At 50.7% G+C, this 70,199-nt stretch overlaps 2 protein-coding genes across 2 annotated transcripts; both read right to left on the reverse strand.

Annotated features, from left to right (window-relative positions):
* Window positions 1-25,039: 25,039 nt before the first annotated feature.
* Wnt10a (Wnt family member 10A) lies at window positions 25,040-37,068 on the reverse strand. The gene is made up of 4 exons (XM_048344167.1): window positions 36,803-37,068; window positions 35,625-35,887; window positions 27,986-28,365; window positions 25,040-25,727 (listed from the first exon to the last, which is right to left on the reverse strand). Exons 1-4 carry the CDS (start codon window positions 36,913-36,915, stop codon window positions 25,230-25,232), a joined length of 1,254 nt encoding a protein of 417 aa, XP_048200124.1. The 5' UTR covers window positions 36,916-37,068; the 3' UTR covers window positions 25,040-25,229.
* A 7,579-nt stretch (window positions 37,069-44,647) lies between these two features.
* On the reverse strand, window positions 44,648-58,288 carry Wnt6 (Wnt family member 6). Its single transcript, XM_048344168.1, has 4 exons — window positions 57,963-58,288; window positions 47,548-47,768; window positions 46,993-47,327; window positions 44,648-45,502 (listed from the first exon to the last, which is right to left on the reverse strand). Exons 1-4 carry the CDS (start codon window positions 58,040-58,042, stop codon window positions 45,041-45,043), a joined length of 1,098 nt encoding a protein of 365 aa, XP_048200125.1. The 5' UTR covers window positions 58,043-58,288; the 3' UTR covers window positions 44,648-45,040.
* Between the last annotated feature and the right edge of the window lie 11,911 nt (window positions 58,289-70,199).

The following is a 70,199-nucleotide window of genomic DNA, read 5'->3' on the forward strand; positions in this document are numbered from 1 at the left end:
AACAATAACAATTGTTGGAGGGGATGTGGCCAAAAGGGAACCCTACTTCATTGCTGGTGGGAATGTAAACTGGTTCAGCCACTCTGGCAAGCGGTATGGAGATTCCTCAGAAGGCTAAATATAGAACTCCCCTATGACCCAGCAGCCCCACTTTTGGGTATCTATCCAAAAGACCACAAACAAAATCACACTAAAGCCACCAGCACAACAATGTTCATCGCAGCACAATTTGCCATAGCTAGAATCTGGAACCAACCCAGATGCCCCTCAGTAGACGAATGGATCAGGAAAATGTGGTACATATACACAATGGAATTTTATGCCTCTATCAGAAAGGATGACATTGCCTCATTTGTAAGGAAATGGAAGGACTTGGAAAAACTTATACTAAGTGAAGTGAGCCAGACCCAAAGAAACATAGACTATATGGTCTCCCTTTTAGGGAATAATTAGCACAGGTTTAGGCAAGTCACAGCAGAGGATCACAAGAGCCCAATAGCTATACCCTTATGAACACATAAGATGATGCTAAGTGAAATGAACTCCATGTTATGGAAACGATTGTTATGTCACAGTTGTAACTACTTTCAATGTGCCATGTATAACTGTAGCTTCAATTAATGATGATCTTCTTGTATCACCCTCCTGTGGTTGTACCTACACTATCTCTGTATCTTATTTGAGTATATTGGAAACTGTGTATACTGGTGTTAGAACTAGGAAATTGAAAGGGAATACCAAATTCGAGAGACACAGGGTAAAAAAAAGACAAACAACTACAAAAGCAATACTTGCAAAACTGTTTGGTGTAAATGAACTGAACAACTCATGAGGGGGGGAGGGAAAAGGGGAGGGGGAGGGGGAACGAGGGATGAGGTAACAAACAGTACAAGAAATGTATCCAATGCCTAAGGTATGAAACTGTAACCTCCCTGTAATTCAGTGTGATAATAAAAAAAAAATCTTCCTACTACATTTTGGATATAAAAAAACAAAAAAAACAACAACAAAAGAAAAACTTTGCAGTTGCAAAGATGGGCAATGGCTAGGAGGAGATGATGTTTTGTTTTGTTTTCAGTCTGAGGATCAGCTAGGGTCTAACACTGAGCTACATCCCCTAGCTCCACAAAGATGGTTTTGTGAGAACAAGGGAATGCAATCTTCCCTGAGGAAGTAACATTTGTCACAAACCAAGACAGAAGGGTACTAAATGCAGCCCCAGAAACACAAGCAACACTTCCTCAAAATTAAAAACTTTTTTGTGCTTTAAAGAACACCATCAAGGAGCTAGGAAGGTGACTTAGTGGTAGAGTGCTTGCCTAGCATGCATGAAGCCCTGGGTTCCATTCCTCAGTACCACATAAACAGACAAGTCCAGAAGCGGTGAGGTGGCTCAAGTGATAGAGTACTAGCCTAGAGCAAAAGAAGCTCGGGGACAGTACCTAGGCCCTGAGTTTAAGCCCTAGGACTGACAAAAAAAAAAAAAAAGAAAGAAAAGAACGCCATCGAGGTGTAACTGGGGGTATAGCACAGTAGTATAACACTTGCCTAGCATGTATGAGGCCTTGGATTTGATCCCTAGCACTGCCAAGAAAACAAACAAAGCACTATCAAAGAAATGAAAAGACAACCTAAGCATAAGAGAAAATACAAAACATAATTATCAGATAAGGGACCTAGCTAGAATCAGGTACTTCTAAAATTTGATAACAAAAAGAGACAAATACCACAGGTTTTTAAATGAACAAGGTTCTGATAGACACGTAGTCAGAGAAGAAAGACCAATGGCCCATACGTGCATGAGAGATGCTCAGCATCATCTGCACTAGGGAAATGCAAACCAAAATCCAGTGAGATGCCACATCATATCCACTCAGATGGTGATCATGATTTTAAAAATGGAAAGTAACAAATGTCACAGAGTGTATTGCTTTCAGTGCTGCAGGGTTAATAACAAAGTGACATACACAGTGACTGGTTTAAATAACAAACTTATTGTCTTAGTGCTGGATGCTAGAAGTCCAAGATCAAGGGTACAGTAGGGCATGCTGATGGAAGGTGCTATGCAAGAGACCATCTTCCACCCTCTGAAAGGAGCTTGGCTTGACACATTTGTTAGGTCCAGAGTATGATCCCCAAAAGGATGTACTCTGACATGCAGAGTCCTTTGAACAAAAAGAAACTAGAAAGGCTCAGAAAACAAGCTCTTTCTCTCTCTTACTCCGTCTCTCTCATCTCTGTCTCTGTCTCTCTCTCTCTCTCTCTCTTACTGCCTTCCTCTCTTTTTTCCCCAGCTTCCTCTGTTCTGCCTCCTATCCTCACTTTTTCCACTCATGCAAATCCTAGAAAGTAGAATTTCTCACCTGGCTCTGGTGATGCATTCCTGCAATCCTAGTGAAGACTGAGAATCACAGTTCAAAGCCAGCTTGGTCAGCAAAGCCCGTGAGACTCTTATCTCCAACTACCAGAAAATCTGAAGTGGCACTGTGGCTTAAAGTGATAGAGCACTAGCCTTGAGCTGAACTGCTCAGAGACAGTGCCCAGGCCCTAAGTTCAAGCCCCATTACCAACAGAGAGAGAGAGAGAGAGAGAGAGAGAGAGAGAGAGAGAGAGAGAGAGACAGACAGACAGACAGACAGACAGAGAGACAGAGACAGAGAGGCAGAGAGAGACAGAGAGAGAGACAGAGAGACAGAGAGAGAATTCCTCACCCTAAGGCAGGTCAGAGAAACTAGAGTCCTTCTCCAAAGCCACAAGTCCTGAAAAATGTGGCTTTGTTTATGTATTATGTTACAGCTGGCCATAAAGAAACTTGAAACTCTCATTCTAGAAGGGTCCTGCCCCACACCAGAAAGGAAGAAATGCTACAACAAAGAGATCAAGAAGAATCTAGATAGAAGACCTGGCTGGGTTTACCCTCTATTACCATTTATTCCCATCTCTTTTTTTTTTTTTTTTTTGGCCAGTCCTGGGCCTTGGACTCAGGGCCTGAGCATTGTCCCTGGCTTCTTCCCGCTCAAGGCTAGCACTCTGCCACTTGAGCCACAGCGCCGCTTCTGGCCGTTTTCTGTATATGTGGTGCTGGGGAATCGAACCTAGGGCCTCGTGTATCCGAGGCAGGCACTCTTGCCACTAGGCTATATCCCCAGTCCCCCCCATCTCTTTTTTGTCTAATCCTAGCTGTCCATATGACTATCCTGGCTTCATGCAACACAAGCATAAATTCAGATCCTTTCTTCCTCTGTATGGCTGTTCCAGGATCTTCATCCTGAAGTTTCCCACGTCACATAAAACATGGATTAAACATCCTGTCTTTCTAAAGTTATCGCCTTTCTCTTATGAAAGTGTTAGGTGTGGCCTTTATTCTCCAGGGGTGAGAAAGGAAACACCTCTTTCCTACCTCTTCACAGTGTAATTATGACCTTCCTGTGATATTCTTCTCATGTGCCTGTCTGTATGCAAATTGTTCCTTTTTTTTAATAAAGGATACCAGGAGTCCCACCTACTCCAATAAGACCTCATTTTAACTAATTATACCTCAATAACCCTGTTTCCAAATACATTCACATTCTAAAGTACTGGGGATTAGGAAGACAACATATGAATTCAGGTAGGGGACTCAATTCAGCCTATGGCACCCAGAAGAGAAATCAGAACATTCATAATTTGCTAGTGGCAATGTAAAATAATGAAGCCACTCTGAAAAACAGAAGCAGTTTCTCAGAATGTTGGTCATAAGAGTTACCATACGTCTCCGTAATTCCACACCTAGAAATCAAATCATACGGTCGTACAAAAAGAATTTTATAGGAACACTCATAGGAGCATAATTAATATTAAAAATGTCCTTCAACTAATGAATAGATAAAATGTGGCCTGTCACCTGGAATATAAATTGACAACAATGTATTGATACACACATGCAACAGCATCCATGACCCTTAAAACATGATAAGTGAAAGAAGCTATTCATGAAAGACACATGACTTTTTTTGTGTGTGTGGAATTAATGAAGTTTGAACCCAAGGCGTCAGTGCTTAACAGATAAGTACCCTACTGCTGAGAGTCATATCACCAGCCCTTTTTTGCACTAGTTCTTTTTTTTTGGCCAGTCCTGGGGCTTGGACTCAGGGCCTGAGCACTGTCCCTGGCTTCTTCCCGCTCAAGGCTAGCACTCTTCCACTTGAGCCACAGCGCCACTTCTGGCCATTTTCTGTATATGTGGTGCTGGGGAATCGAACCCAGGGCCTCATGTATACGAGGCAAGCACTCTTGCCACTAGGCCACATCCCCAGCCCCTAGTTCTTTTTTTTTTGGCCAGTCCTGGGCCTTGGACTCAGGGCCTGAGCACTGTCCCTGGCTTCTTCCCGCTCAAGGCTAGCACTCTGCCACCTGAGCCACAGCGCCCCTTCTGGCCGTTTTCCATATATGTGGTGCTGGGGAATCGAACTGAGAGCTTCATGTGTAGGAGGCAAGCACTCTTGCCACTAGGCCATATTCCCAGCCCCTGCACTAGTTATTTTTGAGATAGGGTCCTGGGTATATGACTGAAATAAACACCTATTTTAGGCTTCCCAGCATAGCTAGGATGACAAGTCCATGTCAGCACACCCATCTTTCTTTGGTTAAGATGGAGTCTCATAAGACTTTTGTGCCTGGGTTAGCTTGGAACCTTGATCCTTCTGATTTCAGCCTCTCACACAGCTAGGTTGATGGGCACATACGACTGTGCCCAGCTATTGGTCAAGAAGTAGGTCTCAAAATCCTCCCAATTTCAGTCTCCCAAGTAGCTAAGATAGTATGACCCACCACTGCCTGATAAGTGTTTTTTAGCCTGAGACTGTGACCTGATGTTTTCATTCACTAACCCAGGCTTTTTTTTTCTTTTTCTTGCCAATCCTGGGGCTTGAATTCAGAGCCAGGGCACTGTCCCTGAGCTTCTTTTGCTCAAAGCTAGCACTCTACTACTTGAGCCACAGCGCCACCTCTGGCTTCTTCTGCATATGTAGTGCTGAAGAATCGAACCCAGGGCTTCATGCATACAAGGCAATCACTCTACCACTAAGCCAGATCCCCAGCCTTCCCCAGACTTTTTAAAATTAAGTTTTTAATTTTTTCTTTTGCTGAAACTAGGGCTTGTACTTAAGGCCTCTTGCTGATAGCAGGCATTCTACCACTTGAGCCACACCTTCAGTCCAGCTTTTTGCTGGCTAGCTGGAAATGGTATCTTTCCAGACTTTTCTGTCAGACTGTAAACTGGATATGGAGTCTTCAGATTTTCCTGTCCAGATGGGCTTGGAATTCTGATCCTCCAGTTCTCACCCTCCTGTGTAGCTAGAATTACAGGAGTAAGCCACCAGTGCTTGCCTTGCTCTTTTCTTTTTTCCTTTCTTTTTTTTCCTTCCTTCCTAATATTGGGGACTGAACTTATTACTTTAAGCATTCTAAACAAGTGCTTTACACTTGAGCCATACTTGCAGCCCTCTTATTTTACATTTCATTTTTTAGATAGTATCTCCCTAACTTACCCAGGCAGAACTATAGACTCTCCTACCTTTTCCTCCTGAGAAGCCTCAATTATGGTTCCATTCAAATGAGATGTCTAGAACTGGCAAACCTACAGAGAAAAAAGTAGATTGACTGATGAGGACTTAAGTATTAGGATGGAAAGAGTGACTATTAATGGATACAAGTTTGTATTTTTTTCTGGAGTGATGGCAAATGTTTTAAAATATATTATGGTGATGGTTGTGATGGTGTTTAAACTGTATGCTTTAAATGAATGAATTTAAAATTTTCTTAAGTATTGGAATTTTACCTCAATAAAGCTGTTATTTAAATATCATTAAGTCCCTACAATGAAAAAATGAACAACAAAAAAGCAGTCATGAGGGAAGTGGTGACATTATCCATAAAGAAATGTATTCTTAGGGCTGGAAATGTGGCTCGGGGGTAGAGTGCTTGCCTAACATGAATGAAACACTGGGTTCAAGTCCTCAGTACCACATAAACAGAAAAGACCAGAAGTGGCGCTGTGGCTCAAGTGGTAGAGTGCTAGCCTTGAGCAAAAGAAGCTCAAGGATGGTGCCCAGGCCCTGAGTTCAAGCCCCAGGACTGGCCAAAAAAAAAAAAAAAAAAGTACTCTTTACCTGACTTATGTGACTGTAACCCCTCTGTACATCACCTTTATAATAACAATAAATAATAAAAATAATAAAGCTCACACCTACAATCCTAGTTATTCAGGAGGCTGAGATCTGAGGGTCATGGTTCAAAGCCAGCCCAGGTAGAAAAAGTCCATGACACTCTTATCACCAATTAAGCACCACAAAAGGAAAGTGGAGCTGTAGCTCAAGTGGTAGCATGTTAGCTTTGAGCACAAAAGCTCAGGGACAGTGCCCAGGCCCTGAGTTCAAGTCCCACCCCCTTCCAAAAAAAAAAAAAGAGCAATCAGTGGAAGGTAAGCTCTGAAGTAGAAATTTTGTTGCTTCCCTCACTGTTGTATCTCTAATGCCAAAACAAGGTCTGGCAAATAGGCATAAATACGGTAGTGATAGAAGGAATATGTGCAAAAGGCTTGTCTCAGGAAAGATCTCTTCCTTTCTGTTACAGGAATGAAAGATTGTCTCTGGATTGACACTGGTTCCAACTCTTCCTGTTTTAATCCTAAAAGCAACAAGGAGCCACAGAAGGATTTTAAATGGAGGCAGATTTGAAAAGACCAAGGGGAGCAGAGGAAAGAAATTCAGATAAGGACTGAAAATTGGATTCAGCAACAAAGAACTCATCAGTGACCTTGGAAAAAAAATCAATCCAGGTGGAGGGCGAGGGGGAGGGGGACTGATTCAGGGACAGGGAAAGGAAGCAGAACTGGCAACACTACACGTGGTAAGGCCACTCTCTATTCCCTACAAGTCTCCAGGGAAACAGACCAAAAATACACTTGGCTTAAAAGCTAACAAAAGACATGTTCCCATGCATATTCACACACAGCCGGCCCACCAGTGAATTCTGGTGTTGTTCAAAGACTGCACGTTTCTCAGGGCTAACACAGACAGAGGACCATAGCTGCAGTTCTTCAGTGCTTATCTACAGCCAGGAGCTGGCCTTTCTACCCTGCACAAAGCACAGATGAGAGGAAACAGAAAAGGCTGCTCTCAGCCAGGTACCTGTGGCTCAAGCCTGTAATCCTACTTACTCAAGAGGTAGAGATCCGGGGAAGCAAAGTCCACCATACTCTTATTTCCAATTAACTACTTAAACCAACAAAAAAAAAAACAGAAGTGGAGCTGTGGCTCAAGTGGTAGAGTGCCAGGCTTTGAGTTCAAGCCTACAGTGCTGGCACAAAAATAAGTAAATTCATGAATTAAAAAGAAAAATAATATGAAATCAACAATATAAATGTAAGTATAGATGCGAATACATATTTATAGAGGAAAAAATAAAATCCAATTGCAAATTTAAAAAAATAATATATACAGAAAACATTAGACAATCATTGAGACAGTCTAATTATGTGATCTGAGTTGGTTTCCAGCTCCTGAGCTTTTCCTGCTTCCTATATAGCTGGGACCACAGAAGCCCTCACCCATACACATTCTTTTTTAAAAAATTTATTTATTTATTTATTGTCAAAGTGATGTACAGAGGGGTTACAGTTTCATATGTAAGGCAGTGAGTACATTTCTTATCAGACTTGTTACCTCCTCCCTCATTTTTCTCCCACCTTTCTCCCTCTCCAATTCCCTCTCCTCTCCCCAGTGTACAGTTGGTTTACATCATAATCTTGTAAGTATTGCTGTTGCCCATATACATTCTTGAGTGACTTAACAGAAATAATTTTCTGTGGAGATAAATAGAAAACTCATTCAGTCTTTCATCTCTCACAGTTGGTAAAAAATTTGTTCTTTCTACCTTGGTTTCCCTTTAGCCCTCTAGGGATACATTCTAAGGACCCCCAGTGGGTGCTTCCAACTTCTGGCAGTACTAATTTTTGTTTATGCTATGTGTTATTTTCTCTGCATACATTCCTATAATAAAGTTGAACTTATAAATCAGTCACAGTAAGAAATCTACAATAATAAAATACAACTAATATATTATTATGAGTTATTTAAAACTTACAAATTATTTCTGGAATTTTCTATGCAATATTTTTAGCCATAGGTACTGAGATTTAGTTAGGTGGAGAAGCCCACTGTTTGGCTAGTTAGGAAAATTTTCTTTCAGCTTCCTAACCCCTTAATTTTAGGATGGTTGTGAAATTCAGAGATATCGGGGCTGGGAATATGGCCTAGTGGCAAGAGCGCTTGTCTCCTATACATGAAGCCCTGGGTTCGATTCCCCAGCACCACATATACAGAAAATGGCCAGAAGTGGCGCTCTTGAGCAAAAGGAAGCCAGGGACACTGCTCAGGCCCTGAGTCCAAGATCCAGGACTGGCAAACACACACACACACACACACACACAAAAAAAAAAGCGAAGAAATTCAGAGAAATCTTATCAAGCTTTTTCTTTTAAATGAGCTATAAGATCCAAGGAATTTTACACTGTCTCTTTAAGCAGTGGCTAATCGTATGTATTTCCAGTTCTGGCGTTTGAATGTCTTTGGACCAAAGAATTCTGATATATTCAAGTCACCATGTGTGTAATCCAATGCAAGGTATGTTAGGGGTATTCTACAAGCATTCCTACCTGGGGATAGCTAACGATACCTTAAGTATGCATAACAGGAACCACATAAATAAATCCTAACTACACTTAAATTAGGAGTACTCCCTATTCCAAAATGCCCCCCCCCCAAATACAGCCACCCCAATGACCCTGGACAGGGGAAATTGAAGTGGAGAGACCTTGGTCTTAACAGATGTGGGGTCAAATATCTTCATGTTGCTAATGTTTTAAATTTAATTTTATTGTTATTATTAAGATGTCGACCAGAGGGGTTACCATTCCACACGTCAAGTAACAAGTGGGATGCATTTTGGGCAATGCTATCCCTTCCCTCGCTTCTCCCGCCCCTTTTCCCCCCTCCCATTCCTGCCCACAAGCTGCATAATTCATTTTCCACAGGCTGTATTCTGAGTACCATGAGTGCATGTGTTCATCTTTCCTCCCTCCATTTCTGCGCCCCGTTTAGCACCTCCTAGGAAGACAGGAGGCAAAACAACCTCACCAGCGTTTTGCCAATTCTGTGAAAATGTTAGTAATATTCTGTGGACAAAGCCGCAGAGGGGCCTAGGCCACCGATCACCGGCGCCCACGTCGGCTCTTTGCATGGGCGAGCCAAAGGGAGGGGGCGCATTCAGTCGGAGGGAGGCCGGCCCCCGCTTCTCCGAAAGTCTGGGGGTGTCAGGCACCGTCCGAACCCCCAGCCCAACCCCACGCCACGGGCTTCGGCTGAGACAGCTCCGCCCCCAGCGGACCCAGAAGGAACGGCGACCTCCCGACCTACCCCGCCTTCCGCGTGCCGTGGGTTTCAAAAGGAGCGCGCTCCCTCGGGCCCGCCCCCCCACTTCCGGCCGGCGAGCGCGGCCGTTCCTCCAGATCTCGCGACATCGCGTCCCCTCAGGCGCCGGAGCGGTCTCGCGGGTGGCGCCCTCGTGGGTTTCCTGGTGCGGGTTCTGCGGCCGAGGAGGGGAGCCGGCATCTTCTTTGAGCCCGTTTGTGTCAGCACGCACACACGCGACTACGGATGTCACTGGTTCATTAAGAACACTTGGACGGAAGAGGTTCCGGGCGGGAGGGCAGGAGGCTCCGCAGTCCCTGGGCGGGTCGGCCTTGTATGGATGAAATGCTGGTGACCGCCTCCTGGGCGGACTTGGATGCCAGACACCGGAGAGAAAGGCGTGATACACGTGTGTGTGTGTGTGTGTGTGTGTGTGTGCGCGCGCGCGCGCACGCGTATACGTGTGGTTGTCCTAGAGCTTGAACGCGAGGCCTGGACGCTGACCAGGAATAGGTGTGCACTGGGCCACAAGATGGGCCTGTCCTGCTTCATATCATTACAAATAAGACTTGTCTGCGGTGTTCAGGGGACCCGTCCAGCAAAACCATCCTCACTAGGGATGATAAGGTCCTGGGGCCTCTGCCTGTCTGCAGTCCAGCATTTACCACAGTCCCCCCTAATTATGTCTCTCCGTGATGGAACCCGAATTGGGGACACCCAGAGGATTCCTTTGTTAGTTAAGGGACAAGGCTTAAGGTTCTGGCAATTCGGCCTGGAGGGGGCAGTGTTGCCTAGCAAAACAGCTCAGTCACCGAGCCCCATTATGCTGATGTGATGATCAAATCCAGGTTATGTATAAGGAAGGTAAGGCTCAGAGAGAGCTAGTGCTCTAACATTTGAGGATCATGTTTTTTGGTTTTTGTGCCAGTTGTTTTTTTTTGGCCAGTCCTGGGCCTTGGACTCAGGGCCTGAGCACTGTCCCTGGCTTCTTTTTGTCCGAGGCTAGCACTCTGCCACTTGAGCCACAGCCACTTCTGGCGGTTTTCTATATATGTGGTGCTGGGGGATTGAACCCAGGGCTTTAGATATAGGAGGCAAGCCCTCTGGCCACTAGGCCCTATTCCCAGCCCCTTGCTCTACTGTTTGAATCACAGCTCCGCTTCTGGCTTTTTGGTGGTCAATACAGAGTCTCAGCAGACTTTCCTACCAAGGCTGGCTTTGAACTGCAGTCCTTAGATCTCAACCTCCCTGGTTGCTAGGATTACAGGTGTGAGCCACAAAGGCCTTAGAGGAATTTTGACAAGGGAAGGTATGACTGGGCACATGTCCAGGAAGGACAGTGGGGAACATGCCAAAGAGCCAAATGTGCCTCAAAGAAACGTTTTCAGTTTTACTAACAAACCAAAAATGTCATGGCAAATAATTGATCTCACAATATAGAGGTGGACTGCACTCTGTTCTCACTTGAGAGCAATTGCAGTCAGTGGAGGCGGGTGCCAGAGTCATCTGGGCTGGATGTCCAAAGTCTTTTGTTGTTAATGCTTTGTTTTTGCTATTCTTGGGGCTTGACTCAGGGCTTGGGCACTGTCCCTGGGCTTCTTTTGTTCAGGGCTAGTGGTCTACTATCTGAGCCACAGCGCCACTTCTGGCCTTTAATGTTCATGTGGTACTGAGGAATCAAACCCAAGGCTTCATGCATGCTAGGCAAGCACTCTACCACTAAGCCACTTTCCCATCCCCCAAAGTTTCTTTAACCATATATCTGAAACCTCATCTGAATTGGGTCTGGCCAGACATTATTCTCTCTCCATACAGCCTTGCTGCTTGTTTAGGTTTCCTTATAATGGTGTCAGATACACAGGCCTCATGTCTGGTAGCTGGCTTGCTGAGAATATTCCAAGAGATTGAGGCAAAAGCTACAGAATTCTTAGTCTGGAATCTTAAGATTTTTGTCTGAAGTCAGGCAGCATCACTTGTACAGCATGCTGTCAGTGAAAAATGAATCACAGAACCAGCGTAGATCTGAGGAGAGGAGAAAACTACATAGGATGAAACATGGTTCTTGGAGACTATCTTTGAACACTAGTTGTCACAGGGACTGAGGCAGGAAGTGACAGCTAAGGGAACTATATTCAGTAGTGCTTTGTGGAACATGGTATGCAAGGGAGAAAAGTGAGAAGATGGAGGCAGATGGTGGCAGATCTAATTGACATGCTCAGGACCTCATGGATATGCACTGAAGTCTTTAGCTGTACAGTCTCTCAGACCTTTTCCCATGTTGGAGGACTTCTAGTGCTCTTACCACTTGAGCCACAGCACCACTTCTGGCTTTTTCTGTTTATGTGGTTCTGAGGAACCGAACCCAAGGCTTCATGTATACTAGGTGAGCACTTTACCACTAAGCCACATTCCCAGCCCTAGAGGGCTCTTCTTAATATGAGTCATGGTAGGAAGTCATACACTTGTTCCCTTGATCTTTGACAGGAAGTTCATGGTCAAACTAATGCTTCTACTCAGGGCTCATCATTAAGTGGAGAACTGTTTATAATTCATCTCAGAGGCAGTAACAGCCAGTCCTCAGGACTGATGTAGCTGTGCAAAAGACAGCTCCAGGGGCTGGGAATATGGTCTAGTGGTAAAGTGCTCGCCTCATATACGTGAAGCCCTGGGTTCAATTCCTCAGCACCACATATACAGAAAAAGCCAGAAGTGGCACTGTGGCTCAACTGGTAGAGTGCTAGCCTTGAGTATAAAAAGAAGCCAGGGACAGTGCTCGGGCCCTGAGTTCAAGCCCCAGGACTGGCACAAAACAAAAAAGACAACTCCAGAGCTCAGAGACTATAGTCCATATGATCAGGCTATTCCTGAGACAGGGCTTAGCAGAAGTCCCAGCTTCTCTTGGTTATTGCTTGCTTCCCAAGCCTGATTCTTAAGGCTTCTCATCAATTCTAGGAGCTGCCCAATGTCATCCCAGGAAATAACTCTTCTACTTAAGTGAACTAGAGTCCATTTCTATTGTCTACAATTAAGAACTCTAATTGGAATAAAGACCCATTGAAAGCTTCAGTCAGAGGAAATGACATGACCAGAGCACTTTATAGGAGAGGAAAGTGGAACATTTTGATTATATGGATTGAAGAGGGAGCAAAGAATGAGACACCAGCTGGGAGACAATTGTGACGTGTGATGGGTATGGAGAACTAGGACACTGATCTCGGGTATGGAATGGTAGACTGGGCAGATCTTGGCTACTGATTGAATGCAGAAAAGACAAAAGTGGAGAGAGTCCAAGTTGATAGCAGTTTTGAAACTTGGCAATTAGGAAAAGAATGATGTTCAAAAGAGAAACTGTCAGGTGCTGGTGGCTCATGCCTGTAGCCCTAACTACTCAGGCTGAGATCTAAAGGACCATGGGTTGAAGACAACCTAAGCAGAGAAGTCCCCAAGACTCATCTCTAAACAAGCAACACAAATCTGAGCTAGAGTGAGGCACAAGTGGTAGAATGCCAGCCAAGCAAGCTGAGTGAACACAGACTCTGAATTCAAACTCTAGTTCTAGAAGAAGAAAACAAAAAAAAAAAAAAGAGGGAGAGAGAGAAACAAGCAAATCATTTATTTATTCAATAAATATTAAATGCCTGGTTTATGTGAGGGCCTAAGAAACATTCCAAAGATATCTCTGAACAAAATGAAATATGGAGGTCAGGTCTGGCCAGTGCCATCTTGGCCACATGGTGAATTGTAGTGTCTGGCATCTTGTCTTCATGGGTGTGCTTGAATTCCTAGAGGAAGGGAAGTCCCACTCTCAGGTGATGGATGTTCCTGAATCCCTGGAGACACAGGTGGGCACTTGGCCTATAGGTTACTGAACCTATCAGTCCAGTGCCTGGGACTGGGACTTTCCTTTTACCCTGCCCCCTGATCTACCCTGTTTAGGTCAGACCAGCTCAAGCGCCACTATACCATGCAACGTGTTTCATGTTTGTGTCCTGTCTCCTGGCTCATCTCCAGTCACCATGGTATCCTGCTTCAGGTCTTCATTGGAGCTAAACTGGTTTGTTGGTATTGTTTTTGTTCTTTCTTTCCTCTCTGGCCTGTTTCCTAACAGTATTAAGGGTATTTGTGGGCTGAAGCCTTTGTAACAATGGGCTGCTTGCAGACTGCCCACATTCTAATAAAGACTCCAAGATTCAATCCTTCAAAATGTGGCTTCTCTGATAATTTACCTTACAACAAAAACAGGTCTCAGTTCTTCAACTAATAAACACATATACATGATAATGAATTTGTATCAATAAAGCTTTCAATTTGGTGCTCCAGACCTAGGGAAAAACATGTCTAGCTAGCAGCCAGAACATCAAAAAACAACAACAAACAAAACCCTAGAGCCGGGCACTGGGGCCTCACACCAATAATCCTAGCTACTCAGGAGGCTGAGAAATTAGGACCGCAGTTCAAAGCCAGCCCGGGCAAGAAAGTCCATGTGACTCTTACCTCCAATTAACCACCAGAAAACTGGAAATGGTACTGTGGCTCAAAGTGGTAGAGGGCTAGCCTTGAGCTGAAGAGCTCAGAGACATCACCCAGGCCTAGAGGTAAAGCCCCAGGGCTGACCAAAAAAAAAAAAAAAAAAAGCCTAGAAAGGATCGCTGAGCCTGAAAACAGATTAATAAAGTCTTACTACATTTACTCATTCGTTGTATTTATTATCTACAACTACTTGGTATATGGTAGTCTCAGTACTCCTGGCATTATAAATACAGCAAAAAATATGTGCATAATATGTCTTAGTACACCTACACACCTCAAAGACACTAAAAGGTTTTTGAGCCATCATGATTTGCTGTAGATCAAAAGTATTGACAGGGACTGGGAATGTAGCTTAGAGGTAGAGTGCTTGCCTAGGATGCATGAAGCCCTGGGTTCCGTTCCTTAGCATCGCATAACCAGAAAAGGCCAGAAGTGGTGCTGTGGCTCAAGTGGTAGAGTGCTAGCCTTGAGCCAGGGACAGTGCTCAGGCCTTGAGTTCAAGCCCCAGGACTGGCAAAAAGCAACAACAACAAAAAGTATTGACAGATCTCACACATGAAAAGAAACAATTTATAAAAAAAAAAAAAAAAAAACAGAAGGCAGATTTTGTCAGTGGAAGAATCCAATAAGGAACCTTAGAGGAAAAAATAGGGACAAGTAAGCAGTAGACAGGAGAAATCATTTCATTGTTTGTTTTTACAGTACTGGGGTTTGAACTCAGCTTGTTATGCTTTCTAGGCAGTACTCTACCACTTGGACCTTGCCTCCAGCCCCCCCCCCCCCACTTTGCTTAAGTTATTTTTGGTTAGAGTCTTTGTGCTTTTTTCTCTAGTCAGCTTTGGGCTGTGATCTTCCCATCTTGTTCTTTGATGGTCTCGACAACTCTTCTTTTTCGCCTGGACTGGCTCATGGTTTCTCCTCCTCCTCTTCCTCTTGCTTTTGTTTCTTTTCTTTTTACAATGCTGGAGATAAAAATCCAACACCTCATATAACTATTCTACTGCTGAGCCTCAAGCCCTAGAACATGCTCATTTTAGTCAAGGCTCTATTGGTCACAAGCCCCAGACATACCATCATATTAGCTAATGCAAAAGAAAAGGCTTATTTCACATCAGTTAGCCAGGTGCCGGTGGCTCACACCTGAGGATGATGGTTTGAAGCCAGCCCAGGCAGAAAAGTCTGTGAGACTTCTATCTCCAATGAATAGCAACAATCTGGAAGTGGAGCTGTGATTCAAGTGATAAGAGTGCTAGCCTTGAGCAAAAAAGCTCAGGGGTAGAACCCACACCCTGAGTTCAAGCCCCAGGAACAGCACAAAAAAAATTGAATTAAAAAAAAACAACTCAACAGTCTCAGCTTCCATAGAGTTTCTAGTATAGAATACAGAGGCAGACAGTAAACAAAATATACCCTAGATCAAATATGCATCATGTAAAAGCAACATGTTTGGTATGTTATATAAGGTGTTCTGTAAAGGTCCCCTTGTAAGGAAATAGCTTATGAAGTCCTGAATGAGGAGTAGCAACATCTGTGTGGCTATTGAAGAGAATTCTTTCAGACCGAAGGAATTATAAGCCCAAAGGTCCTAAGGCAGGCCACTGTTTGAGTTCAGAGAATTTCCAGGAGATCCATGTGACTGAAGCCTGATAGATGAGTAAGAGTAACGGGATGAGTCAGGAGGTAGCAGGGAGCCAGACCCTGTGGGGCTCTTACTTTGAGTGATATAGGAAGACTTCCAAGACTCTTCAGCAAAGTGGCACACTAACACTTTTAAAAGGGTCCCTCAGATTTCTGGGTTTTGTTTTTGTTTGCCAGTCCAGCGGCTTGAACTCATGGCCTTGGCACTGTTCCTGAGCTTCTTTAGCTCAATGCTAACATTCTACCACTTGAGCCACAATGCCAGTTCTGGCTTTTTCCTGCCAATTGCTGTTGACAGTAGATTTAGAGGGGAGGGAAGAATTGAGACCAACTAGCAAATTGGTCAGTCAAGGCAAGAGATGATGATGGCTAGAATAAATGGCAATGATGGAAGAAATGACTCTGACAGGGAATTAGCCTGATCTGCTGATGGATTGGATGTGAGGTATTAGAGGAATAAATGAGTCTGGGGAGTTCAGAGGTTTTGATGGGAATAGTAGAAGAATAGTTGTCACTGAACAGAGAGGATTGAGAAGCATGCCCGAAGCTCCAAGAATGAGTAGAATTATTTCCAGCCTGCCTGACATCCTTTCTTCCTGAATAATTTCATTTAAAAGCCATGATTAAGAACAATCACACAATAGCCAAAAAATGGAAACAACCCAGATGCCCCTCCACAGATGAATGGATCCAAAAAATATGGTACCTATACACAATGGAATACTACATAGCGATTAGGAATGGTGAAATATTGTTATTCACAGGGAAATGGTCAGAACTTGAACAAATAATGTTGAGCAAGACAAGCCTAGAACACAGAAAACAAAGGGGCATGATCTCCCTGATATATGACTGTTAAGATGGGGTGATGGAGAGACAGTAGAGACCAGGTGTGTGAAACCAAAAACTGCTTGTCAAATGGTATTTCCCACAGGTTTGGGTCAGCAACCCTATATTATGTAAATAAAACCAAACAACTACTCAACATATAAAGGTCAAAAATTGACCTCTCAGTGGATCACAATAGCTCAAAAGCTATGTATGTACGTTCATATAAGACTATTGTTGACATATTGTCTAATGTCGACATTACATTTAAAGCCCTAGGTGAATTTTCTTGGGTGTAGGCCACGTGGCTACTGTATATGTTCTCGGTACATTGTGTATTGTATATATGTCTACCTGACCTAGGGAAGGGAAAGAAAAACAGGGTGTAAGATATCAAATGTACACACTGCCCTACTATGTAACTGTACCCTTTTTGCACAACACCTTGTCAAAAATTTTTTGTTTAATTAATAAATAAATTACAAAAAAAAAAAGAACAATCAAGGCTAGGAATGTGGCTTAGTGGTAGAGTGTATGTCTAGCATACATGAGGCCCTGGATTCTATTCCTTGGTACCATATGAATAATTTTTTTAAAAAAGTAATCAAGATGAGGCATCCTATATGGAAAAGCGACACTGGACTGGTAGAGGTTATTAGAGCCTAAAGTAGAGAAAGAGTATGTCTGCGGGGGGTGGTGGGGAGCTTCAGATGTAAGAAGGATGAAGGAAGCAGTAAAGGAAGATGAGGAAAAGAAACCAGGTAGTATAGGATTGGAATTGAAGGTATAATCATTGCTTTCTACATGGAGAAGTGGATATATGATAAGATAGATAATAGATGATAGTGTGTATATAATAAAAATATTTCCTAGCACTGTCCTGAGGAGTCTAGATTGTGACACTCCAAAAACAAAGAACACACCTAACATCTGAATCTTGGCTTGTACATTTATCTTCTATCAAGGGACCCTTGGAGAAATGATGCCAAGTCTGGCTCAGAGAAAGTACAAAATGAGCTTGGGACTTGTTGCCATGTCAAAAGGTAAGGAAGTGCTCAACAAAACCATCTTGGCAGCTGGATCAAATCTGGGAAATTTTAAGCATCAGAATAAATAAATAGTCAATGAGACAAAGACAACACCTGCAACATCATCACCAAAGATGCATAACCCACATCTAATCATAAGGGAATAACAGATAAAATTAAGGAACAATCTATAGCATAGCAGGCCTGTAATTGTCTAAATTGTCCTGGCCAGAAAACTAAAGGGAAGACTTAGGAAGTATGTCAGATAGAAAAACACTGAAAGGGGATGATAATGCAATGGAGAGATAGGACATCATTTGCCCAAGTGATGAAAACCTAATAAGGTGCGGAAGTTCAATATTCATTTCCTGATTGTAATCATTGCATCAGATACTGAAAGAGAATGTCTAATTTTAGGAAACATAACCTAAGCCATTAGGCAATAATGGGGTATCATGGAGGCAACTTATTCATGTGGTTCAAGAAAGAATGGACCTGACTTATGTAACTCTAACCCCTTTGTACATCACCTTTATAGTAACAATAGAAGTTTTTGTTTTTGTTTTTGCCAGTCCTGGGCCTTGGACTCAGGGCTTGAGCACTGTCCCTGGCTTCTTTTTGCTCAAGGCTAGCACTCTGCCACTTGAGCCACAGCGCCACTTCTGGCCATTTTCTATATATGTGGTGCTGGGGTATCGAACCCAGGGCTTCACGTCTATGAGGCAAGCACCCTTGCCACTAGGCCATATTCCCAGCCAGAAGGTGTTTTTTGTTTGTTTGTTTTTAAAGAATGGAGTTCCTCATACAATTAATGTAATTTTCTGTATCTTTAAAAATGATTTAAAAAGAAAAAGGCAAGCTAGTGATACAACTCAATGACAGCATTTGCCAACCTTTGAGAGACCTTGGATTCAATCCCCAGTATGGAGGGGAGGAGATGAGAGGAGAGGGAGAAAGAGGAAGAGAGAAAGGAGGAGGAAGAGAAAAGGGGGGAGGAAGGGAAGGAGAAAAGAAGGAAGAAGTGTAAATGAAATGTCTGAGGCAGTGGAGAGTGAAAGGAAGACCTGTCAGTCTACTCTCTGAGGACACCTAAAGGTCATACATCTGAGAAGGAGATGTATAATGTTGCAAAGAGACTGCAAAGGATGACAATTGAAAGAGAAGGTAATATAAACTGTTGTAAATTTTTCTATGGGGCTGGGAATGTGGCCTGGTGGTAGAGCACTTGCCTAGCATACATGAAGCCCTGGGTTCAATTCCTCAGCACCACATAAACAGAAAAGTCTGGAAGTGGTGCTGTGGCTCAAGTGGTAGAATACTAGCCTTGAGCAAAAAGAAGCCAGGAACAGTGCCCAGGCCCTGAGTTTAAGCCCCAGGACTGGCAAAAAAAAAAAAAAATCTATGTTGTTTTGATTAGTATAAATTAATGGTTCCAAGGAGCAGTATTTTCACTCATATATGTACTGCACTTTGATCCGATTCATTCCCTAAGTTTCTACCTTGTTAATTATAGCAGCATCTTCATATGTAAGCCTTACAATGGAAAAAATCAATTATCCCACTCACAGATGCCTGTGTACAGATTTTTACATTTTTACTATTTTTAAATAATTGTGAATGTATGTGGAGTTAGGACTCTTCTAACAATATCTTGGCTTCCCCGGGCTCAGAAGAGGTTTGAAAACTGTTCTCACGAAAATCCATTAGGATGTTAACAAGAAAATCCCAATCATGTAACCATATTACTTCTCGCCAGAAGGCTACATCTCTCAATATCCAGTTTTAAAGAGTTCTTTCTTAAAAGTACTGGGATTTAAACACATGGCGCTTTACCACTTGGGTGCCCTTTTAAAATTGAATATGCTTTAATGATATGATTTGATGTTCCCATTTCATACCAAAATACTCTATACATGGAGTTTTTAATATATTTTTATTGCTTTTATTAAGGAGTTGTACACAAGGGTTACTAGTTCCTATGTCAGTCAGATAATGAGTCCATTTGGTTTTTTGGATGTCACTCCTTCTTTCCTTTTCCCCCATTTCCCCCCTTACATCCCTGCCCACAGTCACAGAGGTCATTTTCCACATAGTATACATGGGGTTCCTACTGCATGCAGCAAGACAGGTTCATTGTAGACAAGTGAAAATGCTAACATGGAAAAAATAGTTATGCCACCAATAATCCCTCATCAAAATTAATTTCTTAGGATTTTGATGCCTATTTTAGACTATTAAAAGGCAAGCCACAGCTATCCATAGTGGTTGTGGTAAAAGAGGGACCTGCCCTGGGCTATTTTGTGTCTTACATCTCTCCTTCCAAGGTAGAGAAAACACGGTCTCGGTCACTAAATTTACTTCAACCACCTCATTTTTAAGGACGCGCAAGGAATTCCACTGAGCGAATGGGCGTCGATTTATGTAACTAGGTTCCTATTTTAGGACTTCTGTATTGAGTGCAGAGTGGTCGTTCGCAGAACCTGCGGTCCCAGGGACAGCTGCTAGGTCGCTGCAGAGGGAACTACGCACATGGGGATGGAGGAAAAAAGGATCAGCACGATTGATCGTGGCAGGCAAAGAGCAAAGGGACCCACTGAACGGATTTGGGAGCGTCTCGAAGAAGAGGGTGGGTAGTTCCCACGGGCCAAAGGCACCAAATGGGTGGAAGCTCCGAGCCCCCCCCCCCCCCCCCAAGAACTAGGAGGAGACGCCGGGCTCGTGGCAGCCGTGGCGAAATGCTGTCCAGGCCCGAAAGCCGAGGCGCCACCATCTCACACCAACAGAGGACGCCACGTCCCCGTCAGTTGGCCCTGGGAGGCTCCCAGATGCGGGCCAGATGTGGGCAGCTGGGCTGCGGGAGGAGGCGCGAAGCTCCCCCGGAGTCCCCGCAGAGTAGCCGGTGGGAGGGAGTGAAAAGGGGACCGCAGGGGAAAGGGTGGTGGCAGAATGCGCCGTTGTTATTCCCAGATGACCACCCCCACTGGGGCGGAAGGGGTGCGGGAGCCTTTTGCCCAGGGGAGGCGCTGTGTTCTGATTCCCACCCAACAGCCGCGTGCGCCGACGGCGGGGCCGGGGCCCCGCACAGCCAGGGCCGGAACTGAGTCCTCGGTGGGGTGGGCGGGGGCGGGGGGTGTTGGACGCCCGGGCCCAGAGAGACACCCCGCCCCCTCAGGCAGTCTGCCGGGGGAAAGAGCGCCCTTGAAGGCCTTGGAGTTTTTGATAACCATCCTGGACTCTGGAAGCTCAAACAGGACAGGCGCACACACCGGGCCCTTTCCGTCCGGTGTGCTGGGTCTGAGGCCCGGCAGGACCGAGCCCCGAGTAGACAGACCCCCACCTCCCAACCAGAGGAGGAGCTGGGCAGGACCTCAGTCTTCCTGACCTGCCTGCTGTCCCCCCCACTCCCACCCCCCACCCCCTCCGCCCCCCCACCCCCGCCGCTCCCGGGCTAATCAGCTGCTGTGTGCCGCTGTAATTGACGGTGCAGACCCGGCCTGGCGCGGGACCAGCGGGCGGCGCAGGGGCGGGCGAGGGGCTTAATTGCAGGGCTTTGGCCCGCAGTCTAGGCTGCTCCTCTCCACTTGGGGGTGGGGTGTGGGGAGGCCCCTTAAATCTGCAGGTCTGGCTTCGGAGGAAACCAAAGGCCTTGGAGTCAATAGTTGGGGATGGGGGGAGGCTATCTCTTCTCTAGAAAGTGTAAATTGAGTGTTGGAATTGAACCCCAACAGGGGCGCACGGTATGTGGGGGCGGGGGTGGGGTGGGGGTGGGGTGGCGGGTTGGGGTATCCGTGGATGCCTCGGTAGAGCTGATGGGAGGGAGGCAGATTCCAGACTCCCCTGCCCCAGCATCTGCAGGCCCCGTTCGTCTTGTCCGAGACTCCTCCCTTGTTTTGACCACCCTTTGCTCCCCTTTCTGCCGTCCCCCCTCACCCCCCCCTTCCCGTGTCCCCAGGGCGCTCCCACCCTGGGGAAGAATGTGCCCTCTTAGCGCACCCTTGCCATGGTAACGGCACACCCCCGCCCCCGCGCACCATGGTGGCCGGGCCTGGCCCTCAGGGCTGCGAGAAAAGGTGGAGAGGGGGGGGGGTTGTGCAGACGCCTCCCAGCCCCGCGGACACACCTCGGCTGCCCTTGTTGCCAAGCAACCGGGGGCGTTTGGATGTTCGCCGTGGCAAAGTGGCTGAGGGCTCCTGTCACTACCTCAACACCAACCAGCCGACAAAAGACCCCACCCCACCCCAGCTTCAAGGACAGGCTCCAGAAAGGGATCCTGGGGTGTTCCACCTTCCATACGCAGGAATCCCAGGAAAGGCCAGCCCAGGGTCCCCAGAGAGGCTGGGGACCAGACCCGGGATCTCCCGGTCGCCAGCCGGTCCCCTCCCCCAGCAGAACCAAGGGGGGCGCTGGCAGCAGGAAGCTGGGGAAGGACGGGGAGGCGCGCAGGCCCCACAGCGGAGCGGTGATTACAGGGACCTGTCCTTCCCGCCCCCGGCTCCCACTCTCATTAAGTCATTTTTTCCCCTGTTGGAAAGTCCCCGTGCCTTGAGCGCTGGGGCTGCGGCGACCGCAGGCAGCTGCCGGCAACCACATGAGAAGTGGTGGGGAGAGAAGGAGGGGTTCCTCGATCAGGGCCTGGCCGCTCTCCAACGTGGAAGGGCCCCCTGCCAGGGGCTAGCTGGGCGCGCATTGATGCCCGGAGGAGTGGGCAGCGCCGGGATGGCCCTGACCTTGCTTCTCTCGTTGTGGCCCTCCTGCAGCCGCCAAGCCCACCTTTGAATGCCTGACTCCCCCTCCACCCCCTTCTGAGGTTCCTTGGCTACTGAAAAGCCGAATGCTTGTGTTCTGATCCTCCTCCAGCATGGCTGCTTCTCCCTCACCCTTAACCCCACCACTGTCTTCTGAGCTGTCCACTACCCTCATTCTGTTAGTTCCCTCCCTCCCTCTCTCCTTTGGGAACAATCTAGGCTCCATTAGACCCTACAAATGCATCTGTATGCGTAGGTAAAAGATGTCTGCAGCAAGGGAGGTCCACTTCCCTTCCTGAATTCTCTCTGTCCACATTCTGATTCCCAAACGGTTGCCAAGTTCTTCCTATCTCAACTCCCACTTAATTTCAGCCCATTTCCTTTAGTTCTGATCAGCACATTGATTCCTGCTGCACAAGTCTGCCAGATGCATAGGCCCAGTGCCTCTTGAATCTTGCTTTCCCACCCCTGGCTACCTCATCTCCAATTGGAGCTGGTCCCAACTTCCACACACCCCTTTCCCATTGTGGAGTCCAGCCTTGGTCCCAGCGCCAGCTCTGACCCACTGGCAATACCCTATTTGTCCCTTTCCCAACTTTTCCTCCTCTTCTGTACCAGCTGCACTAGCTTGTATCAGATCATTATGATGATGTCCCTCTCCTACAACACAGTGTCCAAACTCCTGCAGCACCCATCACCCACTCTTCCCCCCCAGAGGTAGTGTGCTCTGCTGTGTTGCTCCAATGAACTTACTCCCTTAACTTGATCTGTAGAGTTCCCACTTCCCCTGGCTCTGTCCTCTGTGAGCCTGGAAGGCAGAGGAAGGTGAGGCTAAGGCTAACACTGTGGTGGACACAGCTTAGGGTGATAGTACCCACCCAGCTCTTCAATTCCCCCAGCCCATCTTACCTCCCTGGAAGGGAGGGAGGAGGGGGGCAGAGAACCCAGCCCCCACTACTCAGCTGGGTGAACAAGAGGAAAGGAATGAGGCAGGTGTGTCTGGCTGTTCCTGTGCACCCCTCCTCCCTGCCTGCCAAAGGCTCTCCCTGCCTGCCCGTGGTACTAACTATGGGGGGAAAGGAAGAGAACCCTGTTCTGCACAAAAGTGGCAGAATGGAGCTTTCAGGCAGGACTGCTGCCTTAGCTGTGCCTAGGAACTTCTAGGTTACAGTTGGAGGGCCAAGGAGCTGAGGGCAAATCTCTCAGCTGGAGGACCCAGCTGCATCATCTTTCCTTCTTATTCTCTCTCCACCCAGAGATAAGGAGAATGGGAAGGAGGTAGGGAAATATGAAGGATTTGTGCAGGCCAGCAATGAGAAGAAGAAAATAGAAAACATCAGCTTCTGGTTTATCAAGAGGGATGCCATTCTGGGGTAAACTGGAGCTGCCAGCAAGACCTCAAATGACAAGCAGCAGGAGGCCAAGATGAATTAGGTACTGTGTTCTTTCCCTGAGATTCTGAGGGTCTATTTAAGGAAGATTTGAGGGTCTGTTTCAGGAATTCACTAGATGTGAACCAAGGAGAACACAATCCTGGACTTATGCTTCTAGCTCAGCAGTGTCCTGGTGGAAGCGCAAGGTGAATGTGAGGTTATTGACCTCATGAAGGGGTACCCTGAATTGGAGGCACCAGAGGCTGCGGAAGCCTGACCCTCCTGAGTCTTACTTACATACCCTGCCTCTCTGGCCTGGACTCCAGAGCCCAGCTCCAGACAGTGAGTCTGCCACCCTCCTCCACCAGTCTCTTCCCAGCCGCACCTCCTGGCCCCACCTGCTCCCTGAGGCGTTGGGCTGGGTTGAGCTGGGTCTTGCCCAGGATTACTCCTCTCAGAGTGCCTCCTGTCTCTGCTGATGGTTGCTGTTGGGCATGGCCACTCGTCCTGGCTTGTGGCAGAGGGCTCAGGCACAAAGTGGGCGGTTAGAGCCCTGGCATCTAGCTCTCTGGATCTGGCCCTTTCTCAATATCTCCAATACTGCCATCCAATTCAACTATGGTGTGTATAATTGTTATAACCCCTTACCCAGCCTTCCAGCTGTTACCCATGGGACTGATCTCCTGGGTTTCTGTTTAAGACTGAAAATTCTCATTCTTCCTAAATAAAACCTTAAGGTGGGCAGAGACAGACAGATGATGCAAGCTTTCCATACCCCCTGAGCTCTCCTGCTGCTGGACAGGGCCCTAGATGTCTCTCTCCAGTCCGAATGGCCTCTTTGCAGTTTCTCCAACTGCGGAGGTCCTTCTCCCCTGAGAGCTTTGGCATCCCCTAGCCACTACCCTGGAAGCCCTTCCCTTCCATCTCTGCATGGCTCTCTTTCTTTGGTACTTGGCAGGTCTCGGCAAGAAATCTTGACTTTATAGGAAAGGCTCCCCCTCCTCTGATTCCCAATGGACAATGTCCCAAAGTGGTCCTTTGCTTTATTTTCCTCACAGCCCACAAGCATTATCTGAAAATGCCCTTGCTGATATGATATGTTTATTGTCCAGCTCCCTCAGCAAGCATGTAAACTCCAAGAGGGCCTCTCCCCTCTCCAGAGAGGACCACAAAAAGATTGCAAAATAAATATCTGTTAAACGGAGGGCGAGAGGAATGATAAGGAAGGGTGTCTGGGATCTGTATAGAACCACTTCAGCTCAGTTGTGTCCAGATCCTCTTTTTAATCTTCCTCTCCCAGCCCATCAGTTTCAGTTCATTTTCTCCCACTGGGGGTGGGGGAGGGGGTGGGGAGGGGAAGGGGAGAAAGAATGACAGAAGATAGGTTGGAAAGGCTGGGCTGCCTGTATGGGGCATGAAGAGAAGGGAGACCAGACGGATCAATCTTAGAGCCCATCGAAGTGGGCAGTGGGGTTTGGATAGGCGTGGACTGTCGGTTGATTGTAGATTTTCGGAGCTGGGAAGTCCAACCTCCTCTCCAGGAGCCAAGGGAGATGCCCGTGCCCACAGAAGCCCAGGTGGCAAGCGGGGCAGGGGCCAGGCTCTAGGGGGGGGGGGGGGGAGGAACCCCCGGAGGGCTCACTTGCAGACGCTGACCCACTCGGTGATGCGGCACTCCTCGCAGACCACGAAGCAGCACCAGTGGAAGCGGCAGTGGCAGCGCTCGCTGCGCGTCTGGCGCAGGATGTTGTGGCCGCGGCCGCAGCACAGGCTGCCGCAGCCGTCCGGGCCCGCGCTGCTCTTGTTGCACAGGCGGCCCACGGTGCCCGCCGAGTCCAGGCGCGGCTCGCGCTCGCAGAAGTCGGGCGACTTCTCAAAGTAGACCAGGTCAGCGGGGCTGGCCCGACGTCGCGGCCCCGGAACGCCCGGGGGCGCAGAGGGAGCCCCCCCGGGGCCCGGTTCCAGCTGGCCGCCGTTGCGGTTGTGCGGCCGGATGAGCGTGGCGCGGTGGAAGCGGCTGCGCAACAGCGCCCCCACGGCGCGGAACTCGGGCGTCACCTGCCAGCACGTCTTCAGCTGGCAGCTGCCCGACGTGCCGTGGCACTTGCACTTTCGCCGCATGTTCTCCATCACCGCCTGCGGAAGGAGGCACCGTAAGGCCGGGCGCTGGCGGCCATCCCCGGGGCCTTCCTCCCGCCTCCGAGACTGGACTGCGAGCTTTCACGGGCGCAATCACTGATCCCAGGCCCCCTCCAACTCCCAGGCTTAGCCACCCAAACCCCTCCAGCTGCTCTCCCACCTACCTACCTCCCACCAGGCTAGGCCTGGGGGAATTCCCTCCTTCCGGCTCTTTTCCTAGCTGGCTCCCTTTTCCCACAGCTGCAGGGGGGGGGGCGGTCCTTGGGGCTGGGGGGCTGTAGATTCCTGAGCTCCGGGGGATCCCGGAACTTTAGGGAAATTCCCTCTCCCTCCATCCTAGCAGCAGGTTATCTGCCCTCATTACATCCCAGCCCCAAAGACTCTGGCCTCACTCTGGGCTGTGAGCAGAGAAGGGGGGGGGGGGTGTCTCTCAGTGAGTCTGAGAAAGCCCTACAATTGACCACCACCACCATTACTATGCTGAACCCAGCCCTGCAGCTCTTGATGGGGTTCCTCTTCCCATGAAACTGGCCGGAGTGTTTATTCTGCCCTCTATTGGGTGGCTCCAGGGGCCAAAGCTCTACCTAAATACAGGAGGAAAACCAGAGAGCCAGGCTTTCAGAAAGTAGAGACAGGTTCCTAGACCACCAGGGGAGATAGTTATGGAGAACACAACCTACCTGCCTCCCACCCAGTGCTCAACCTGCTCTCCAGCCTCCTCCCAAGAACTCCTTAGTGTTATCCTTGCCAGACATCCCACAGGAAGTTGGCTACATCCTCCTCTCTCCACCACTTCACTTTTCAAATACTTCTCAGGGATAACAAGGATCTGGGACCCCAAAATTGGGCAGGAGGAACACGGGAGAGGGAGAACCACGAAAGGGAGCCTGCCCCTCTAGGTCATGGAGGGCCTTGCCACTTGCATGTGTAGCCAGTGGTGCCAGCATCACGTGGGAAACAGCCCAATGCCTCCCCAGGCCAACAGCTCCAGAACATCTGCTTCCCACAGACAGCAGCCATTAATTAACCAGTTTAACGAGGATGAGGAGGAGGCACTGTTGGTAGGACTGGGATGGTATTGAAGCTTGGGAAAGGGGCCACAGGCACGGGAAGGGTTGGGCAGGGCTGGGTAGGACCTGAGGGTAGGTGTGCCTCAGTTTACCCAGCCTTGAACTCAAGATGGCAATTGCTGAATCAGCTAGGAGTCTATGTGGGAGGAAGAAGGAGTAGGCTAGGAGGCCAAAGGAAAGGAGAGTAGGAGAAACCAGGAATGAGGCTTCCTGAGCAGGCTAGGCAGGGTCAAGATGGGGATGGAATAGCCAGTAGAGAGGGTGATGAGCTACCAAGAGGACCACTAAGGTGTTGCTGCATAGCCTGGACCTCCATGTATGTGCACAGAGTCAGCTCCGTTCCTTAGGCTCAGAGTCTCCCTGCACAGCAAAGTTGTCAATTTCTCACTAGTTACATCACCTTAGGCAAGCTTCTGGGTCAATCTGTGCCCTGTTTTCTCTATCTGAGCATGTGGCTGGCTAGTAGCAATGTTCATATCCTAGGTAGTTGAAAGAATTAAATAGGTTGATAGATAAAGAGCTCAGGATAGTGCCTGACAGTAAACACTCAATACATGTCATCTATATGCAGAGACTCTTTCCTTTCTTCTCCTTTTTACTTATGTGTTTAATTTCTTTTTGCATGTTTGACATCTAAGATAATATGAACATCAGAGGGCTGAGGGGACAGGAGAAAGACAACTGGAACACAGGCCCGCAGGGGTCTCTGGGGATCTCACTTGGCCCTCTCAATCTGCAGGAATCACTCATGCTAGGTTTATACAGAAAACTTGAAATCCAAGACCACAGCCACAGGGGACCAAGGACTAACGGAGCTGGGGGACCTGACTCAACACCGAGGTCAACCTTCTGGCTCTATAAGGGAGGACAAGGCATGGCAGCCCAGGCCTAGACCTTTGAATTAGCTCCTGCCAATTGAGTCCTTTGTCTGATGAAAACCAGAGGGAATCAAGAGCAGGCTGCTCAATGGGCCTGTGCTGATCCGCGGCAGGGACTGTCTGAGCCCTGTTGCCTAGTGCACAGAAGGTCCTCAAGGCATGCTCACAGACCAAACTAAGAGAGAGCAATGAGAAGATGGCTGAATCAAGAGAAGGCAGAATCAATCGTCCCCAGGAAAGAGAAAGAACTGGGAGGAGGGGGGCAGACCCTAGGCAGAAGGATGGGGAGAGGGCACTGGGCTCTCACCTGCCTCCCAACTCGGTTGTTGTGGAGCCTCATGCGGGCGTGGATGTCTCTGTGAGGCTCCCGGGAGTCCAGAAAGTCCTTAGAGAAGCGCTCCCCAAAGCCAACATCGGGGCTGCAGCCGCCCCACTCCCAAGAGTCCTGCAGGCCTGGGCTGGCAGGAGGCAGGGCAGCGTGTTCTGGGACCCCATGGCTCAGGCCTTTACCGCGCTGCAGCGCGTCCAGCTGCAGGCGGTGCAGCTTGCGCCGGAAGGCCTCTTCATCCCCACGTCTCGAAGCATCGCAGCCGCAGGCGCGAAGCTTGCCCAGGGCGCAGGCGTTGGACACCGCGTGCACCACTCCAGCTGCGGCGATGGCGTAGGCGAAAGCGCTCTCTCGGAAACCTGCAGTGAGTGACCCAGAAAACACGGACATTGGAGAGGCCACAATAACCCATGCTTTTTTCTGCCTACCCTGGGCAACCTTGTTACATCAAGGGGAAACCGAGGCCCAGCAAGGGCGGAGGGTCTAGGGCAAATTCCAAAAAAGGGCAGAAATCTAACCCCAAACCCGGCATTCTGCACACAGGATGGAGTGAGGATGTTTCCACATAGCTTCTTTTTACAACAGCCCCTCCCCCCTTAGCAAACCCAGAATTTGTGCAAAAAAATATCTAGTAAACACATTCTTTTTCGGATCATGGATTTAATCTATTGCCTTTATGGTGATATCTGCAATTTTAAAATAGCCTAGAGAAACAAGGCAAGGTTTAATGTAAAGAATAAATTACCTGTGATGGAATTCTAAGCTCCAGGAGATGCCAGTGGGCTAAAGGAGAGTAAAGGCATATAGATAGTCTGCCACTGCAGAGCTCTACCCCAAGGCTGCCTTCTGGTATGAGTCTACCTTAGTACACCAGCATAAGGACTACCTCCACTCCTACTCCACACGATATGCCTGAGAGTCCCCCTGCCTGTTCAGCTGAAAATGTTTGTGGGTGATATAGGTGAGCCCAGTGTCCTAAATGAAGCCTGGCATATAATAATGTTAGATATAGGAGGGGAAGTCACCCTCCACTATATGAGTCACTCCTTGTAACAAGGGATTCCTCCTCTTTTTCTCTCTTCCTCTCCCCTCCCCTTTCTCTTTCTCTCTTCCTCTCTTTCTTTTTGGTGCCAGTCCTGGGGCTTGAACTCAGGGTCTAGGCTCTGCCTCTAAGCTTATTTTTTGCTCAAGACTAGAGTTCTACGGGGGGGGGGGTAGTTTATTGGAGATAAGTCTCAGGGACTTCCCTGTCCAGGCTGGCTTTGAACTGTGATCCTCAGATGTCAGCCGGTCCCTGGCACTCTTTTTCTTTCTCCTCCTCTACCTTCTCCTCCTCCTCCTTTTCATAGTGAGGATTGAAATCTAGGGTTGAACATTCTAGGAAATACCACTTGAGCTATGCCCCCAGCCCAAGCCCTTTTGTTTTGTATTTTGTTGTTGAACTAGAATCTCTCTTTTTTTTTTTTTTTTTCTGGATTGGCCTTAAACCTCTACCTCTAGAATAGCCAGTATAACAGGTGTGAGTCTCCATGCCTGGGTTAGCTGAATATTTCTGGATTATTATGTGTCAAAGAAAGGAATAGCTAGGAATCGTTTGTGGTACAAGTCTCCAACCAACTCTGGACCCCAGACAGGGCAGGCAGTGGGAGAAGCTAAGACTAAGAACAGCCCACACAGAGGGAAGAGATTCCAGCTGTTCCATGGGCCCTGTACTAGAAGCCCAAAACCTGGAAAAGGGCTGATAACCTTGGGGGAGGCCAGATTTGGAGGAAACAAAAACTCTGAGTCCTTCCACCTCAGCATAAAAGACTAGGAGAACATGCTCTCAGAGGTCTCACAGACCTTAGAGAACTAATCAGGGCTGGCCAGAAATCCCAGCCCATTCCTTCTTAATCCTTACCCTCTGTATCACAGAGTTCAGTCCTCCTCTTTCTGCAACAATAATAATGATGATGATAATGATGATGATGATGATGTAGATACTACAAGATGTTTAATATTTAAGAATTGCACTCCGAAGCCAGATTACCTAGGTTCAAGCCTGGTACTTCTACTTAGTAGTCAATAATAGCCATATAATCATGGCCAAGTGTCTTAATCACCCTCAGTTTCTTCACCTGTAAAACAGTTTTATGTGCCTCATTGTTGTTCTAAGAATTAAAGCTAGGCACTGGTGGCTCACACCTGTAATCCTAGCTATTCAGGGGGCTGGGATGGTTTAAAGCCAACCAGGGAAGGAAAATCTGCAAGACTCTTATTGCTAACTAACCACCAAAAAGCTGGAAGTGGATCTGTGCTCAGGTGGTAGGTCACCAACCTTGAGCACAAAACCTCAGGGATAACACTGGGGTCCTGAGTTCAAGCCCCAGGACTAACACACACACACACACACACACACACACACACACACACACGAGAATTAAATGAGTTAAGGTCAATTAAATAAGTTAACGTGCTTAGAATAGCGCCTTACTCATAGAAAGTGTTAAGTAAACATTAGCTATTATTGAGAAATTCTTTTTGCTATCTAAATCCTGCTACATTTTGAGGTCATTGTTGCACCTTGATCCTTTTATCAAAGTGCAGAAGCTCAAGATCCATTTCTAAAATAAATCATTCAGATTACTGGAAGACTAGGAAGCAGGCTTTCTCTCTAGCTTCTCATACTAGTTCATGGTCTCTTGGTACTTCTATCCATAAGAAGCCCAGTGAGGACCCATTTTGAGGGGAGAGGACTGTTCTGGAGCCTCCAAAAGGGATGCTGGGAATTAGCAGGAGCTTCTTCTTCAGAGGAGCAGACACTGCTATGGGTTGGCAGGATCTAAGGAGAAAGAGGATAGATCCCAAGTCCCTGGGAAGTGCACCCTGCATTTTATCTTTGGAACTCAGAGTACTTCTCTTATTGCTAGGGGAATCACCAGCCTGCTTTAGTACACATGGCAATACTCAAACCTCAGAAATCACCCCTACACACATACACCATAGCCACTACCAAACACACAAGCATGTACTATGCAAAATAGGGAAGCCCACGGTCATGGGGCTATCGTAGCTGGACCCACATCCAGCTCTCCCACTTCTTAGAGCCAGCAACTTTCTGTTGAATCCAAGGGAATCCTTTTGCTAAGAAATAAGCCCAGGTAGTTCAGTTTCGATAGAACCTGTCTACTCTTGGCAGCAGGAGCTGCAAGGAGCTGGTCAAGGGGCGGCGTGTACAGAGCCAACTACAATCTTCTGGGCTCTGTCAAGTTCAAGGGCAGGCCTGGAGGGACATGGAGAAATGTAAACTTACAGCCTGCACAGAACATCCTACTCCACGTAGCTCTCCCACACTACCCCCATGGCCTCTGACAGCTGTCACAGCCACGTGTGGAGGTGACCAGGCCAGGCCTGTTTGGCTACCCTCTGCTCCAAGCATCAGACAGCAGAGAAGTCCCAGCCCACTGGGTCTGTCCCCAGCTCCTGTTCAGGGCCCCAGTTTCGATCCTGCCCCTGACTGTCTGGGGCAGACAGGCACTGTGCCATCTGGCCAGCTGGAGGGGGAGAGGGGTGGGGCCATGGCCAGCTGGGCTGCCCGGAGCAGAAGGGGGGGTGTCTTGTTAAGACGCACAATTAGCCGCCCTCCCTTTGATCTGGGACAGGGACTGCCAGCATCTAAGTGGAGTCAGCTGCTGCTACAGGCTGCGTGTAGCCAACAGCCAGGAAGGGGCTAGGGAAGGAGGCTTAGAGGGATAGAGAGTATAGAAGAAAGAAGATTCAAGGGCCAGCAGGGGAACTAGGAGGGGTTAGAGGTTAGAGAAGCTAAAGCCCCACCCCTTCTAATCAAAAAGGGAGGAAAGAGAAGTCTGGTCTCCATTCCTTCCAAGCAAATAACTCATGCACTGGTGTGCCTAGTCAGAAAGAGGGAGGGAAGAGAGGGCAAGGGGGACAAGGGGGAAGGAGAGGGAGGGAGAGAGAGAATGGATTCTGTGCATGTGGGAACACTTAGGCGTGACACTGGCTGGGGCTACATGGTTGCACAAACATGAGTAGGTGTGTGGGGGAGCGTGCATATCGGGTTTATATCTTGGAGTGCAATCTGACTGCACTGGCTCACCTCTAGGTACATGGTGGGTGTTTGAGCTGGCCTTGCAAGTAGGGAAGCAGCACAGTGTGGCAGGGGGTTGGGTACAATCTCTCTAAAGTCAGGTGAGTCCTGGCTCCACTATACACTTGCAAACTATATAGTGAATGGCAAGTTGCGTATCTTCTCTTAACTTCATTTGTAAAATAAACATAGTAACAAGACCTAGCCTATGTGGTCTGTTTAAGGGCCCCCAAATCATAAAGTGGTCGAGAACAATGCTCAATACACAGCAAATGCTTGATACATTTGCTAACTAATTTATTGAGACGAAAGAATCATAGGACTCTAAGTGATCCTGTGAAATGATTGCTTGTGTCTTGGTTTGATCATCTGAGTGCCACCACACACTCCAAGCCCCATAAGTAAAAAGGTCAGTTGGAAAAGAGGCAAATCTTAGAGAGCAAAGGCTACATTCCCCTGGGCTGGAAGCCTGGCTTCCTGTGGGACTTCAGATCCAGTCTTTTCACCTGTTCCAAGTAGGTCTTGGCCAAAGAGGTGGCAATACCTAAGCTGTGGGGACTCCCAAGACCTGCTTTGCATATCCACTACAAATGGCTCCTCCAGCCTCTCCCTGATCTCACTTTTCAGCCCAGATCAGTGCTTGACTCTTCCCCCAGCAGCTCCTGCCACCATTCTCCTTCTTGTCCTCACTTGCTGAAATAGAGAGATGGAAAGGTTTTAAGTTCCTCACTGACAGATACTTGGTACTCAGCCTCATGCCCAGTCCCCAATGTACTGGGCAAAAAAGATGGGCATACCAGTGGCACTTAGGCCTCACTGTCTTTGGGCTTGGGGCCCTACTATCACTTTTTTTTTTCTCTGATCTTCTCTATCTCTCTGAAGACTCGGTGCCTGTCCTACTCTCCTTCTGGCCTCAGCACCTGTCTTTGGCCAGGTAAAGTCCCATTACATTCCCAAGGTAATCCACCCCGAGAAACCGCTCAATCACCTTTAGCCCTCTCTCATTTTATCAGCCCATTTCCTCCAGCTCAGCCCACCTCTGGAAAAGGTATCAGGACAATCAGGTGACCACAGCAGCCTTCAAGAAAACCCAAAGATCCCCCTCCTCTTAGCTGTTTTGGAAAGCTAAACATGGCAGAATTCACTCTTTAGGCAGCCTAGGTCAGATGAATAGTCAACTTCGGGGTATCCTTGGGGGAAGGCAAGGTCAGCTGACTCCACAATGATCAATCCACACCTAATTTGAGAAGGAGGGAGACCCAGGGGTAGCCTTATAGGGTTCATATTTAGGTAGTCCTAGAAGAGAGGAACAAAAGGGGCCAGGAAATGACCTTGAAGGACAAATTCAGATAGGGTGGGAGGCAGGCATAGTGGTAGTTAGGTGGAGAAGGGGGAGTGGCAGTTTTCTTTCCAGAAGCCCTGTCGCCTCCTCTGACAAGGAAGGGAGAGGTAGAAATGAGGTGTTGCAACGGAGGGAGGGAGGGGGGCAGAAGCCATGGAGATGGGGCGGTGTTCCGGGGCCCAGGGAAGGAGCCCAGGAGCTTCTGTCCCGCCCCCTCCAGGAGCTGGGCGCCGCCCCGCCCCGGCTAGCCCTGGCAAGTCTCCCTCCCCCATCCCCCCCCAACCTCTCCTCCCCTCCACGTCCCCCCAGCTCACCTCCCGCTTATTAAACTGCAGGTGAACCCAGGAGCGTCTGGCGTTGCGCCAAAACCGCGCGGTTCCACCGCTCCAAACTCGCCCCCAAGCTTCAAAGACCCCAGGTCCTTCTCCAGGCCGCTCGGGCCAGACCAGGAGCCCACCAGGACGCCTGGGCTCGCTCGATCTAGAGGGATCGGGATGACCAGAGGGGACACCAAGGCCAGGGAGAGAGCGGAAGAGCTTGCCCTGCCTCATCCGAAGCGGCAGGGGTGAGAACCCCAGCGCCCGCCCGCGTCCCTAGTGAGCCGGAACGGAAGCCAGGGCTGCGGAGTCCCTGTGCCCCCCACCCCCCCCCCAGGATCACAGGGAATGGCGGCTTCGGGGAGCGGGAGAGATCTCGAATCCCGACGAGGGTTAGGGTCGCCGGCGGTCGGCGGCGGGGGTGAGCGCCAGCCTGGCCCGGCCCCCGCCTGTGCCTGTTAGACGCCGGCCGAGGCCTGCCACTTGGTGTCAGCGAGCGAGCGCGCGCGCGGGCGGCGGGACCGAGAAGGGCTCGGGGCTGGAGCGGGACCCGCCTGAGGGCGGGGGGGGGGGGGTGGAGTGCGGTCCCCGGGCCGCCGCGTCGTCGGGACGGTGGAAAGGCCGCGCGGGGCGCGAGCGGTGAGACCGCGGGGCGAGAGGGGGCTGGGGACGCCCTCTTGGAGAGCTGCGCGGCTGGGGCAGGCGCTCGTCTGCCGCGGCCCGCGGGGATTAGTTCGCGGCTGCATGCCGCCACACGCGTCGGGCTGGGCTCGGCCGGGTAGAAACAGCACCCCGGGCGCGCGGGGGAGGGAGGAGGGAGCGCGCGGAGGCGGGGCGGCGGCCCCAGGCCGGGCTGTGGAAGGCTGGGGTGGCCTCTACCTTGGGGGCCCAAGAGGTGTAAGTAAGCAAGGGTCCTGCAGAGAAGGGAAAGGCTCTGGCTGGATTCTTTCTGAAATTGGCGCGCATAGAAACCTCCCTCCCCCCGCCCCCCCCCCCCACTCCAGAAGCCTCAGGCCCTGAGGCGACTTAATATTTGGGCATTCCTCTAGATCTCTTCTGCTATCAACTAGGATTGGACACAAGCCCCTAGAATGGTGTGCTACCTGTCCCCACCCTGCCCCATCCAAGCAGCTAAGGCACCCCCCCCCAAAACCCCAAGACCTGCTTCAAGGCCTATGATAGATTGGGAAGTAGGCATAAGTCAAAGTGGGTTACAAATCTTCCTGCCATCGCCAAACCAGACCCCTTTAGGGATTGTCTGGGTAGGCTCTGGGTCACCCAGAAGTCAAGGAAAGAGGACAAAGTGAGGGGGGGGGGGCTGCCGGCTGTGCTCATTGAAGCTGTGAGGAGAGCAAGGTTTGACAGGACTGTTGGGCCTGCTGGGTTGTGCCACCATGCAAAGGCTGGCACGCCTCTGCTCTGATTCAGAAGCTCGGTGGTGGGCCTTGGTGGCAGAGCTTCTGCGGAAGTACAGTCCCTACCCATCTCTGCTGGATGGTAGGTGCCTTCTCACAGGCTGTGCATCCTAAGTAAAGCACTGATCGAGGTAGGTAACAGATGGGTATATTTCCTGGGCTTGAGGGTAGGCAGTTTCATTGACAGGGCAGGATAATTCTGGAGTCCAGCGCTCAGGTAGAGAACCTGCTACCAATCCTCAGCCCTTGCCACTTCGGTCCCATTTGTCTGCCCTTCCCCACCCCACCTCCTCCCATGGCTCTCCTGAGACTAGAAAGAAGCAAGAAAGCAGCAAGGCTGGCATAGGTGAGGGTTTGAGGGGCTGCCAGCTCGGTAGTCAGTTAGGGATGGCTGGCAAACAGGTTCTAGGGTGGAGGTGCTGGGTGGGCAGGGTAAAGCAGGGGTGAGGGCAGCTACCTCTGCTGAAGATGGGACTCTCGTAGGGAATCTTGTTTCGAGTCTCCAGGCTAGAACAGTTCCAGCGCTGGTCCCGGAACTGGTGTTGGCATTCATGGATGGCGATCTGGATGCCCTGGATGGCTGAGGCCGCCACGTCAGGGTGACGCACACACACTTCCATCTGCCGCCGGCTCAGGCCGGGCAATGTCAGGCACACCGTGTTGGCGTTGAGCACAGGCTCTGGGGGGAGGCGGAGGCCCAGGATGTCGTTGGGTGCTGACCTGCAGGTATGTAGGGTGGGGTGGGTAAGCATTGGGGGAGCGAAACCATGAGGGATTCATTTAATAACACACAGGGCCTCCCAGGTCAAATCACTCTACCCCAACTCCCAGTTCAGGAGGTTGGGATCATCCCTGCATGCACTTTTCTTTAGCCTCCTCCCCCTCCTCCTCCTTCCTGGGGGCACCACCCACCCTCCTCTAGGCCTGCCACCCAGAGCCCACCCCACCAGCATGTTGCCTGCCGTCTGTCACTTTGACTCAAGTACACTTCTGCACACATTGTGGTGAACAGACCTGGGAACACATGTGCACATGTCATCAGACACACACGCATGCATACACACACAAAGACACACAGACATGTTTGTTTTCTATTTTGACCCATGAGCACTTACAGTCACAAATGTATACATGCCAACATACTAATACAGCTAGTCCTAAGAGCTGGACACACACAGGTGCACACGTGTACACACACACACACACACACACACCCTTTATGGCTACAGTCCCTCATTGACCCCACCTGGGATTGGATACCACCTCCTAGCCCCAGAGCCCCTGTTGGAGTAGATCTACCAGGTGGAACTGGTAGTTTTGAGTTTATACCTGGAGTTGGGGGTGGGGGGAGTGCTCAGCCAGAATGGCAGGAACTCCCTCCCTCCACGTTCACCTCCTCTGCTAGTTGCCATCACTCCCCTGGGCACTGCCCTGTCTCCCTGGACTCTGCCCATATCCTGTCACCAGTCCAACCCCCTCCTCTGAGGGAACTGGCTCTTGCCCTGGAGACCAGCATTTTGCTGTGATCCTGTCCCTCCCTCATCGCAGGGTCCCAGCGCCAGCAGGCGCGCCAGGGGCCCCAGCCCCCGGGGGTCCCAGCTCGCCAGGAGGGCGGAGCATGAGGTGAAGGCTCACCTGGGCACGGCAGCAGCCAGCAGCAGTAGGAAGAACAGGAGCGCCCAGAGCTCAGGCCGCGGCTGGGGCCCGGGTCGGAGCCGCAGCCAGGGGCGGGGGTGGGCGCTGCCCATGGCGCGCGGGCCGTGCCCGGCTGGGAATGGGGGGCTCACAGCCCGGTGGGACTGGCGAGCCAGGGACGACGGCGCATGATCGGCAGGGGTCGGGGCGGCTGCGACACACAGCTCCGACTCGGGTCACGGCTCCTGGAGCAGACGGCGCCCGCCTCCCCGCACCATGGGGCAGCGCCCCCGGGCACCGCCCTCGGGGGGGTGTGGGTGGGGAGCGGGCGAGCCGGGCACCTCCTGGCACAGGGGTCCAGGGAATTTCCCGAGGCCCCCTTGCGACAACTCCTGGTTGTCTCTCGCGGCTGGGGGCGGGAGGGGGGGGGACTCCGGAGGCGCAGCAGGCTGGGGGACTCAAGGCTGGGGTGCCGAGGAGCCCCCCCCAGCGCAGCGCGGAGAGCTTGCGAGTCCCACGGTGTGCGAGAAGCGCGGAGGGGGTGCTGGAGGGGGGGAGCGGCGCTGGCGGCGCCCAGCCCCACCGCCTGGAGAATGAGTGACTGTCCCGACTCCCAAGCTGGGGCGCTCTGCCGCCTCCCCCCCCCCCACCCGCCATGGAGTGTCTTAGGGCTCTACCCCACGTGACGTCATGGGGTGGAGGCGTGCGCGCGTCGTCGCTAGGCCACTGCATCCGCTGAGGACTCGGGGTGGGAGCCCGAGGGCAGGGGCCCGGAGGAAAGAGAGGTGTGGGGATCGGTGCGCCCTGAGCCGGGGAGATGCGGGCCAGAGGGGCTGATGGGTTTGTGGGTGACCGCGAGGTGTGTTCGCCTGCCAGGCGGAGACAGGCAGCTGCTGGGGAGCGTCCTGCCCCGCCCAGCCTGCACACACCTGTGGGGGGGGAGTGGAGGGGGGAGGGGCTGGCCCCTGCCCGAGGCCTCCCTCGCTCAGGAGGGATCCCTCCACCCACCAGCCGGCCGCGGGAGGCAGGTGTGGGGTTCTAGGCAGGGATGTGACAGCCTCTGTCTCGCTTTCCCTGCTCTTTGCTGGGTGACCCTTAGACAGGTGCCTCTGTCCCCTTCAGAAATGGAGTGAATGAGCCCCACTTCGTCTAGGCATGGGTCCACGAAAGGCTAAAAAGTGCCAGACCTCTAGGAAAGGCTTGGTTAGGGAGCCAAGCAAGCACCGTGGGAGGGGGAGGGGGGATCTGAGAGACTCAAGCCTCGAGATCATTTTATTTCGCCCCCTTTATTTCACAAGAAAATACTAAGACTCAGAGAGGGTCATGACTTACTGAAGATCCCACAGCAAATGGAACCGAATGCACTTCCCCTGAATGCACGGCCCAGCCCAGCAGCCATGGTCCTTACATGAGTGCTGTCTGTCTCTCCAGGGATGTTCTGAGTTTTGCTCTGGCCCGGAGTCTGCACATGGCTTTCTGAGATCCTTTTCTCCCTTAGCGGCACACTGGGCCCCTCCTCCAAACAGGGTAAATGTTTTTGGCCCAGGTGGTGCCTAAGAAACCAAGGGTTGGAGGGGAGGAGGAGGCGGAGGCTTCTGTGTTAGGTGTTCACCTTGGAGTGCTGCAAGGTGGGCACAAGCCTCCCACCCACCACACACATGCCCCCTCCCTCCCCTCCTGCCATTGCCCCCTCTTCCCTGAAGAGAAATCCTCCTGGCTTAGGGACAGAACTGCCAGAGCCTCTGGGCTCTGAGTCAGAAGGGGCCCATTCCTGGAATTGCCCATCCTTGGGGGATTGGAGGAGAGGGGAGGGGCCTTTCTTGTCCCCAGACTGTCAGGTGGTGGGGGTGGCCTGAGCAACAGCAGGCTGATGGCATACTCCCCTTGCACCCGCCCCCCTCCCCATTTTTGCCTGCAGCAGCCACCGCAGCTGTCAGGAATTAAGGGCTTGAGGCTGCTGGGGGTGGGGGTAGGGCAATAGGGGAGCAGTCTGGCTGGACAGCAGGAAAACAGCCGGGGGCAGGAAGCAGACTGCGTCAGCCAGAGCCTTGTTTGACCCTAACCACCCCCTTGCCCTCCCCTCTCTTCCCCACTATGCTTCAGGGACAAGAGCAGGAACATCTTGAGACTAGAGTTTGAAAAGGGGGTAGGTTCAGGGTAGTACCAGACTCAGCACAGCAAGGAGGCTGAGCCCAGGGTCGGAGCAGACATCAGTGGGCTGGACTATAACTCCTATTGGCTGTTGGGGAAACTGAGGCCCAGAATGGGTTGGAGCTCACCCAACAGGGCAGTAAGGTCATCCTCAAGTTTCAGAGATTCTTGCTCCCTGCTCAGTGCTCACACTAGTATTTCCATGTTCTGTGCCCTGTATGTATTCCTTGGGGTAAGCCATTGTGGGAAATACTGATTCTAGGCCCCACACATAGCTGACTCAGCCTTTCCAGGCATAAGGCTCTGTGTGCGTGTGTGCATGTGTGCGTGTGTGCGTGTGTGTGTGTGTGTGTGTGTGTGTGTGTGGCAGGTGGGTTGTTAGAATTTTCCAGGTGTTTTGGTAGGGGACCACCTTTCGGTTGCTGTCTTACCTAAGCTTTAGTCTCTTTCTAATGAGGGGGAAGGAACTCTTTGCTATCTTACCTGTGCTGTTCATGAAACACTGGGTACAAAGGAGAAAACCTTTTTCTTTGAAACCCCACGAGACAAATAGGGATTCCTAAGACTTGTGTCCCTAGTATGGTTCTGGCCTAGTGGCTAGGATTGCCCAAATCTAGAGTAACTCATCTCAATTGAGGGAGTTGAGGCTGCAGTAGCCACGGTCTTGGTGTGTGTAGTGATGGGGCTCAGAGTTGACTGCCTCTGGGGCCTCCACCCCATAGGACCCTCACCATGGCCAAGCCCCTATCTGCATCCCCCCCCCAGCCCTGCCCTTGGCCCTGGCCTTCAGCCCAACCCCAGCCCCCGCAGCCTCTGCCTGAGACCACAATTACAGGGTCCACTGGGGGTGGGGATGGGGGAGTGGGGGAGATGAAAGGCTGCTTGGAGAATGGTTCCAGCTGTGGCAGCTCAGGGGGAGGTCTCAGAGAAGAAGGGTAGTGGGGGGGAGGCTCCAGGATGAGAACAGGTGGGACCCTCACAGCTCCAGCCTAGCCCAGTCCTGCTCTGCTGGGAAAGTGTGTATTGGTAGAGAAGAGAGGGAAGGAGTCACAGACTTATAAGGGGGCTCACTGTCCTGTTGCTCAGTCCTCATCAAGGTAAGGGTGGGGGGTGGGGAACTGCTTGCTACTTTCCTCTCCCCTGTCTCCTAATGTTTGGGCATTGAGGGAAAGGGAGATGTGTTCTGAGCATTGGGCCTCAGGCTGATCCTAAGCTTTCCACTCAGCCTCCTCACCCATCTGCCTGAGTTCTGCCATTCCGGTGTGGTCACGCACACATCTGGGGTGCCTCTGTACTCCTCCCCCAGCCCCACATGTCCTCCGTCACTCAGCCAGCAGGGGACCGTGCCTGAGCCTGGGGCTGAGCAGCTGGGTGAGCAAGGAGGGGGGACCAGTGGGGTTCTGCTGAGCTCTGCTGCTGACCTCTTTTCCCGGGACAGCAGTACAGGGAACACAGAGCCATCTCTGGGCTTAGAGAGAGGACTGGGCTAATAGTCCCAGTCATGCCACATGGGCCATCACTGTCACCCTTCACAGAAAGCAATTCTCTGACTCCCCAGGGGCTTGGTCATAGAAAATGGATCACTGTCTCATGTCTAGCAATTTAAAACTCCAGTGTACTCACACTGCTAAGAAGCTGTCAGATATCGCTACTTTGTGATGGAAAGACTGGAATTGAAACAAGTTAACTGACTTCACCAAGTTCAAGCTCTAAAACAAAGCCTTTTCAGGGTACCATACTATTTCATTTGGCTTCCTTTCAACCTTGTTGAGATGGTACTGGTTCATGCCACTCCTCCAGGTTCCTTCTCTGGCAATATGGAGAATGAAACCCATCCAATCACCACCAACCAGGGTTAGGCAGTGGTAGAAACTGGGAGTCTAGCATCTCAGCCGTAGGTCTGGCTAGCCTAAATCTCCAAAGGAGCCTATGCCCCTAGCAGCTTGACAGAGCTACTGGTGTGTCTTCCTGCTTCCTTTCAGTTCTGCCTTCAGCTCCCCATTGCTTTGAATTTCCTAAATAGCTGGCAGGGAAGCTAGGTGCTGGGCCCCCTCTTGTGGTGCCTGGGAGGATTGCAGGAGATTTTTAAAAGTATAATTCTGGGCTGAGGATGCAGGTAATGAGCCAATCTCCAGCATAGTGAAGGAAAGACAAAAGGGTGGGCAGGAGAAGGGAAGAGGGGAGAAAAGAGGAAGCAGAGTGCAGAGTTCTAGGAAAGGCAGAGATGTGAATATAAGCCCTGCCCTTTAGGAAGCTGAAGGCTTCCTGCTAGTAGTCCACCAGGCCAATACCACTCTCTGTGTTGGAAAGTTTAAAGGAGCTTACTTTGGCAAATGGGTTCCGAGTCCAATTTCATGACTTTTCCCTGGAGGCCAGACAGTGGCTCTTAGGAGCCAGGAGAAGGCAGAAAGGAAACTACTGATACTCCCGCCCCCAGCAGCCTGACATCCTTCCCACAAACGTTGCCTGATGCCTGAGGTCTGAGCCCATATGCTTCCCTGAGTTAATGAAGGTGCACAGTGGGAGAAGGATGGGTGTAGTAGAAGCTACAGTTATGATGGGATGAAACTCCCTTCCTTCTTTGAAGAGCTCTGCTTTCCTCCTTGCCCACATTTCCTGACAGGGCTGCCAGTCTCAGTGATAGTACATTTCTATGTACACAGTTAGTTCAGGCATGGAGTAATGACAAGGCCTTCTAGTTAGGAATGCTACTGTAGGTAACTAGGAAGATTGTCCTTTGGGGGGGGTCATTGTCTCTAAGACTGTGGGCATAGGGCTGGGAATATGGCCTAGTGACAAGAGTGCTTGCCTCATATACATGAAGCCTTGGGTTCGATTCCCCAGCATCACATATATAGAAAATGGCCAGAAGTGGTGCTGTGGCTCAAGTGGCAGAGTGCTAGCCTTGAGCAAAAAGAAGCCAGGGACAGTGCTCAGGCCCTGAGTCCAAGCCCCAGGACTGGCAAAAAAAAAAAAAAAAAAAAAAAAAAAGACTGCAGGCATAGAGCAGTCATATAGAAAAAAGTGCACCAGAGAGAATGAAGATAGCATACAAAGAGAGAGGCAGGGTAAGCAGAAATAACAGATGGGGGGGTGGGGTTTACAGGTTTACAGTGGGTGGAGAGCAATTGCCAAGATCATTTGAACCTTAGGTTCTGCTGAACCTGAATTCAGACTGAATGAATGGACTTTCCAGTGTGTGTGTCCCAGTACAACTTGAACTCAGGGCCTGTACTCTTGCTTAGTGTAGCTTTTTACTCAGGTGCTTTTTGTTGATTAATTAGAGATAAAGAGTCTCTGGGATTTAGAGATAAACAGTCTCTGCCCAGGGTTGGCTTTGAACCACAATTCTCAGACCTCAGTCTCTTGAGTAGCTAGGATTACAGGTGTGAGCCACAGGTGCCTGGCTCCTATTCTTTAACTTTCTGGCCTAGTTTAAAAAGTTGAGTCTTTATTTGCAATCAGGGCCTGTGAAATACCTACAACATATCAGCTTTCTCCCTTCATTTCCACAGTAATCTACCATTATCAAACATAAACATGACATATATTGTGTCAAATGCTGAATTTAAAGCTTTTTATGTTTGAAGAAAAAAAATCTCAACGTTTCTATGAGTATGTAGGACAGATTAAGATGGAAAATTCATTGCTGCTCCTTCCACTGTGAGATGAAGACTATCTTTCTTCCCTTTGGATTTTTGGCTGCCTTCTGACCAAAAGAGACCATGATCCTATGGAACATCTAAGGCTGGACCTGGGAACACATTTATGACTTCTGCCATCAAATGTGGTGCAACCTTTGGATCATCTGCTGTCATATAGAGGAAATATGAAAGAAGAGACTATCCTACTGCCTTCAGACCACCATGCTGTAAGGAAGCCCAAGCTTCTTTACAACATGGATTGAACAAGGCTACTGGAGAGCTCTGAGGTCCTGACCTCAGAAATGAAGCCTCTTGGACTCTCTAGCCCCAGCAGAAGACAGTCACCTGACTGACCCCAGCCAATGGGTTTGCCATATGTCAGTACCCAACTGAGTTTTGCCACATTTCTTTTTGTTGTTGTTGCCCCAAATAGTAAGCATTTACTGTATGTGTTTCCCCAGTGACATATCTAGCAGAAGGGCTTGGTGGCAGCTTGTATTCAGTTATTGCTTTGATTTTTCTTCACCTATTAAGAAAAACAGTAGTTGGGGATGTTAACTAGTAGAACTTAACTGAGAAAATATTAAAGATACCCAAACAAAATGGACATTGGGTTTTCCAAAGGGACAGAACCAGAAAGCTAAAGTGGACCTTTAGGCACACATGCAGAAGTCTCTGGGGTGGAATTTCATACACCTTCATGGTAATTTGAAACAAAATACTCTAACGAGATATATAAGGAAATGTAAAACACCCTTCAAACTCAGGAAAGATTAAATGTATTGATCTGAGGTGAATTTTTAGTACAGAGGAAGAATAGAGTATTCTTGTGGAGAGATTTATTCATGAAACAACTGGTAACAAAGGTTTTACCCCTGGGGCTGGGAATGTGGCTTAGCAGTAGAGTGCTTGCTTAGCATGCATGAAGCCCTGGGTTCGATTCCTCGGCACCCCATAAACAGAAAAAATGGTGCTGTGGCTCAAGTAGTAGAGTGCTAGCCTTGAGCAAGAAGAAGAAGAAGATTGCCCTTTGAAGTATTTGCCCCCGGGAGAGGGGGAAGGAAAGTGGGGGAGGACTCCACATCTGTATTTGGGCTCTGTCCTCCAGCTTCATTCTCTCTGGAAGAAGATAGGGAGGGGCCTTGGCTTTGGCTCTGGAGAACCCAGAACTGCCTCTGTGTTCCTTTATCCCCCATCACCAACTTCCTGAGAGGAACCAGAAGGAAGGCCATGTGGTTGGCTGCCCAGAAACCCTTGAGACAATCTTCCTTTTCCTCTAACTAGGACTAGAAATGTTGTGCTGGATCGCCTTTATAGTGATGGGGCGGAGATGAAGTTCGCTTTGATAAGCTGGTGTTGCTAATCACCTAGTTTCATCATTTTCTACAGTTTATAAACAGCTTTAATCCCATGGGCTTGGATGGCCCCAAAAAGTCTACCCTTGAATGCTCCAAGTCACAGAAACAGATGCCATGACCCCAACATTAAAGCAAGGGCTGGCTTGAGAGCTGAGCACAACACCAAAGACTTTTGGTCCCTTTTCCTGGACAGACTATCTTGTCCGTTTAATGAGGGATCATTATTCTCCCATCCAGAACCAGGCACTTTGTGGGACAAGAGTGATCACAAGAGTGCTGAGGAAGAGATACAGGGTTCCAGTGGTGTGGGGAAAGATGAGGACCCGATGAGGACCCGGGGTGATGACCCTGGAAATGCTAGTTCTATCAGAACCATCTCACTTTACAAACTCCTTGCAGAGCCTTGCATTTGGCAGCTCATGGGAGAGTCAGCCCTCCTTTCAGACAGTGGATCCAGTCCTATTGGTTTAAAACATGTGTGTGTGTGTGTGTGTGTGTGTGTGTGTTGCACACACAGGCCAGTACTGGGGCGCAAGCACAGAGCCTGGGTGCTGCCCCACAGTTTTTTCGATCAAGGCTGGCATTCTACCACTTGAGCTACAGCTTTTAGCTGGCTAATTGGAGGAAAGATCCTCACGGACGTTTCTGCCTGGGTGGCTACCAATAGGTGATCCTGAGCTCTCAGCCTTCTGAGTAGCTAGGTTTATAGGCATAAGCTACTGGCCACCCTGCTGTTTTAAATATCTTTATTGATACTAAACTCGCCCATCCATCTGTTGGCCAGCAGTTCTGAGGAACTCCATCTCCGGATTTGTAGAAACTGGCTTTTCCGTATCCACCTGGGACGCAGGGGTAAGGTGGGGGTGTGTGTGGTTATAGTCTCCCATCCAGCGCGCTGGGCCTTTGTGGGTTGTGTAATTACACCTCGGGTCCCTAGCCTCACAGTTTCTGGAGGCCCACAAGCCCGACTTTCTTAGCAATCGGCTGGCCCCCTCCCCCATCACGCCCCCTGTTGGCGCTCAGAAGTCCCGCAGGTGCGGAAAGGGGTCCGAGGGCTTGCGTTTGGAGAGCCTTGTGGAACAGGGTCAGAGGCACAGGCTGAGCTCCTTGCGCACGCGGCAGCGATGGCATTGCACCACGCAGCACCAGTGGAAGCGGCACAGGCAGTTCTCCTCCAGCTGCACGCTCTCCTGGCGGTGGCCGCGGCCGCAGCACAGCAGGTCGCAGCCGCTGAGGTCCGGGGCGCTGCTGTTGCAGGCGCGGCCCCGGGTGCCGGGGGAGCCAGTGCGCCGATTGGGCGCGCAGAAGTCGGGCGAGTCCGCGGCGTAGAGGAGATCGGCGCGACCCGGCGGCTTGAGCGTGCGGACCGCGGGCAGCAAGGCCTTGCCGTCGTTGGTGCCCATGACGCGCGAGGCACCGTGGAAGCGCTCCAGCAGCCGCGCGCCCACCTCGCGGAACGGAGGCAGCTTCTGCCAGCAGGTGCGCAGCGCGCACGAGCCGGACAGCCCGTGGCACTTGCACTCGGTGCGCGTGTGGCTCCGCACAGCCTGCGGGAAGCAGAGGAGCGGGCAGATGGGGGATGATGGTGGGGCGAGGTAGAGAAAGGCCGCCGAGGGTGCCCAGAAGTTAAGAATGGGGGGCCAGGTGAGCCCGAAGAGAGGGGGGGAAAGTCTATTAAAAAGTAATAATAAACAAGAGGAAGATGAAGAATGGCACAGTGAAAAAGAGAAACAGGAAGGGAAAAACAGATTTCAAGGTCCAAAGCCAGAGCCTGGAGAACAGAATGGACGCATGGGTGAGATTCCCCGTGGAGGGGGTGGGGAGAGAGGTGGCAGCTGTCGCAGCCTAGCGCTCCTGCCAACCCGGCCTCTTCATTCCTGTCCCTCTCGGCCCCAGGCAGGGCTGATCAGACACCGAGCCAGCCGCCTGGACGTCTGTCTCCGCCACCCCTCCCCAACCCTCTCGGCAGGTATGTGGGCCTGTCCGGACATTCCTCTCCCGGCCCCCTCCTCCCTGCCTGCCGAATGCCTCTGGCTGAACCCTAAAGGACACAGAATGGCAGGGGATATCTCTTCGGTATTCTAGAACTGGGGAATAGGCTAGGAGAGGGCCCGTCATGAACGACCTACGGAGAACAAGGGAGCCCTCCCCTTGTTTGCTACTGGTGTCTGAAGTTAGGTTCTTAAGGTGCACAACCCGATCAGCAGAGATGGGTCAGATGACCCAGACTACTCACCAGGAAAAACTAAGAGGCCAGGACCCAACTTAACCTACAGATTTGTGCAATCTTCTCCCACTCACTGACTCTCTTCTCCTCTTCCTGAAAGACCCAGACAGATCTCCTGGGGCCCTCATTGCAGAGCATGGGGAAGCTGGCAAGGCTCTGGGCAGTTGCGACCTGGTCTGGAGCCGCTGGGTGGACATTTGATGGATAAGTGCCCACCATCAGCTTTCCTCGCCTTTGCCTGGACATTGTGTACCTCCAGCAAGATGGCTCCTGGTCCTTTCTCAGCTCACTTCCCTTCAGGCCTGTCCTGGCCCCTTTTAGCTTCCCTCTCTTCTCCCAGCTCCCCTACATACAGACCCCATAAGGTTGTCAGCTCTTGCATCCTTTCCTTCGTGCCCAGCCTCTGTGGATTCTCCCCTGTCCTTACCCTGGCATCCAACTCTACTCAAAATGTTGCTTATCACCGTCTCAGAGCTTTATCCTCCCGACCATGGCAGCTAAATAAAGGCTCTCAGCCCAATTTCCTGCCCACAGTACCATCTAACCTCAGGCTCTCCCACGCACCCCACCCCACCCCCCAAAAATGACACATTTCTACTCTGGACACGAACCTGTCATGTAGATCCGGGTCTCCTCTCAAGTCTGCCCAAGTCCCGCCCACATCAACACACCCCTTCATTCACACACTTGTGCCAACAACATTCCTGCAAACACCGACAGTCACACCTCACTCTCACATCCACTCACAATCACCTGGACACTCCCACACTTCCACACTCAACCCAGCCCACCCTTCCCGCCCATACTCACCAGCCGACCCGCCTCGTTGTTGTGCAGCTGCACCAACGCCCGAATGTCTCCACGGCCTCGCTTATGCCGCGCGTCCATGAAGAGCCTTGACTTCTCGTCCCCGAAGTCCACGTCGTCGCCGCAACCTCCCCACTCCCAGGCGGCGCTGGCATCCGGGGAGCCTGCTGGGCCGGGAGGTCCCGGGGTACCCAGCAGGCCCGAGGGCCGGGGCGGCGCCCGCCCGCGGGGAGCCTGGCAACCACACTGCAGCAGCTCGCCCATGGAGCAGGCCTGCGTGACCGCGTGGCTGGCACCGGCCGCAGTGATGGCGAACACGAAGGCTGTCTCCCTGATGTCTGCGGGGCGAGGCAAGAGGGAGTGTGAGCGCACGGGACCACAGCTGGGCGGGAGCGGGCAGGGCAGGGTGGTTTGCAGTTGGGGACCACCTAGGAGACTGGGTCGGTGGCGCGCTGGATGCCAAGAGACATCTCGTGGGCCGGGGTGTTCCCAGATCCGGATTCTGATCCCCTTTGGGCTTCAAAGCACCTTCCCCCGAGTCCTCTCCCCCACACTGACCCTGCTGCAAGATGCGCCCAAAGGCCTTGCTGTGGCTGGAGCAGTTCCAGCGGCGGAAGCGGAACTGGAATTGGCACTCTCTCACCCCGAGCCGGGCGCCCCGGGCTAACTCTGCCACCACTTCTGGCTCTGCCTGGCACAACTCGGCCTGCCGCCCTGCCAGCCGCCGGGCCTTCCTGCAGATACTGGTAGGATCCATGACCAAGGGGCTGCCCACGGCCCTGGGGAAGCAGAACAGCAGGTCAGAGAGGAGCCCCAGCCAGCCCACAGCCAGGAGCTGACAAGCCTCCCTACCATATCCCCAACGCAGACTGAGATTCGTCCTGTTGCTTTCCTTACCATTTCAAGCCAGAATCTCCACTTAACTAGAGTGTAGACTGGAAATTGTTACTGAGCGAGGAGGTTCAGCCTTCTTCTATGTGTGTTTTAACTGACACATTTTTAAAGGAACTGGACTCAAGCTGAGGGCAACTGGCAGTAGGCCTTGTTTTTTGTTTTGTTTTGGGTCTTTTATAGTTTTGTTTTGTTTTTTCCCAAAGCTGGGGACCGAACTCAGGGGAGCCTCACCAGGCAGGTGCTCTTCCACGGAGCTAAATCCCCAGCCCCGCAACTGGCACTAGGTAGGCCCAGGTTAAAATTCAACAGGCCTAGCCCAAACAGGAGACAAGGAAGAAATTAACAGTGTGGGGGGAGGGGGGAGCGGAATCAAAGCTGTCAAAGAAAGAAACAAGGCACCATAAAGGGACACTAAAGAAAAATAGGCAATATCAGGAAAGGATCTGGTCTTAGTGGATTGCAAGCTGGAAAGCTAATGAGAGGCAAGGTACCTCCAGGGACATAGAAAGCTGTATTATTATGAGCATGGTTTGGAAATGGAACCTCTGAGAATTAGGCTTACATCTCTGAGGTGGGCCTTCTTACCAGGATGTCCCATTTCACAGACCCCCCAAGAGCTCAAGGAAGGAGCTGGGGACTGGCAGCATTGTGGGGGAGTAGGGGACACCCTTCTCCAGTGCCAGAGTGCATGGCTACCCCAGGTCAGGATGGCAGCAAGCTGAGCATGTGCACTGGGTGACATAACCAGTTGGGCAGAGGGGAAGGATGGACAATGGCTTGGTGGAAGAGCCCTTAAGGGAAGTTCCACACACTAAGAAATCCCTCCACCCCTACCTTCAGCTTTCTACCTAAGCAGAGAACTGCCCTTTGGTTGCCATAGGTCAGCCAGGAACTCAGAGCTGGGGGAAAACCACTTGAAGCTGATGGTTCCTATTTGAACACAGCTTGGGAGCCCTATTTTAAAGAAATACATGGGCAGAGCCCTGGCAGACTAGTTTGAGACGACCCAGAAACCCCTCAACATAGGGCAGAGAAAGAAAGGCGAGGAAAGGGGGCACAGGAAGGCTGGGGGGAAATCTAGAGGAAAATCCTGGCAGATGAGTGTGAATGGTCAAGGTAGCCTATTTTTCAGCTTTGTTTTGGTGCATATCTGCCACATTGTCCCCCTGGGTTCCACAAGTACAGGCTGCCCAGGCATGTTCTGAAATGTAATGGTCTTAAATAGCTGCAAGAGGAATTTAGGTCTTAAGGTAGAACTCTCAGCATGGAGGAGGAGATGCTTGGAGAGGTGTTTGCAGAAAGATGCAGAAGCTCAGTTCTTTAAGGATTCCTGACACACAAGCACACCTTGTAGTCAAGTGGCTGCCACCATTCCTTCCGGCATAGTTAAGGAAGCAGGCATCTTTTAGTGAGAGGCATACAGCAGATCTGCCTTTCACTGAGCTTGGGACCTGCCCAGCTGCAGTCCCAAATCTCTCCCAACTCTAAAGAAGGTACAGACTGAAGTGGTGAGAAATGGGCTAAGGCTAGGGCAGCCTACGCTGCTTCTAATGGCTTAAGGACCTGGGAAAGACACACAGCCTCAGTGTGTCTATCCATCTATATTCATTTACCTCTCCACCATATATCTTACTTCCTTATAACAAGGATTTGCATGGCCTCTAGCATGGTTGTGCAGGGTGAGTGGATAAAGACTCTGAGCTTCTTTAGACAGAAAACGGTCTCATTTTCTTTAATGTCTCCTGGAAGAGTTTTAAATGTCTAACTAAAAACCACCCCCCCAATTTTACTATGTAAATTTATATAGTATGAATTCTATATTACATACAAATCACATACACATGACTAATGAATGCCATGAATCCATGTTTCTGAAGGACTAAATGAGCCATTTAAGGAGAAGGTCTTCTTTCAGGCACTGCCCCACCCCCTACATGTCAACATATTATTTCATGAATCCTAACTAAGTTCCTCAAACACCCCCTTCCCATCATGGATCTGGAGACAGAGAAGAGGGTCTCTCCTTAACTATCCAGCTTCCCCAGCTACCACTTGCATGTTCAGACTCCTGAATGTCTGAAACTCTGCAAATCCATCTGCCCTATCCCAGCCTGGCCTGCTGCTAAGTCCTGAAGCCCCACCTCCATCCACCCCAGCCCTCTGCTAACTCCCTACTTCCCCAAGGTTGACTGGACTTATCTTCCCAAGGTCACTCTGCCCCATCCCTTTCCTCTCCTTCCTCCTCCTCTAGGAAAGCAGGAAGGAGTGAGGGCAAGCAATGGAGAAAGGCAAAAAACCTCTTGACCTTGTTGGCTTCCCAGGGCAAGAGATAGGAGAGGAATCATGGGCATATGACAAGCAGGGGCCCCAGGAAGGGGGTGGGGCTGGCCCTTCACACAGGGTGGAGGAGGCTACAGCAGAGCCAATTTTCTCTAGCTGTCTGGTTTCCTGGGAACTCGGCTTGTTTACAAGCTGGTCAGGAGGAAAGATGGGCAGTACTAACAGCAGAAATCCCAAAGGACCTGTTCGCTCCCTGTCCTCCCAGTCTCCCTCCCATCTTCCCAGTCTCCCTCCCATCCTAAATACATAGAGAATGAAACCCCAAGAAGGACAAAGGCAGGGGACATTAAGGAAAACACTCAGTTATGCTTCTGAGCCTGGTTTTGGGTCAGCTCTGGGTGGGCTGAACTACTTGCGAGAAGTCAGTACCCTTTCTGGGCCTCAGTAAAAGAATGAGTTGGTGTAATAGGTTCACTGCCCCCATCTCAAAACAAAAATTGTGACATTTGACTCCCAACTCCAGAACCAGCTCTCCTGTGCCTTGTTGTTCCCTCTTCTTTTTATTTTATTTATTTATTTTTTGGCCAGTCCTGGGGCTTGGACTCAGGGCCTGAGCACTGTCCCTGGCTTCTTCTTGCTCAAGGCTGGCACTCTGCCACTTGAGCCACAGCGCCACTTCTGGCCATTTTCTGTATATGTGGTGCTGGGGAATTGAACCTAGGGCCTCATGTATACGAGGCAAGCACTCTTGCCACTAGGCCATATCCCCAGCCCTGTTCCCTCTTCTTTTACTTACTTCCTTCTTTCTTTCTTTCCTTCCTTCCTTCCTTCCTTCCTCTTTTCTGCTTCCTTGGGGAATGAACTCTGTTCTGGGGGAGGGGGAGTTTGGGCTAGCATTGACCTGGGGATCAGTCCAGAGAAGATGCATTCCTTTGGGGAAATTTGCATGTTTTAGAGTCTGGAGTACAATGGTGTTCGGGAATATAGGAGATATAAGATCTATGATTCTGACCAACCTTCAAATCCTGGGAATAGAAAAAAATGAGGCTAACCCTAAACGAACTCTAAGTAGACAAGAAGGGACAAGCCTAGGGTTGGTCACTGTAATGGGCACTGAGAGGTTCTTCCTAAGGATGACTATGGATCAATGGCCAGCGTTGGCATCAGATGGGACCAGCCAGTTTCTGCTTGGAACACTTTTGGGCCTAAGCTCCAGAGGCCCAAGGTTCTGGCCCAATCTAGCCTTCCAACTCTGGATTCAAAGGGACAAACAGGAGGCCAAAGAACATCTAGTCAGCCCCACCCACCTCACCCTCTGTCACAGTCACAAAGATGTGAGAGAAGTGAGCCTCCAAGTCCATTCAGAGGTAGGATCTCCACCGCAAGAAAAACTAGTTCATTTGGAGGCTGGAATTGTGGTTCAAGTAATAGAGTGCTTGACTAGCAAGCACAAGGCCCTGAGTTCAAACCCCAATACTACCAAAACCAAAGAGGGCTAGAAGGAAATGGCTTCCAGTGGCATGATATTTCAGGTAGGCTTTCACAGAATAGAGAGATATTCAGCTCACACAGTTCCTGCCTCCTACCAGAGTACTGAATTCATCCCAAGCCATGCCACTACATTTCTGACTGAGTGCCACATTCTCTCTGACCCCAAAGCAATCCAAATGCATTTAGTCAGCATCTCTGCAAGGTCACTACAGTTCCTACTAGACTTGAGAAAACCCTTGGGCCTAGCCCTCACCTACCTTTCCCTACCCGTATCCATCTGGGAATGTTTGTTATGCTGCCAACATGTTTGCTGGTCTTGTCTCCCCAGCTAGGCTGAAGCTTCCTTAGTGACAAGCATCTCACAAGTGGACATCATGTGATCAGCAAGCACGTGGATGGCTTCGGGGATTCTCCAGAACTGAGGCTCTCAAATTTTGCTTGTTGTATGGGTGTTCAGAATAACCTAAGCATGTGAAACCATATGTAACATTTGCTAAATAGGCAGTGAGATTTAACCTTCTGAACCTCCCTTTCCTGGGAAAGTGGAAATAGTAACACTTGCCTCCTTCCTTGTTTACCAGTGCAAGGGGCCTGTCCCAGTGCTGTATAGTCTGCCCATTCACACCTTCAGTTCTTGGGGCTGCAGAGTGCAGGGCAAACAGCAGGGGTGCAAGGCTCACCTTTCTTCCAACTCTCAGTTCTCACTTCAGGTCCTGGCCTGGGATCAGAGCACCCTATAGGACCCCTTTCCTTCCCCAGCTGCCATTTCTGCTGGGGGGAGGGGCAAAGGGGACCAACCACAATCCCGAGAAGGGCCTCATAGCAGGCCTCCTGCCACTTCCCCACCCCCACTGCCAAAGTCCTTTCACTGACCCCACCTCCCAGAAGCCACCAGAGGGAGCCCTGAGCCCTGGGGCTGTGGGTGGGGGCTGTACAGGGGTGGGGGAGGTGAGTGGTGGAGAAGGGGCAGAAAAATGTTGCCTGACGGCTGCCGGGCCTGTGCCCGCCCGCCTGTCCTGTCCTGCTCTGTCTAACTCCTAACTCGGTAATTACTACTACCCCTCCCCCAGTCCCTACCTCCACCCCAACCACCACATCAAAGCCAGTGATGCCCCAACTCCATTAACCCCTGCTTCCCCACTGCCCACCTGCCACCCCCATTCCACCTCTCTCTGGTGGACCCAGTGTGGCTCCCTATGTCTTCCCAGCTCCTCATCACTTAGAAGAGGCAGGGGCTTTGCTTCCCTGACAGACTTCATGATTCCAATGCTTCCCATTGGATGAGGCTCTAGGAGGCAACGCACCAAGCAAATGGGCCCTCCGGGGACACCTGGAGGGCAGCTGTCAGGTGCTTTCTGTTCACACATGTGGGGTGGGGAGCACCCATCTGAGGGTGGGATGAGGGAGCAGAGGGGCTCTTCCCCCTTTCCGGATCCCGGCCCTGCTCCCCCCTGCTCCGTGGGGAACATGAGAGAGGGAGCTGAGTGGAAGGTGGCCTCAGTCCCATGCTCAGGTATCAGCATTCTGGGTGACATCAGGCAAGTCACCTCTTGTTCCTGGACCTTCTGCCTCTATCTGTCAGAGTATCAGACCAGATGATCTCTCAGTCCCTTCTAGATCAAATTCTAGATTAAGCACAGGGCTCAAAGCTGGTGGAACCAGCCAAAGCAGACTCTTGGCGGCATTTCTGTCATTCAGCTCCACCTCAGGCAGTTCCCTGCTAGCCATGGAGGAGGTCCTGGGCTAGAGGGCGCTGTTACCAGTCTGCAGAGGACAGGGGTCTGATTCCCAGTGAGCCTCTGGCCTCTGCTGGGGGATGGGGGGTGCACTGGCTGCTCGCCCTGCCCAGCCCTGCCTGGTCCCCTCACAGCTGCACTTCTCCATCAAAGTACACATTCTGGAATCCCCCTCACAGGGCCCTGGTGATACAGCCTCCTGCTGTCCTCCCCCCACCAATTCCTGGCTTCTGATGAGAAGGGGGCAGGAGGGAGCCGCACCCCCCCCCCCAGGAAATGTCACAGTGCCAGGACTCTGGTGGGCCCAGGGCATGCTCTGGCCTGGATCAAGCCAGCCTCCCTTTTGCCCCTGCCCTTTTCTGCTCACAGCCCCATTGTCTCCCTCCAGGGGAAGCTGCCAAAGCAAGAGGCCTGGAGGGGGGAATGGATGGCCACCCCACCCCCATCCTACCCCACCCTGGAGTAAGTGGGAGCCAGCAACAGGACTGCCCACGAAGGGTCAGGGGCCCCAGATAAAGACAGGATGGGAAGAGTGGCCAGGCCCAGCCTGGAGTTGGGGTGGCAGCTGCAGAACCTGGGTTTCAGGAGAGGCCTATGTCCCCTGTGGGGCCAGCAGTGAGGTTGTTCTAGGCTGCAGCTTCACATAAGGGGGGGGGTGGGGAGGGTGCACAAACAAGATGGGATGTGGGGAGGGTGAGAGACTGGGTGGTGTTTTTCCTAGCCTAACAAGGAGAGGGTTAGTTTCTTTCATAGAAAATATAGAACAGGAAGAGGAAAGGAGAGAAAAGGGAGATTGATTTGGCTCCTCTATGACAGTGAGCTATTTTCTACATGCACTGATTGGAGGTATAAATAAAGATAGATCAGTCATTGTGAAGATCTTCTGAGGGGAGGGGTCCAGGAAGCAGAAGTCGGGAAGAGGGATGATGACAAGGAATCAGAGCCTCTCCCTTGTTCTACTCTCAGGACAAGGACTGTCAGGGCCAGAGCAAAGGCCAGATGGCCTGGAAGCAGCAAGATGGACAAAATGATCTCGAGAGAGCCTAGTTAAGGTTCTGGAATCTAGGAGTTTGTGATTCAGAAATATATGGTTACAGATAGGAAAAGGCAGAGTTTAGAAAGCATTCATTGCTATATAGTGAGAAATGAAAAAAATTGAAAGCAAGCATTAGATTAGAGGGAGGTAAAGAAGAAAGGAAGGTGGGAGAGAAACTTCTAGAACCTGGAGCCAGGTCCCTGAACTGATTCTAGGGCCTGGGTCATCTCCCTATAGGACTGTCCTTTATGATTGGGACAGGCAAGTCACTCAGAGATCCTGAAGCCCTCTGCTCCCGGCCTGGCTGCGACAAGGTTGTCAGAAGGGTTGTGGCAGATTCTGTAATTCCCTGCCACTGTCGGAGCTCTGGCCTGGTGAGCACACATGGAAGCGGGGAGAAGCAGGCTGAGACATGGATCAATCGTCTGGATGCTCCCAGCTGACACAAGGCTGGAGAGATGGGGTGAAAAGTGGCAAGAACATCAGGCCAACAACAGAACAATATCCCACCCGGTAACCCAAACCTTGCTTTGGAGGGCAATGGTGGGGTGGGGTAGGGTGGAGTAAGAGCAGGGACAAGCAAGCAAGTAGAATGAAAGATTATTCCAATGGGAGCCGGGGCTCAGACTAAAGGAATGAAGTGTCAGAAATAGACAGAGGCGAGGGAGGGGGCTAAGGCAGGTGGGAAGGGCAGGTTCTCTCTGAGACACATCTGAGAAAAGCATTCGCTGGCTACCTTATCACCCAGGCCCCTCACTCTTCACCCAGCTTTCCCTGCAGCTGTGGCCATGAAGGCCTCTGTGTTCTCCCACACCTGCCCTCCTCACCTCCTCCCCCACTCCCTGCTTTCCAGCTTCAGGGTCAGCTTGCAAGAGACCAGGCCCCTCTCCTGTTGGCTTGGATCCCACCCATCAGTCCCTCCTGAACAAAGGAACCCCCACAGATACAAATCCCCTGAAAGGTAAAATAACCAGTTCAACAACACTCCACAAATCTATCTCCAGCACCTACACTAGCCTGGGCCTCTGGGACCCTAGAGGCAAAGGTTCTGCCTTCCAGGAGAATGGGAAAGAGATCCTAGGAGATGGTTGGCAGTTAAATGCAGTACCACATAGTTGCATTAGGCAGCTATACAGTAAAAGCATAGAGAAGGCAACTGAGAGAGGACAGAGGGACAACTTCATGGAGAAAGTGGTGTGTGTGTGTGTGTGTGTGTGTGTGTGTGTGTGTGTACGTACGTACGTACTGATATTATGGCTTGAACTCAAGATCTGGGAACTCTTAGCTTTTTGTACTCTACCACCAGAGTCACAGCTCCACTTTTGACTTGATGGCGGTTAATTAGAGAAAAAGTCTTGTCAGTGGCTGGTGGCTCATGTCTGTAATCCTAACTACTCAGGAGGATGTGATCTGAGGATCACAGATTGAAGCTAGGGCATGTAGGAAAATCCTTGAGATTCTTATCTACAATAAACTACTCAGAAAAAGACAGAAGTAACACTGTGGCTCAAGTAGTAGAGTGCTAGCCTTGAGCCAAAGAAGCTCAGGGATAGTGCCCAGGCCCTGGGTTCAAGCCCCCGGGCTGGCACACACATGCACACGTGTGCATGTGCACACACAGAGTCTTATGGTTTTTCTTGCCTGGGCTGGCTTTGAACTAAGATTGATAATCAGATCTTAGCCTTCTGAGTAGCTAGGATTACAGGCTCGAACCATAGGCCCCTGACTGGAAGTGCTATTTTCATTGTAAGAATGAGAACAACTGGGCATGGGGCATGAAGAGAAGGAAGACGACAACCACCATTAAGGCTTAAGACTCCTGTCCCTAGACCTTGAGAAAGAGCCAACTAAAAAAAAGTATGTTAGAACCAAAGAGAGATCCCTTAACTAAATGTTTCTTGAACCTCTAGAATTTTAATTTAAAATGATGTTCCCCCCCTCCTTTTTTTTTTTTTTTTTCACCTGAGGACTTTGTGCAGGAGCAGGTGGGTTGTGAAGAACACTTCCCCATGTTGGATCATTTTATAGATCTGGTCCTCCCAGCAAGCCTACCAGATAGGAAGATTATTGTTCCTACTTCACAACAGAGATCCTGTAGGTCAGAGAGGGAAAGTGACTAACCCAAGACCACAGATTTAAAGGATTAGATCTCAGGTCTATGCTATGCTAAGCCAGGATCTAAAAACCCCTATTTTCTAGCTGAAACCCAGGATCTAAAGACACAAGTTCTCTAGCGGAGACCTGAGTCATCTTCAATTTGTCCTCTCACTGTCACCCAAGAGGAAATCTCGCAGCATCAAAGAAAGACAGCAGTCAGCAGCTCCCTGTGTGGGCATCCTACACAGCTCCCCAGGAGAGATCTGCCTGCCCCACCCCTCGTTCCAAACTCGGGGGATGGGAGAAGACTGGAGGGTAGGAGTTCAGCCAATGAAATGACAATATGCAAATGAACAAGCTCCTGCTCTTTTAGGATTGGGTATTCCATTAGCACTATTGCCCAAGTCCCTCCTCTCTCAACACTGAGCTATTCCAGGCGGGTGTTTGGTGCTCTAAAAACTCGGGGGGAGGCGGGGGGGGGGGGATCTTCAGGATTTGGATTTCTTGAGCTCTCTTGGCCAAGAACCCACCGTCCCTGTCTCTATCCACCCCACGTGGCTCAAAGCTCCAGCCACCTTCACAACGTAGGTATCTGCCGTATCTAGAGACAAGTCCAGAGCCTGGGTCTGGGATGATGTCAGGTCTCTGGACCAGCCAGGCTCCCCTTCTCTCCCACTAGGACCCTGTTTCCCATACTCCTGGGCTTCACATTTTTATCCTTGACCCCACGCCTGAGGGCTTGAGAGCAATGGAACCATTTCCTTTCTCTCTTTCCCTCTCCTTCCTCCTCTCCTAGGGCGAGGTAGAGAGAGAGTCCTGACTCAGTTTCCCCCTTTACATTCTTTTCCTTGGCACCGCAACCCACGCCAGAGGGGCCAGAAGAGAAGCTGATGAGCTGGAAGTCAAAAGGGGGGCGGGGAAGGAGGAGCTGTTTGGCCCCCTCCCGTTTATGGCTTCTCAACTTGTTCCTCACCCCTCCCTCCCCTCACCGCCCCAAATCTAGTCCCTTCCCGCGCCCATCTCCTCATCCTAGGGCTCTTTCTTCGAATCTAGCTCTTTCTTCGAATCTCTTTACAGGTCTTCTCCCCAGCCTTCTCAACCAGTTCTCTCCAACCGCTTCGCCAATTCCTCGGTGAGCGGAATTGAGCACACTAGTGGTGGAGGACACGGGAGAAGGAAAACACAAAGAACGTGTCCAGTCTTTTTGGGAATGTTTCAATCGGCACGTCAGAAGCGCCCGGGCAGATGCCAGAGAATCCGAGGCATCCTGTCCCGGGTCTGCAGCGCCACTTGCCCAGCCGCGGGGCTGCGGGAGCCCGCGGAGCCCCGCGGCTGCAGGAGCGCGGTGCCGACACCCTTGTCGTTGGTTGGGTTTCGGGGTCTCCACGCTCCTGCGACCCGGGCCGTGCAGGGGGGGGACAGCCGGGCTCCGCACTCACCACCACAGTCCACCGACGTGCGCCGGACACAGGAGCAGCAGCAGCAGCAGCCCGAGGCGGGAGGGCACCGGCGGCAGCATGGTGACCGCTCTACCGCGAGCCGGCACGGGCAGGGGGGGAGAGGCCGTGGGGCGACAGGGACGCGCGGTGGTCCGGGTTTCAGGGCGAGCGCGGCGCTCGGGTCGGCGGCCTGGAGGCGAGGGCTCCGGCGGCGGCGGCGGCGGCGGGGGGGCCCATCCCGGGCGAGGAGGGCGCGGCGGAGGCGGAGAGCGGACGGGGCAGCCAGCGCCTGTGTCTCCTGCCGAGCTCGCTCGGGAGAAGAAATCAGAGCCGGGGGCGGGGGTGGGAGGGGGAACGGGGCAGGGGCGTGGGCGGGGAACGGGGGGGGGACAGGGGAGCCGTGGGAGTGGCAGTTGCGACAGTCGGGCGACGGAACTCCCGGGAGAGATCGGTGCGCCCCGGGGCGGCCGGCGCTGCGCTCGGCGGGGCTGGAGAGGGGTACTGGGGCGGGGCGCGCGCGCGCTCCTGGTTCCGCGCGCGATCCGCCCGCCGCGCCCCTCACCTCACCCCCTTCCCGGGGTGCCCCCCCTCCCCACCGCCCTCCCGGAGATGTCAGGAGTCCCGGGGCATCGAGGGGCGGGGAAGAGGAATGGAGTGGAGAGGGGTGAGGCAGGAGGGAGGAAGAAGAGCTGAGGAACAGTGGGGAGAAAGGGGGGTGGGGGGCTGCTGGCTGGAGGGGAGACGTTTGACAGGTTTGTTGACTGTAAAGAGAGAAAACTTCCCTGGAATGAGGGAGTTTGGGTGGGGGGGTGGGGGGGGAAGGAGGGAGCAGTGCGGAGAGAGATGCTGGCGGGGGCCAGGAAAGGAAGTCAGCCCTGGGGTGCGGGGTGTCGAATTCGACTGCCTTCCCGGCGGACCTTGGAGGGTCATCATCTTCTACGGACCCTCACGCCCTCTTCTGCAGCCTCTCCCCCCCCCCCGCCAGGAAAGCCCTGAGCTTCCATTGGGGGTTCCCCAGCGATCCTGCCACTTTAAGCCCTCGTTCTCGGGGGGGGGGTGGGGGTGGGGGGTGGGGGTGGAGGGGCTGGGGGGTGGGTAGATTAGATAGCCAGAGGAACCTCTCCGGGGCCGACACAGTGCACGTGTATGCGGGGCGGGGCGGGGCAGACTTCCGAGAGAGCAGGCCTTGGCCGCCCACCCCACCCAGCCTCGCTTGTCCGAGGGTCCTTCCTTGCTTCCAATTCCTCCCCCAACTTGGCCCGGACAGAAAGGGTGGGAGAGCCAGCTGCAGGTGAGATGGCGTTTATCTGATTCTCTAATGCCACAAAAATGTCTTTGATGCCCCTGGCCCCCTCCCCACGAGGGGGAGATCAAAGGCCCCGTGGAGAGGAGGGACAGCTCCATTCATCACGCCAAGTGGCTGGCAGCAGGGCAGCAGCCCAGGGCAGAGCTCCCACCCCCCCACCCCACGTGCCCCACGAGTGCCTGGGGACAGGTGGTGAGGACATTTGCGAGCAGGGCCCAGTTTCCTGGCCACCACTGTCTCCCAGTGTCCATCAACCTTGAAGGTTGTTCTTAAAGGGAGGGCAGATGGGGCACCTCAAACTCACAGGGCTGAAGTTTCCAGCACCATGGAGGACAGGGAGCTCTTGGCCATTTGGGGTAGGGACTGAAAAACACTGTCAAGGCTAGATCCTGAGTCACCTTGAGAGTGCCAATACTGGGGTGAGTGGAAGGTGACAAAAGACCACAGGACAGAAAGCAAATCTGGGCCAGGAAGATGCCACAAGTCAAGAAGAAGCCTTGGCCTAGACACATGAGGGAAGCCCTGTATTTTCTGAGATCCCCATCTCAGAACGTTGGTGTCTGAGGGGTGACCCTGCACTCTGTGGTACAGAGCACTGAGAGGGAAGAGGAAAGAAAGGAGGTGGGGGGGGGAGTGGCTCAGGTAGATAGCAGTCCAAGCTTTGCCCCTCCCATTTTAGCTTTTAACGGCAGCCAAATTCCTGCACAGCCCTGGCACCTAGGACTTTTGTATAGAATTGTTTCTGCAGGCCCATTCTAACCCTGGACACAGACACTGCACATTGAAAGACATACCTTAGCTGGGTTGTTGGCTCATGCCTGTAATTCTAGCTACTCAGGACCTGAGCACTGAGGGTCAGGGTTCAACGCCAGCCCTGGTAGCCAAATGAAAGAGATTCTTATCCCCCATTAACTAGCAAAATGCTGGAAGTAGAGGTATGGTCCAAGTGGTACAGCACCAGCCTTGAGTAGTAAAAAGTTAAGGGACAGTGCCCAGGACTTGAGTTCAAGCCCCAGTACACACACACACACACACACACACAGAGAGAGAGAGAGAGAGAGAGAGAGAGAGAGAGAGAGAGAGAGATCAGGCTTACACAGGCCAGATGGTACCAAACAAGCAGCTAGAGGCCTCTAGAGGTCCCTGGAGGCTGCAGGTGGCCACTGACCAGCCTCCTGGGAGTTACTGTGCGGGTTCCAAACCCTCTGCCCACCCCTGCCCCCACCCTGCTACTGTTATTACAGATTATGAAATGCTCCCCCTATCCTGCATTCTTCTCTGCGGCAAGAATTTTAATGTATTTGTCTTTGTCATCAGGGGACCTGGGCTCTGGGATCGCCCTGTCTTTCTGCCTGAGGAGGGAGCGCCCCAAATCTCGTCCTTGCTGACTCCAAACTCCTGCCTCTCTGTGTGACTACCCCTCCCCCTATGGCCTAGCCCTGCCCCTTGCCTCCCCCTCCTAAGACACAGTCTCTCTGTGGGGTGGATAAAAATGATGTTATTGAAACAACAGAATTGGGAGCAGTGGCAGGGAGCAGGGATCAGCTCAGGAAACTGGGGCGTTTGCCAAGAAGCCTGCTCCCCCGCAGGCGGCCTTTCTGCCCCCCCCCCCACCTTTCCTACAAACAGACACAGTTCGCCCCACCCCTCCTGCAGAGCTGCTCCAGCCAGATCTTGCAGAATCTTCAGCCACCCTTGGACCTCCCAAGCCCTCATCTCCCCCATCAGAGTCCTATTGCAGAGTCAGGTGGCCCAACAGAGCAACAGGACCCCAGGAGACATGGGTGGGGCTGGGGGCTGTAATGCCTAGGCCTTCAGAAACCTCCACTCCCAGAACTTGGATTCCAAGGGCAACTTGCTCTGCCCACTTCCCTTTGCTCTCTCTATACCTCCCCCCATCTAGGGGTTGGCTGGCATCTGGGCAGTGCCAGAACAATGCCTTATGTCTTTATGCCTTCCCCCACACTTTATGAGTTCAAAGGTTCCTGGAGGCTTTCTTACCTCCCATTCCCCTCAACAAGGAGCAGTGCTGGAAACCAGGCAATGCCAAGAGACATACAAGGATAGTTCAAGAAGAGCACATATATGTGCACTGTGCGCACACGCATACGCGCACTGATCACTGGGCACCAGCAAGATGGCAACGTCAAAGAAACCACAGCCTCTCCTCCCCATAGACAATACTGAGTAACTCTGGGCAGTTTTCACCCACAAGTATGGAAGGGTAGAGATGGCTTGGCTCAGGCTGACACATACACTTGACAAACATCCTGTGCTCCAATGCTTGTGTGCACACATGCACACACACACACACACACACCATCTCTTACACCATCTCTGCAGAGATGCGCATGCAGAGAAACATTCATGAGACCAGAATGTAAAGACAGAATCCAGAAAAGGGCATCCTGAATGGGGAGGTGCCAGCCTGGGCCCCTCTTTAGTGTCCGGGCACTGGGCTCAGTGCTGAGAGCCTATAAACTCCATCCCTAGAGCATGGCACAAAGAGAGACCAGGAAAGAGAGTTTTGGGTGTCTGGCTGAGGAGCTGAAGAGGAAGGAGGGGCAGAGGTGGGGACTGTGGAGGGGGAAAGAGGCAGCTGGAGACAGATAACATCAGAATCGCTGCAGGCAAAAGCAGAATCCTCTGTCTCTGTCAGATCCTCTCTTGCTGCCTTTCTGTGTGTCTTTTCACGTCTCTCCCAGGTCCAGAATTCAGCCTCTATTCATATCTGCCTACCAAACTCTTCCCCCTCCCCATCTCTCTCTCTCTTTTTCTTTCATTTCCCAGAATGGCTACAGAAGCCCAGGAATCTGAGACCTGTGACTCTTCCCTTCTCAATAACCTTCTTTTCCTCCCATCTGCCTGCCTCCCACCTCTAGCAGTGGCATCATAGTCACTTATCAGGGAAGTGACAAGGCTTGGGAATTCCCAAGAGCCCTGGGTCCCAGGAGAACAGAGAGAGAGGAAAGATGGAGAGATGTAGGGAAGGAAGAAGAGAAAGAGAAAGACTTATTTCCTCTCTCCTTGGTATCCTAGACAACTCTACTCCAGCACCTCCCCCTCCTCCCCCCCCCCCCCCCAGCCAATCCTGAGGAGGCTCCTTTCCAGCTGAAGTTCCCCCACTCTTAGCTAGAGTCTTAACCTGCCTTGCAGACCAAGTTTCCTGAGACTCCCTTTGGGCTTTCCACAGAGCCCACCTGACTTACATCTTCCACATCTCTCTCTTATTAATGCCCAAACTTTTCAATTGCCCCTCAAGAGCCCCATGGAGGGGGGAAATCTTGTAAGATGAGGCAGAATGTAAGGAGCAAGGGACAAGGAAGGAGGTGCTGCTGTCCACCAGGACCTGGCTGGTAGGAAGCCAGGGAACACTGGCTTCCGCTTCGCTTTGCTTTCCTCAGCCTCAGTGGACAGTGGGAGTGGTCAACCCCAGGGGCTTCGGCAGCCATCCTGGGCCAGGCCAACTTCTGCAGGCATCTTTGTTTTTTGTTTTGTGGTGCTCTGCTGGGGGTGGAATCCAGAGCCTCTCCTATGCTAGGCAAGCCCTCTACCCCTGAGCTACATCCCCAGCCCAGTCCCTGTGGTTTTGACCACAGGGTAGACAGCAGGGCCCTGGCATGCCCTAAATGCTGGGGAGGAGCCTTGCTGCTTTCTGACTGCTCCCCGGGGCTCCAGCTCACACCTCAGAGAAATCGGAACTCCTCATTTCAGGTCTCCAGAGCCAGTCTCTGTCCCGATTGTGTTGCTAGCTGGGGGCTCTCCCTGGCAGAAGTAAGCAAATTTGTAACCAAACACCTACTATGGGCAGGGCACTCCGCTGGATAGTGGTGAGACAATGGTGAGCCGTGGCAGATTCGTCCCTAACTCACATGGAGCTGATAGTCACCAATCACATCATCTCCCAAACAGAAAGAAAAAGGAGAGGTGGTGCAAGCTACCACTGGTGGGGTGATGGGACTGGCCAGATCAGGGAGGAAAGAAGCTTCTCTAAGGAGCCAACATCCCAACTGAGATGTAAGGGGTTAACAGGGAGACACAGGGAGGAAAAGGGCCTTTCAAGCAGAGGATTCAGCCATTGTAAAAGTCTTGCCAAAAACACTGGGGGGGGGGGGAGGACAGGAGGAGGTCACTGGGGGTGTGGTGAAACAAGGTTGGCAGGAATTGGAAAGAAGTAAAGCAGAGTCTGGTGAGAGATTAGGCTGGAGTGATTTAGACCAAGTGATAGCACCAAAGGCCCTACAGACATGGAAAATAATTTTTTCTTAGTTTAAAACAATGGGAACTCTACAGGTTAAGTCCATTGCAAGAGGAAAGAAAAAGAAGTAGAAGGGGATCTCTAGATTAAAGGAGACTAACAGATATATAAAGAAAAAATAAGGCTGGACATGGTGGCTCACGCCTGTAATTCCAGCTGCTTGGTCAACAAAGATTGGGAATATCATGGTTTGAGGCCAATTCTGGACAAAAGTTTTGAGAGACTAACTCAACCAATAGTTGGGCATGATTGCATACACCTGTTGTTCCAGGATCTTGCTTCCTTCTATTTTAGGCTCTCCATTGTAGCTGGGAGGACAGGCATATACCACTGTACCTTTAGCTATCAACTGAGAAGGAGTCTCACAAACATTTTTGTCCAGATTAGCCTTGAACTGCAATTCTCTGGTTCTCAGCCGCCCAAACAGCCAGGGTTACAGGTGTGAGCCACCAGTGCCTGATTTGTATCCAGTGTTTTCACAATGGAAAAATTAAACATAATGACAAGTTACTGTGGAGATTTCACTGAGATAGTGAGTCCGTTCTGTGCTTTGGAAACACGGCACAGGCCATGTATGAGGACAAAATTAGAGAGGAGTCCAAGTAAAAGCATAAAGACCAGCTAGGGAGCTCTATGGCTTTCCAGGTGCAAAAACAGCATGGCTTTGGCCCAAACGAGTAGCAGAGGACATGAAGAACCAGACAGTGTCACCAATGTCAAGGAAATGGGTGGGAATGATCTTGGGGAACAGGTGGGAAATGGAGAGAGGGGCTTAGAGATGCTTCTTTTGCTCATTGGCTAGCCCTTTACCACTGAGCCATGCCTCCAACCCCCTGCCGATACTTCTGAGAATTTTAACCTGTTTAACAATAAATGCTGGCCTCATCAGCAAGGAACACAGGAAGAGAACCAACATTTGCTGAGGCAAGACTGGGTGCGGGAGTTTAGGACATACACTTGAGACGCTTCCAAAACAGTCACGAAGACCTGCCAAACAGGCACTTGGATATATGGGTCTGAGAGGAGAGGGGAGGCCTGCATCCAGTCGTCTCTGTGTAAGGTATAATTATGAGGGATCACCCAGGGGCTCAGTACAGGCTGAAAGGGACTTTGGTGAAGGAAGGTCTTCAATAGCTGGACTTAGGGAAGGGGTGCAGAAGAGTCAGAGGTGGGACCCTGGAGGCAGGGAACAAAGCATTATGGCTTCACAAAAGCCAAAGAAAAGAGAGCACTTTGGAAAGGAGGAAGTAGGTGGTCCCTTCAGCCTCTTTGAGAGGTCAGTAACAAGAGTGAAATGTATTCTAGAAACTCAGAAAGAAAGAAAAAAAAAAAAACAAACTACTGACTTAGCTCAACTAGGAGCTAATTTTGTCAAGACACAAACACCCCACACCATTTTCTTGCTATCAAACTGTGTGTGTGTGTGTGTGTGTGTGTGTGTGTGTGTGTGTGTGTGTGTTGCTATTGGAGCTTGAACTCATGGATGGCCCTTAGCTTTGTGGCTCAAGGCTGGTGCCCTACTTGCTTGATCCACAACTCCACTTCTGGATTTTGGTGGTTAATCAGAGATAAGAGTCATAGGAACTTTTACTTCCTGTGCTGGCTTTGAACTACCACCCTCAGATCTCAGCTTCCTGGGTAGATAGGATTACAGGCATGAATCAAACTTTCATTGGCCCTGTTGCTCTTGTAAAACAAAGTCTGCACTTAGCTTGGTGTTGATGTCCCCAGTTTGGCTCTTGCTTGCCTGATTTTCTCAGCTTCCTCTTGAATTTGGTCTCGAGTAGAGCCCCAGAGTGCACAGTGGCTGTTAGACCCTAAACCCTGCACCCTACTTCCCCTCTTTCTCTAAGATCTCAGATAACTATATAACTGGTGACAATCCCTTCAATTCCCAGTAGCTCACAGAATTTTGAGTGTGCTGTATAATAAGAAATGCAACATCTAGAGTGGATTTCTCTCTTATTGATTTAGTGTTTGCAAGGACATGAACCAAGTCTGGCCTGTAGAGGACACACTTGGGCTTTCCTAGGAAAGGGCAAGCCAGTGGTGCCCCCTTACTCAAACTAGGTATTTGGTACTTAGGTGAGAAACTGGGGGTCCCAGTGGAGTTCTTGGCATGCTCCTGGTGCATACACATACCCTACTCTACCCAAGCTTCTCAGGGAGTTTAAGCACAGAGCCACAGCGCCATCTCCTGGCACAATGGCATGCATTTTCCCAAGAGAAAAAGCCTATGTCCAAGACAGAAATACAAATTATTTTACTACTTACTAGGCTTAGGATGAACACCAATTTATAAAATGAGCAACATTGTGTGTGTGTGTGTGTGTGTGTGTGTGTGCGCGCGCGCGCGTGCGCACTGGTTACTAAGGTTTGACTGCAGAGCGTAGTGCTCTCGTTTGACCTTTTCTGCTCAAGGCTGATACTATACCACTTGAGCCACGCTTCCACTTCTGACTTTGTGCTAGTTAATTGGAAATAAGATCTCATGGACTTTTCTCCCGGGGCTGGCTTTGAAATGTGATCCTCATGTTTCAGCCTGTTGACTAGTTAGGATTACAGCTGTGAGCTACTAACACTTGGTGTGACAACATTTTTTTTTTTTTTTTTTTTTTTGCCAGTCCTGGGGCTTGGACTCAGGGCCTGAGCACTGTGCCTGGCTTCTTTTTGCTCAAGGCTAGCACTCTGCCACTTGAGCCACAGCACCATTCTTGGCCTTTTCTATATATGGGGTGCTGAGGAATTGAACCTAGGGCTTTGTGTATATGAGGGAAGCACTCTTGCCACTAGGCCATATTCCCAGCCCCAACAACATTTCTTTTTGAAATAGGTTCTTGATATACAGTCAAGGCTGGCCTTGAACTTAACCATCCTCTGGTCTCAGCTTACCAAGTTCTAGAATTACAGAGTTCTACCACCATGCCCAGCTGAACAAGAATGTTTTAGAAGATATAAAGCTGAAAGTTGACAGAGACATGGAGAATTTCTTGTGTGTTGTTGGTAAAGCAGTAAGTTTGGCCACTCTTTCTTTCTTTTCTCTCTCTCTCTCTTTCTTTCTTCCTTCCTCTCTTTCTTTCCTTCCTTCCTTCTTTCTTTTCTTCCTTCCTTCCTTCTTTCCTTCTTTCTTTATGAGTTGTGGGGCTTGAACTCTGGACCTGGGTGCTGTCCCTGAGCTCTTCAGCTCAAAGCTAGTGCTCTACCACTTGAGCCACAGCATTCTTTCTAGTTTTCTGGTGGTTAATTGAAGTTGAATCTTATAGACTTTCCTGCCCAGGCTGGCTTTGAACAGCGATCCTCAGATTTCAGCCTCCCGAATAGTTAGGATTACAGATGTGAGCCACCAGCTCCTGGCTTTTGGCTACACTTTCTGGAGAGCATGTGGCCCAAACTTTGGAGGATTTCATTTCTAGGCTGATAGCCAAAGGAAGTTATTCAAGAGGAAAAGAAAACCTGTATATACATGAAAATGTACCTATAAATACATCTTTATTTAATTTTATTGTCAAGATTGTTATGGGGTTCGAGGGAGGGGATTCCCCATCCCTGCAAGAGTCCACCACGCAGAGACAGTCTCAAGCAAAAAGATGGGTTTATTGGGGAAGCAAAAAGCAAACTGACTGGCCAGGGACGCAGCACAGACTCGGGAGCTGAACTGCGACAGTGGAAAGTGGACTGACTGGCCAGGGATAAAGGGCAGACTCAGGAGCTAACACAGTGACCCTGAGCAGTCCTTAAATTGGGGTTTAAAAGGTAAAAGCATAGCACAGATGTAGGGGATTGATGCAGGGGGTAGAGCACACAACAAACAAGTTAAGCAAGCCATTTACATTTTGGGGTCAGGTTGACCTAATCTACTCCCCCCAAAATTCCCTACCATGTTTCCCTAATCAAGATGGAGTCAGCTGTGCTCCCTACAACAAAGATGATGTACAGAGGGGTTATAGTTACATATGTAAGGTAGTGAGTACATTTCTTGTCAAACTTATTACTTCCTCTCTCATTTTTCTCTCATTGTCCCTTCTCTTCTAAGTATATTTTCTATATTAGGAAAGAGAAGCATCTATAAGCCTGGATGGTGGTAGAACATGTTAGATTAAAATAAGATTTGACAGGAATGGAATATTTTACTGGCCTTAAAGCAACCAATGTGTTTATTGTTTGGAACAAGGAACATTCCCAAAAGATGATCCCAAATTTGTTTATTTTTGCTTGTCCTGGGGCTTGAACTCAGGGCCTGGGCACTGTCCTGAGATTCTACCACTCTACCACTTTAGCCACAACTCCACGTCCAAGTTTTTCTGTTTATATAGTACTGAGGAATTGAAGCCAGGGCTTCATGCATGCTAGGCAAGCACTCCACCACTAAACTACATTCCCAGCCCCCAACTGTTATTTTTTAAAATAAAGACTATAAAGAAGAAACTGGCAAGGATTTAAAACCCTATAAATAGTTGATGTAATTACATGGTGAAGAAACATTTTTAGAGTTGTGTGTGTGTGTGTGTGTGTGTGTGTGTGTGTGTGTGTGTGTGTGTCCATCCTGGGGCTTGAACTCAGGGTCTGTGTGCTGTCCCTGAGCTTTTGTGCTCAAGGCTAGCACTCTACAACTTGAACCACAGCTTCACTTCTGACTCTGGTGATTATTGGAGATATGAGTCTCATAGACTTTCCTGCCTGCCTGAGCTAGCTTCAAACCATGATCCTCAGATCTCAGCCTCCTGAGTAGCTAGGATTACAGGCTTGAGCTACCGGTATACAGCTTATTTCTTTAATCTTTGGTTAATCCCTTGATTTTATTACAAAAACAGGCATTTGGTGAAAAATACAATAAAGAAAAGACTGGTTAAGAAGATAACCAAAGTTCCCAGGGCTGCTGTCTTGATTCTGAGGGCAACCAGGGTCAAGTCTTTCTGTAGGCGTTTCTCCAAGGTGGCACTGGTAAACATGGTGCCTCTAGGTGAATGTAATTCAGAGCTTGGCCACACTTGCCATCCTCCTTAATGACATATTATTCTCATGAAGCCTTCCTTGACTGGTCCTTTGCTTTAAGGCTTCTCCCTGGCTCTATGAATGCCTGATTGTGCAGGGAAGATGTTGCTGAGCCCACAGCCAGACCTTCCCACCTTCAGTGCCTCTTCCAAGGATGAGCTGAGGGTGGTCCGAAGGTGGTTTTCACCATGCAGGAGAATTCCAATACTTTGGATTCATAACTGAAACCAGTTCATCAAAACTGGCTGCAAGCCACACACCAGTAGCTCATGCCTATCAACCTAGTTGCTCAGGAGGCTGAGATCTGAGAATCATGGTTCAAAGTTAGCCATGATAGACAAATCTGAGTGGAAAAAAAAGCAAAAAGCTAGAAGTGGAGGGCTGGCTTGAGAGAGAGAGAGAGAGAGAGATAGAGAGAGAGAGAGAGAGAGCACTGACTGGGAGGGAAAAGGTCAAACAAGAGCTGGAAGCTGGAGTAAAAAACAAAAGCACCTGCCTATGCGCCTCCTGTATTCTGGACATGTGAAATCGTGTATCGGCTGGGCTCTCCAGAATTAGATGCTATGGGGGTGAATGAGAGTTGCTTGCAGCAGACTCATGAGAAAGAAGAGAAGGAAAACAGGATTGGGCAGACCCTAACCCAGCAGCCCAGAACAACAGAGGATGTTTGTATCACCCGTATCCCCTGTTGGGTTTCAATAGCCATGCCTTGGTACCTGTCCCTCTGTCATAAGCTGTGTGGGCAGCCTCAGAAAGGTTAAGGGGTGTTCTCTACTGCTAAGCTCACTAGTTGACAGCTAGTGACCACCATCTGCTGCCCATAGTCCCCATTGCTGGTTAGCAAGTCACCCCTGGACAGAAAGCCCGCACGGGACATCTGTGTGTTCACACAAAAGGGACTTTGAGCAAAGAAGAACACTGAGAACACAGTGCATATCATAGAAAGGCATTATCCTTCCAGCCGTGGCTTCTGCACATGTGTTCAGCCCTTTCCTTCCTGCCTGTCCCATAGCAATTCTGAAGTACCCCTGGGGAGGCCTAAGGGCCCTCCCCTCTCTGACAGGCTCCCATGGAGAGCATGTGACTGATGACCTGTACATGATCAAAGGGAGCCACAGGGTACTGGGCAGGGTCAAGGACATCAAAGGCAGGACCCAAATGCGGCTCCTTCTTACTCCTCCCTCCCTGGCCCATCTCTAGGACTTATGACCCATACCTTGTTCCTGCCTGTCACACTGTTGCCTGCATGCTGCCCTCCTAGTCACTGTCTGCCTCGCCTGCAGGGAGCCTCTGGACACAGGCTGCCCCTGCCATGATTTCTGTTCTTTTTTCCTTTGGCCAGTCCTGGGCCTTGGACTCAGGGTCTGAGCACTGTCCCTGGCTTCTTTTTGCTCAAGGCTAGCACTCTGCCACTTGAGCCACAGCGCCACTTTTGGCCATTTTCTGTATATGTGGTGCTGGGGAATTGAACCCAGGGCTTCATGTATACAAGGAAAGCACTCGACACTAGGCCATATTCCCAGCCCCCTACCATGATTTCTAAACTATTACTTTACATCTTTTTTTGGGGGGGAGGGTGTATGCCACTAATGGGGCTTGAACTCAGGGCCAGGGTACTTTCTCTTAGCTTTTTCACTCAAGGTTGGCACTCTACCTCTGAAGCCATGCCTCTACTTCTGCC

Source organism: Perognathus longimembris, chromosome 4 (genome assembly GCF_023159225.1).
Source record: "Perognathus longimembris pacificus isolate PPM17 chromosome 4, ASM2315922v1, whole genome shotgun sequence".
Classification (NCBI taxonomy): domain Eukaryota; kingdom Metazoa; phylum Chordata; class Mammalia; order Rodentia; family Heteromyidae; genus Perognathus; species Perognathus longimembris.

Excerpts from the sequence above, each read along its gene's own strand:
- Wnt10a (XM_048344167.1), bottom strand. The coding sequence starts at position 36,915 with ATGGGCAGCGCCCACCCCCGCCCCTGGCTGCGGCTCCGACCCGGGCCC. Across the intron at positions 35,888-36,802 it reads CTGGCTGCTGCCGTGCCCAG|GTCAGCACCCAACGACATCC; the intron begins GTGAGCCTTCAC and ends ACATACCTGCAG. Across the intron at positions 28,366-35,624 it reads GAGTCCCATCTTCAGCAGAG|GTTTCCGAGAGAGCGCTTTC; the intron begins GTAGCTGCCCTC and ends CACTCACTGCAG.
- Wnt6 (XM_048344168.1), bottom strand. The coding sequence starts at position 58,042 with ATGCTGCCGCCGGTGCCCTCCCGCCTCGGGCTGCTGCTGCTGCTGCTC. Across the intron at positions 47,769-57,962 it reads CACGTCGGTGGACTGTGGTG|GGCCGTGGGCAGCCCCTTGG; the intron begins GTGAGTGCGGAG and ends CTGCTTCCCCAG. Across the intron at positions 45,503-46,992 it reads ACAACGAGGCGGGTCGGCTG|GCTGTGCGGAGCCACACGCG; the intron begins GTGAGTATGGGC and ends TGCTTCCCGCAG.